The following is a 72,089-nucleotide window of genomic DNA, read 5'->3' as shown; positions in this document are numbered from 1 at the left end:
ATCGGAATCAGCCCCAATGTGTTCATGTAATTTGTTTGATCGACAGGTGGGGCTTAAAGGGGTTATTTAAGTCGCTTTATAAAAACCCCGAAAAGGAATGCATTTTTGCAGATGGTGCAAATAAAATTATGTGGAAAGTGATGGCAGTCATCTGTCTGCCTTGTTTAATCTAGCCACTGGGTAATCTAAACATGATGATTTCGCTCTTTGATTTCGTGGTGGGTCTCAGAAGAGACTCCAGTGAGGGCATAGCAGTCAGGCAGGAGCGTTGCTTCAGTGGTGGCGGTTGTTTGGCTTGGGTCACCCTCACAAAAAAATATATTTTTGGGTTGGTAGTTGGGTCAGAGGGCCCTGAGTAGGGTCTGCTATGCCTGTGTTGGTTTTTTCTGTCATCGCGATTTTACTAAGAGGTTTTAACTTGTTCTTGTTTTTGGATCAGGGTCTTAAATATAGTTGGACCCAGATTTACAAAGATTTTGTGGTGTGGCGTGTCACTTTTATGATGCAGCCCAATGCTAAATCTTTTTGGGAAATATCTTTCTGGAATTATCTATGTTTCGCCTGGTAATTTCCTCTTTGCATGTGTGCTGCATTCTACAACACACATACAAAGAGGAAAAACTCTCCAAGGATAGTTTTTGTGCAGGAAAATCCTTCTTCCTGCACAGAAACTATCCTCACCATAATGCAGACACCCATGCACTATGGAGCAAGAGTGTCTGCATTGGCACCTGGCAGCCCAAAGTGTGCCAGTGCATGGAGAGAATGGAACTGGGGCAGTTCTTCGAAGATAAGACAGTTCTGCTCTCTTTCGGTGATGCAATGCAGTGCAGCAACTTTGTTTGCTGTGCTGGATTCCGTCATGTCTTTGTAAATATGTCCCTAAATGACCAGTTTACCAAAAAAGTTGCAAATCTGCCTTAATAGAAGTACTTCTTGGATGGATGCAAATGTAATACATTTTAGAATTGACAAACATTGTCAATAGTAGGCTTGAAAAGCTTCACCAGTCAAGGTTTCCAGACATACTACTGACAATTAAACACTCAGAAAGTTATGGGTTAAATGCTCGCAAATAATCCAACCACTGGCTATCCTTCAGGGTAGCATTTCAAAATATTGATTTTGGCCACTCTGCTACTCAAAACAGAGACCTTTATTTAGGACTTAGCAGAGAGAGTGAAGGCAGAAGGGTGGTTTTAAAACTGCTTTTAAACCACCAGCCAAATTTAGAGATGTCCAGTCCGCCGGACATCTCTATACATTAAAAGGAACTACAGTTGTGGTTGTTCCTGTCAGTGTATGAAACGTTTGTCGGGCAGCTCCATCAAACATGATGTCTGGGTGTCTACTTTTTCAAAAGTTTGGATTTTTTAGAAGTGTAAATGTTTATTTTAAAATTCAATGAGACGTGTTGTATTCTATCTGAAGGCACACATCTCACCCGTCTCCTACTGTTGGAAAAGTTCAGCATCACTCTCATTTTCTTTGATGCCATTCCAGATGGCATGGGGGCGTCATGTCCTCTTCTTTTATTTGGCACCCCCATAGCACAAGAACCAAGTACATGTCTCCTTCTGCTTCTCCTGGTTTTCAAAGCTATTTTTTGTCTTTGTTTTCGAGCACTCCATAGGAGTAATTATGTTTTCAGGCTGTCTCTCTTATCTGCGGTGCTTCTCTTCCTCGTCTGTTTCTTCTCTACCCTTCCTTCATTTTTCCCCGCCCGTATAGAACATATCTGTATACATGTGTGCACACAGGCCACAAGCGCATTACTTTTGCACAATGTACACTTTTGCCACAAAAAAAGTTCATGTCAGTGCCAGTAATGGAGCAAGGTTTCACATATACCGAAACTTGCTTGTACTCAGCCCTCTCAAAATACGTAATATATTAACCAACATGTTTTGTTTACTAATAGTTATATTAGTTCATCTAGGGGAAGCTCGCCTATGTGCTTTTGATAATAGTAACTCGAGTGAACTAATATGGCCGCCGCAACGCGGGAATTTCACTGTGCATGCGTCTGCCACACTCATGTGGTGTGACGTCTTTTCTGCCTGGTGGGAAATCTTTGCTTCTGCACACTAGTGCCAAATATGGCTGCTTCGAATCTCACATGCTAATGCTTATGCTGCAGCTTGAACTAAGCTTGTTTGATCTGCTTAACTATTAATGCACAAGTTCAAATAAAGTAATGGGATTAGAATAGAGATAAGTGGTATACAGTGCATTCATTTATTTTTGTATTCTAATATGTTTCTTGTTGACTATGCTACTAGCTCGTTCTTTGGCTTGAACACTGTCACAGCCTCCATCTTGAATGAAGCCCCTGCACGCGCACACTGACTCTGAAATTGCTGAAGCATTGGCATTGAATGATTGCCAACACCCTTCTTACCCACGATGTTCCTGGAAACCTGCTCTACCGACCTCTAAAGTGGAAGCAAGAAGACTCAAATAAATACAATATATATGGTTTGTATGGCAATATTGTTGGGCGGAATAAAGTCATGGGAAAGTAAAATGTGGATGGGAATTCAATCAATATGAATTGAATTGAAATGAATCATCTTAGCATGGTCTGATGCCCTCTCCTCGTCTTTCCAACCAATCACTGAAGGGGAACACATAGATTTGCAACATTTAGGGGTGATACATTGCGCTAGAAATGGTATAACTAAGGTAGGCTTAGATAGAGAAACAGAGGTGCTGGCAGAGCACTCTGTCAGAAGAATCGATTACCCAATTGGGGTACTAATTGGCTTTCCTAGAGAGAGGGATGTGATGCTGGCGTTGCACTTAGCTGAGGTCCCCTGTCGTGATCTGCACCTGTCTTGTCCCGTGGGCACCTGATTAGTCAGGAGCCTGGTCCTGTCCTTTTTGCCCCAGCCTGTGGCCAGGATTGGTCATTGCATCATTCTAGGTAAATATAATCCATGTGGTATTTCCTTGTGCTATTTCCTTTTCTCATCCTTCACAGGTACCAATATCTAAAGGTGTTACTGTGATTTCTTACAAACTTTATGTCCTATTGGTTATATTCCTGCTTGTAAAATTTATGGTCACGAGATTGTGGCCCTTTTGAACGTGACTCAGAAAATCTCTCATAGATAAAGGTTTAAAACTTTTCCTGAGTATGTGATTATTATAAGAAGAGTAAATGTGTTTAAATACCTGTTTATTTTAACTCTCTGTTTCACAGGAATTATAGTAAGGTGACAAGGATTGGTAAGTCATGGTTTACAGGTATAAGTCATAAATCGGACTTCTGGGCAACTGATAGGGTGACTAGATTAGTAAATGGTTAGGCAGGACTACTAGTTCAAAGTGTGAATGTTATGTGGGCCCAAGGTGAGTATAGTAAAACCAAGCCAGTTGGTCCCTGTACGCTCTATTAGTATACTTTTCTTGGTAGCAGTATGATGGTTAGGGATTAGTTAAAAATAGGTAGTTAGTTGTGTATTGACTATTGATTCTTGATTGTTTTTTGATTTTATGTACTACCCAAAACTATTTTCGTGTTGTTAAACATTGTCTGGAATATCCCGGGATGAAGAAAACAGTTGGTAAATAGAAGCCATACTGTTGTGAGGTTACTTGCCTTGAGGAATAGGTGCGTAAAGTTAGGTAAAACTTAAAGCACTAGTTAGGGTTATTTTTCCTAAGTATAATTGTGGGAGTGATTGGTAGCAAGGAGTTCGCTGGTGAAACTTTGGTCTTATATCACCTAGAAAGGTAATTCTGAAGAAGTAGCAGGTTCTTTTTGCTTGAGTGAAAAGTAAATGGAGGATTGTTTTACTCGCAGTGTTTGAAGAGTATACGGAATTTGGTTTACTTGTTGTGAAAGGAAAATTGCCTTTTCTTTGAATTTAGTCAACCAGGCAGGGTAGTGAATGTTTCATTTTGTCAATTAATGAAATGTGTAATTAAAATTTTGAAAAAGAATTGAATTGTTGTATTACCTTGCAAAGGAGGGGCAAGTGCAGAGAGTGAGATTCACGTCACAGAAAAGCCACGCAATCATTGGTTAATACTGCTTGTAAGTCTAAACTTCATTGGTCATTTAAAATAAGATATGCGCTGGTATTGGAGAAATATTAATGCAAAGTAAACAAACTGAGCTAATTGAATTCATTGACTTTTTGTACAAAATTTAAATAGCGGTATATGTGGCATTTAGATCCAGCAATTATAGAAAATCGTCCTAATAGCAAATATTTGGGATTTGTAAGAGAACAACAAATTAGAGGGAGACCTTATATCATGTACGGAGAAAAAAGAAAGATGCTGCTTTTTGAGAAACTAAAGAATTATTTCAAAAAAGATAAAGTTATTACAACTAGAGAAGGGATTATTATTCCAGCACCAAATACGCCCACATCATACATGATGGTAGAAAGGGGCTATCACACATGTGTCTGGTTAGAAAACTGATTGAGTACACTAAGGAAGACAGTATTTTAGCATTTCCCAAACATGGTACCTTTAATGGTAGAGTTTTGTACAACTTAAGAAATCGTATGAATAAGTTAGATCCCAGACCAAGATTAACGCAATATGAAGCTCTAGAAGAGTGGGAGACAGAGGCGTTTGAGCGCGATAGGTCCCGAAGTGACAGAAATTGGAGTACGTTTTATTCCAGATTTCCGAAAGAGACCAGAGATAAACGAATGAAAATGGAGACAGTCCATGCTAGTGGAAGGATTATATCCTGTTTTTACCACAGAAAACACATCAGGAAATAAAAATACAGGGAACCCAAGAAATGTAATGACTAGTGGTGATTCGGATGATGAGTTATTAGATGACTAGTTATTGAAAAATCCACCACCATATCAAGAAGAAACACAGAGTTACTCCTAGTGCTCCGTTCTTACAACCACCTTTAGTTCCACAGGTTATACATGAGACCTCATTAGATAAAATACTTCAGGAAAGAGAAAAAGAAGCTTTAAATAAACAGCGTAGAGAACTAATTCAGAAAATTTACCAATTAAATACAAGTCCTTAAACCCTGACAATACCTTTAACAATAGGTCCCGTAGTTCCTCTATATGGAGATAAGCAAGTACATTCTAAAACTCCTGATCTGACTACACCCATAGTTCAGCAAGATAAGAAACCCTAATAGTTGATGATCAAGCAAGTGAGTGCGGGTCGGTAATTTCCTTAATGGACTTACCTATCCGAGAACCAATAGGTGACTTGAGCAGAAAAGTTACACCCCATGTTAAAAAAAGTACAGATTGAAGCATCCTCAGGAATGAGGCATGCAACTGTAGTAAGTCCAAAAGAATTAGACAGGTGGATTCGAAACATAGAAAAGCCTAAATCACAGTCAAAAGTATTGGACATATTCAAATTGAGGGTGCAATTAAAAGAAATAGTAGCCGGAAATGTGGGACTGGACAGACTGAACTCATTTGATGAAGATGAATTATTGTTTATTTGCAGAAGTATTACTCGAAATACAAAAATGTACCATGAAAAGGTAATGAATTTGGCTTTGGAAATGGAAATTGGCATTGGCAAATCGAAGGTATTGCAGAAACCGTATAAAGCTGAATTTTCTGACTAAGATTTGGAAAACATGAATGTGTCAGGTCGTAAATTGCAGATTAAGGAATTGTTGTCGTTGTTGCAAAAATGGGGAGATCTAGACAAATGGAAAGTTAGATGGACAAAGAAAAAGGAAGAGGCACATGCAAATAAAACGTCTTCTGAATACTTACTAAAAGAAGCAGAAAAAGTCGAAAGGTTGTGTCCAATGAGAGAAGTGCCAGGAGAAGGTTATGTACATGTCCCATGGTCCCGACAGGATATTTTATCATTTACTAATGATTTCCCAAATTTTAGAGAAGAACCTGTAGAATGGTACAGACAATTTGAAAGGTCTGGGAAGGTGTAAAAAGTGCTGTTAAAAGATTTAGATGGTTTATTTGACATTGTTGTTCCAGCTGATTTGTGGTCTGAATGCAAAATGACAGTAGATTGGCCTAATGATCAATACCCTAGAGGCCCAAAGAGAGGAGACCCTTCAGGGGAGGTGATGAAGAAATACAATCAAGTGATAACATACTTAAAGGGAAAGATTCCTCCCAAAGAAACTGATTGGACTAAAGTAGACAGAACCACCCAAAATAAAGATGAATCTGTACATGCATACTATGAACGCCTCTTGCAGGTATTTAAACAGTACAGTGGTTTTGAAAACATTGATAAAAAAGACATGACACATTTTTTTTATCGTTTTGTGTCTGGACTAAAACCTGAAATCTCCCAAACAATTAGAGAGCATAAATTGTGTTGGCAAGCGAAGCCTGTCGATGAAATTCTCAAGTATGCAAAATACTGTAACGATGAAATTGATAATAAACTAAAGAAATTAGAAGAAAAGGTAACGTGGGCTCAAGTTAAAATGGCTGAGCAACAGGAACTCCAGTTAAGTCAGCAGGCAAATAATCAGAAAAGAGGAGAAGGCCAAAGTGAAGGAAGTGGGGGCAAACCCAGAGGAAAAATGAGTAAAGAAGTGGCAAAGAAAAAGTTCCCTTGTCATGGGTGTGGAAAGTTAGAGCATTGGAGAAACAAGTGTAAATTAATACAGAATAATAATGTCCAAACTCAAAATATAAATCCACAGACGCAGAATGAGGCGTCAATGAGACAGCCGCAACACGTAATACAGAATCAATTGCCTCAAGCCCCTATGCCAGATTTTGTGAGTCAACCCAAATACAGTGTGGGCACCGGATTTCGGGAGGGAAGTGGTAAGAAAAATACAGTAACACCACAGTTTCTTTTACAGGACATATTTTTTGAGACGTAAGATGACACATATTGACGGTGCCTGAGAGGGGGGGAAGAGGATTGCGTACTTGGCGCATCCTTACCGGTAGATCAGACAGGTCCTTACATTGAAGGGAAAGTGGAGGGAAATGTTGTTACCTTTTTGTTGGACACTGGTGCTAGCCGTTATACTGTGAGAACAGCAGACATCCCAAACCTACCCCTCTCGGGAGAAGCGATCCAAGTATTGGGCGTTTCTAATAAACAAATTAGGACTCCTGTCACAGAACCTATGGAAGTTTGTATTGGTAACTTCCGAGAAATGCACAAATTTGTAGTGTGCGATTCTAGCCCTGTAAACTTGCTAGCAAGAGATCTACTGTGCAAAATTAACGGCACTATCTTTTGTACACCAAATGGTGTTGAAATTCAGACTCCAGATGAAGAGGGAGTGTACAAAATTATGCTAGCCAAACAAGAAACAGAAGTTAAAAAGATGTGCCTAGAAGACTTACCATGAGAACTGAAGACATTTGTAAATCCTGATATGTGGGATTTTACTGGGAACGAGGTAGGCCTAATGGCAGGTGTCGATCCCATAAAAGTGACAGTGAAAGAAGGTGCAGTTTACCCAAATATTCGACAGTACTAAATGAGTCCCGAGATAAAAGGAGGAGTGGCACAAAAAATAGGGCGTTTGGTTGAACAAGGTATTCTGGAAGAAATAATAAGCAGTCCATGTAATTCACCTATAACTGGCATAAAGAAACCAAACGGGAAGTACAGGGTGGTCCAAGACCTCCGTAAAATTAATAAAATTGTCATCCCATGTTGCCCAGTAGTACCAAATCCAGCTGTGATTTTGTATCAAATACCATGGGGAGCAGGATGGTGCACTGTAATTGATTTATGCCATGCTTTCTTTTTCATCCCTCTGCATCCAGATAGCAAATTTTACGACCATGTTTACGTTTGGGGTACACGGAAAGTCCATCCATCTTTAATCAGATTTTGAAAAAATGTGCCTTGAATCACTAGTATTGCCTAGAAAATCTGTCCTGGTGCAGTATATTTATAACCTATTGCTGGGATCGAGAACAAGAAATGACTGTGTAATTGATTCCATTCCATTGCTGAACCATTTAGCAAAAGGTGGACCTAAAGTGACCACAGAGAAATTGCAATACTGTAAACCTCAGTAAAGTATCTGGGACACCAGATAGAAAGAGGGGTCAGGAGAGTGACATCTGAACGAATCAAAATAATTCAGAACATGAAATAACCCCAAACTCAGAAAGAAATCAGAATGTTTCTCGGAGTTGTAGGTTACTGCAGGCAGTGGATTGTGGGATTTGCAGTACTTGCAAAGCCACTGATTCAAATGACAAAGAAACGAGCAAAAGATCCAGTTGAGTGGGACAATTAAGGCCTTTTTAAAATTGCGTAACAGTCTGTGTGAAGCTCCAGCATTAGGGATGCCAGATTATTCAAAAGAGTTTGCACTATTTTGTGACACAAGAGACAATTGTGCACTGTCAGTCTTAACCCAGACCAATGGGTTAATGCATCGACCTGTGGCATATTTTTCTGCAACATTGGACCTAGTGGCATCTGCACTGCCAGGTTGTCTAAAAGCAGTATCTGCAACATGCATGAGTCTTGAGCAAAGTGAATACATTGTCATGGGACATCCTGTAACAGTGTATGTTCCACATTCAGTCGTGATTCTGTTAACCAGAACATGTACTCAGCACCTTACACCTAGTCGGATGACTAAGTATGAAAGAATTATCCTTGGTTCAGAGAATGTGACAATAGTGAGATTCACTATTCTAAATCCAGCAACCTTGTTGCCCAATTCTCACTTTGAGGAAGTCAGAGAGGAAGCCGAACATGACTGTATCGACTTAACTGAATTCAGTACTAAACCTCGCGCAGACATGCAGGAAGAACCTTTAAAGGACCCAGACCATCCACACCGACCCCAACACCACCCTCAGAGGAACACTAGTCTACAGACCACCCAGACCCCGACCACAGTTCAGCGACTCCATCGCCGACCTCATCAGCACCCACGCCCTCGACTCCACGGACTACATCCTCCTCGGGGACCTGAACTTCCACCTTGAGAAGAACAATGACACCAACTCCACCGCCCTGATCGCCAACCTCGCCAACCTCAGACTCAAACAGCTCGTGACGACACCCACCCACGCCGCTGGACACACACTGGACCCCATCTTCTCCGCAAGTGCCCACGTCTCCTTCAACCACACCACCGAACCCCACTGGACAGACCACAGATGCGTCCACTTCACCTTCAGGAAACTCACCACACACCACCGCACCCAACAGATGCCACGCTGCTGCTGGGGCAAGGTCACCGAGGACCAACTGACCACCACCCTCGCCCTGGGACAACCTGCCGACCCCACCGACCCCGACACCGCCGCCATCAACCTCAAACAGTGGATCAACGACTGCGCCGACACCCTCGCCCCACTCAAAACCTCCACAACCAATCACACCAACAAGAAAATGGCATGGTTCACTGAAGACCTCCGGACCTCCAAGCGCACCTGTCGGAAGCTGGAGAAGAGCTCGCTCCGCGACCGAACACCAGACAGCTACACAGCCCAAAAGAACGCCACCCGCAGACACCACCAACTCATCAGGACCTCCTTCAAGGACCGCCCTCAAGGACCGCCTAGTCAGCAAAGCAGACAATAGCAAAGAACTCTTCAACATCGTGAAAGAACTCTCCAACCCCAGCTCCAATACCAACGACATTCCACCATCACAAGACCTGTGCAACTCACTGACCACCTTCTTTCACCGCAAGATCACCGACATCCACGACAGCTTCAACACCGCCACCCCCACATCCTCCACTGAGAACACCACCCCTGCGACCACCACCCTCACCAGTCGCCTGACTGCCTGGTCCAACGTCAGCAATGAAGACACCATCAAGGCTATGCACTCCATCCACTCCGGATCCCCATCTGAACCATGCCCTCACCACGTTTTCAACAAAGCCAGCACAGCCATTGCACCCCATCTCCAGAAAACAATCAACATCTCCTTCGAGACAGCAACCTTCCCAGAGAGCTGGAAGCACGCCGAGATCAACGCCCTACTGAAGAAACCCAAGGCAGACCCCAACGACCTCAAGAACTTCCGGCCCATCTCCCTGCTCCCTTTCCCAGGGAAAGTCACGGAGAAGATCGTCAACAGACAGCTGATCCGCTACCTCGAAGACAACAACATCCTGGACCCATCCCAGTCCAGCTTTCACAGCAACCACAGCACCGAGACCGCCCTCTTCGCCGCCACCAACAACATCAGGGTACTTATGGACAAAGGAGAAACAGCCGCCCTCATCCCTCTGGACCTATCGGCAGCCTTCGACATGATCTGCCACTGCACCCTAACAGCACGCCTCTATGACGCCGGAATCCAAGAGAAGGCCCTGGCCAGGACCACATCCTTCCTCTCTGACAGAACCCAGAGCGTCTGCCTCCCACCCTTCTGCTCCAAGACCACCAAGATCATCTGCGGCGTTCCACAGGGATCGTCCCTCAGCCCGACGCTGTTCAATATCTACATGGCACTACTCGCACGACAACATAGCCTCAACATCATCTCCTACGCCGACGACACCCAGCTGATCATATCCCTGTCCCACACCATCAAAGCCAAACTCCACAGAGGAATGAAGGCCGTTGCCGAATGGATGAAAGACAGCAGGCTGAAGCGGAATTCAGAAAAGACGGTGGTCCTCATCCTCGGCCCCACCCCCTCAGCCTGGGACGACTCCTGGTGGCCAACATCACTAGGGACAGCCCCAGGACCCACCGACCAGGCACGCAACCTGGGGGTCATCCTCGACTCCGCCCTCTCCATGACCAAGCAGGTTAACGCCGTCTCCGCTTCCTGCTTCAACACCCTCCGAATGCTCCGCAGGATCTTCAAATGCATCCCCTCCGACACGAGAAAATCTGTCACCCAGGCCCTCGTCACCAGCAGACTGGACTACGGGAACGCCCTCTATGCAGGAACTACAACCAAGCTCCAGAGACGGCTGCAACACACCCAAAACGCCTCAGCACGACTGATCCTCGACGTCCCCCAACGCAGCCACATCACACCCCACCTGAGGGGCCTGCATTGGCTCCCCGTCAACAACAGGATCACCTTCAACTCCTCATCCACGCACACAAAGCCCTACACAACGCCGGACCAGCATACCTCAATGACCGACTCAGCTTCTACACCCACACCCGCAGCCTCTACTCTGCCAACCTCGCCCTCGCCACAGTTCCACTCATCCAGAAAACCACTGCCGGCAACAGATCCTTCTCCTACCTCGCCGTCAAGACCTGGAACACTCTCCCTACCAGCCTATGACAGACTCAGGACCCGCTGGCCTTCAGAAGACTTCTCAAGACCTGGCTTTTCAATCTGTAGCAGACCCCCCTGCTCTCCCCCCACCCCCCCAGCGCCTTGAGACCCTCACAGGTATGTAGCGCGCTTTACAAATGGAAATGATTGATTGATTGATTGACCATGAGTTATTTGTAGATGGCTCGTGTATGCGCCATGAGGAAGGTGGACTAAGCGCTGCTTTTGCTGTATGTACTCTATCAAATATAGTTGAAGCATCCTATTTACCAGGAGTCAAGTGTGCACAAGTAGCCGAATTGATTGCTTTAATAAAAGCATGCAAAATTGGGAAAAATTGGAGCATAACCATTTACAGCGATAGCCGGTATGGTTACAGGGTTGTGCACGACTTGGGCCCGCTCTGGATGCAAAGGGAGTTCATGCCTCCTTCAGGAACTCCTTTAAAAAAGAACAATGTGTAAAATAATTAGTTAAAGCAATTAAATTACCTAAAGAATTGGTCGTGGTCAAATGTGCTGCTCAGCAATGTGGAACTGACAGTGACAGCCGGTAATCATTATGCTGACCAAGTGGCTCAACATTGTGCCAAATATAAAATGGCAATAAACAAGACAATTAAAGCATGTGGAAACATCTGCCATCTTATGAATTTGTCTGGTGTAAATACATGAGAGGAAGTGAGAGATTTACAAGGTGAGGCAGAGCCCAAAGAAAAGGAAGACTGGCAGAAAATAGGGTGTCGAGTGAGACCTGAAGATGGCATATTAGTCTACCTAGATGGGAGACCAGTGTAATCTGACTCTATGTTTACACCAATGACTAGAATGTACCAGTGGGATACACACATAAGGAGAGATGCTATGGTGAGACTGTTTAGAAGGGACTGTTTTTTTTTACACTTTAATGAACTTTTAGTTACAAATACAGCAGTGCACTGGGAGCAGACAGTAGGCAGTATAATAAGTACAAGTAGACCAAAAAAGAAAACAAAAACATATTTCCCATGGTATATTCAACAATGGAGTCTTTGATAACATGCCACCCTAGAGTGTGCTACCAACCCCCCAGCCCTCTAATGTGTGGGCATTCACAAACACCTGTACGAGAGTAAAAGCGGACATACTTCTGGCAAATATACATGGCAACAGTGGCAACAGCATTGATATATTATCGAAGAAGTGAGTGGTGTCATACTAAGTGCAATAATCTAGCCTACCCCAGTAGGCACTATGCCACGGTCTGTTTGCGTGGGGTGGGGTTGTTGTTGGGCCTGTAAATACGCCCGAAATAGACCCCAGATATCCGTGGGCCTCGAAGTGAGAGGGAGCATTGCAGCATATATGTCACTATTGGTAGAGCAAGAAGCCATGCTCTTCAGCCATCCCTTCTCCGATGGAGTAGTCATACCACCCCAATGAATCGCCACCTCTCTCATGGCAAGGAGCAAACTGATAGCAACAAATCTGTGTGTGGCCTGCGGGAACTACGAAACGTACCCCAAGAGTGCAATCTCAGGCAGTGGGGTCATAGGTACCCTGACCATTTCATTCACCCTCCTATGCAGGGCCACCCAATACGCTTGTACATTCGGACAGGACCAAGCAAGGTGGGCAAAATCCGCATTCGGAGAGTGGCATCTGGCGCAGTGATGCGATCTAGAGGGGTCTATTCGATGGAGCTTGGCTGGAGTAATATACATTCAGCGAAGAAATTTAAAATGAATCAATTTATGCCGGCGGTTTAAAGAAATCTTGTTTGTGACCGCACAGCAAGAGTCCCATTGCTCGTCTGAGATTGGCAATGAAGTGGGAGTGCGGCACACTCTTTTTTGAATGGGTTTAACAAAGGTAAACAATTACGGAATAATCGGTGTCTTCGGGTGCCAAGGAATGGGTCCTTCCTGGCCAGTCAGGACACAGAAATTGGAACAAAAAAGTTGGGGGAGGTATAGGAACCACCTACACTACTTCCAGTGGCACTCCAGGTAGAGAAAACATCTCCTTCAAAGGTTCTGAATGGTGTAATCCATGTGGAATATAAGGAATCACTGTTCATAAATTGTTCATGATAATATATTTATTTGAAAAATCACAAATTGTAATCATAGCGATCTCATTTCAATAGATATATGAATTCTTTGTATTCCAAAGTATCCAATTGCACTGAAGGTATGCCTATGCATTTCGAGACGAAGTCCCTTCATCAGGGGACAGTTGGCAATCTGTAAATGAAAATTCACTGAATCAGGAAATGGAAGAACCTACACGAGAAAATGACATGAATGCAAGTAACCCTGTGAAGATAAACTAAAACTGCAGTGTGCCGAATTTATGACAAAATTACATAAAAATTCAGCGAAGGTGAAAAGAGTATATAAAGCGGCAAGATAAGTGAAGAAATTATGGTCTGTGATACTGAATGCATGCGGGAAACATGGTATTAAAAAGGTGAGTAAATACAAGAGCGCGAATCAAACGTGAGGTGTTGAGGAAAATATGTAAGGCTCCCGCGGTGCCAGACGTAGTATAAAACGAATATAAAAAGTATAATTGGCCGTAAATGGTGAAAGTAACAATACAATATTAGTGTGGGCTGGTGAGGAATCTAAAAAAATGCAGTGCACCCCGCAAAGTGCATGAGGTATTCTCCTAACATTCCTACGGTGCGGCTGTGAGATCTTACCGGCGTAGTCCCAAACGGCGTGTTTCGTGCAGCAAAAGCGGGTGAATATTCCCAGTACAAGACGCGGAAGTAAATAGTGGAAGTGGGCGGTGTGACGTGAAAGGTTAGAAACAGACAAAAGACAAACGTGGATGGAGCGGTATGGCGTAGGAGGTTAGAAAGAAACAAAGGACTATCGTAAATAAGAAATCTGCAAGAGAACCCTGAGAGGTGTCGTAAGTAAATAAACAAATATTGTGACAAACCTATATGGTCAAACAATGATATGTGAAAAGTCTGATATTACAGTGCAAAAAAAATGAAGGTAAAGAACAAACACATCGGGAAAAAACAAATCAGGACAGTAAAGTACAGGAAGCAAAGTATAGATGTCAAAAGTGACGTTTAGTATTGAAAAACAGATATGTTAAGTAGATGTAAAGAGAGTGAGAATAGAGAGAGAGTAAAGAGAGCAAGCGAGTTTAGAGCGAACAAGAGGAACGAAGTGTAGACAGTATATATATACAAAAACATCAGCATTAACCTCTTCGCTGCTAGGCTTTTTCCCCTCCTGTGCTAAGCCTTTTTTTGGCGATTTGGAGTAGTGCGCGCTTAGGCCCCTGTAACTTTTTGACCACATAAGGTATCCACGCCAAATATGCGTCCTTTTCTTCCAACATCATGTGGATTCTAAAGGTGCCCAGGGTTTTTGGATTCCTTTGGAAGGGTCCCAGAAATTAACCAAAATATAGTGACATTTTTGTTTTTTTCAGAAAAATGGGAAAAACGGGCTGCAAATGAAAGCCTCTGGGTATTTCCCTGCAAATGTTATCAAACAAGGGTTTGTGGGGCTGAAATCTCCATTTTCTCAGCTTTTAGGGAATGACAGTCTTTTGTCAGAGAACCAACATTTTTTACACAGTCTTTGCATTTTTCTGGGACATAGCCTATTTTTGCTATTTTTAGAGCTTTCCACCTTCTTCCAGTTAATGGTAGAAAGGAGTTTGAAAGCAAAAATGGATCCAGGAAAGCTATACATTTTCGAAAAGTGGACAGATTTCTGAATTCAGAAACGGGTCATTTGTCTAAATCCATGAAGGTTTCTTTATAGAAACTAACAGTTAAATATTGGAATAATTGAACATTTGTTGAAAAATACAGCCTTTTGTCTCAACGTTTTCACCTATAACTTCTTTTAATTTTGACAGCTCTTGGAAAGCAATATACCATTACATCCATTAAACCTTCTTGGTTGAGGGGATATATACGACTTGTAGTTTCACCAAGAACCCAACGAACCCAGATCCAAAAACTGAGCAGCAACTTGCAATGGTATTTTTTTATTTACTGGGTATAGAGCACTTTTTCTTGGAAAATGTGTACATGGAAAAATCTGTATGAAAGACACCTATGTATTTCTGAATTGGGTACAAATTATAGAGTTTAGAAACAATATATAATTGCACATTTTCAAAATTGGGAATACTCATACTAGCATGAGAATTATTGGTCATTTTTAAAAAGATTTTTTTTTACAAAATGTCTTTCATTGGAAGGGAGAAATGCATGAAAACTCAATTAGTAATAACAGTTGATTTACAAATCTGAATTACCCGAAGTCTCCCGATAAAAACGGTACCTCACTTGTGTGGATCGGCCTTGTGCCTGCGACAGGAATCGGCGCAAAATGCAACGTGGTCACACCTCAATTTTGCAGTTAAAAATTGACCCTTTTATGGCAAAGTGCCTAGCTGTAGTGTTTGCACCCTAGCTCTGCCGGCACCTAGGGAAACCTAGCAAACCTATACATTTTTGAAAACTAGACACCCAGGGAAATTCAGGATGGGGTGACTCAACTGCCTACCACCAGGTTCTGTTACCCAGAATCCCTTTCAAAGCTAAGAAATTGACAAAAAAAACGCATTTTCCTCACATTTCTGTGGTGGAAAGTTCTGGAATCTGCGTGGATCAACAAATTTCCACCCACCCAGCGTTCCCACGGGTCACTAAAAAAATGCTACCTCACTTGCCTGGGTCTGCCGAGTGCCTGCGACAGGAAACAGCGCAAAACGCAACGTGGTCGCACCTCAATTTCGCAGTGAAATCGTGCCCTTTTTTGGGAAAGAGACTACCTTTTGTTTTTGAACCCTAGCTCTGCCGGCACCTAGGGAAACTCAGCAAACCTATACATTTTTAAAAACTAGACACCCAGGGGAATTCAGGATGGGGTGACTCGACTGCCTACCACCAGGTTCTGTTACCCAGAATCCCTTTCAAACCTAAGAAATTGACAAAAAAATGCATTTTCCTCATATTTCTGTGGTGGAAAGTTCTGGAATCTGCGTGGATCAACAAATTTCCACCCACCCAGCGTTCCCCCGGGTCTCCCAAAAAAAAATGCTACCTCACTTGCCTTGGTATGCCTAGTGCCTGCGACAGGAAACAGCGCAAAACGCAACGTGGCCGCACCTCAATTTCGCAGTGAAATCGTGCCCTTTTTGGGGAAAGAGACTATCTTTAGTTTTTGAACCCTATCTCTGCCGGCACCTAGGGAAACCTAGCAAACCTATACATTTTTAAAAACTAGACACCCAGGGAAATTCAGGATGGGGTGACTCGACTGCCTACCACCAGGTTCTGTTACCCAGAATCCCTTGCAAAGCTAAGAAATTGACAAAAAAACGCATTTTACTCATATTTCTGTGGTGGAAAGTTCTGGAATCTGCGTGGAACAACAAATTACCACCCACCCAGCGTTGCCATGGGTCTCCTGAAAAAAATGGTACCTCACTTGCCTGGGTCTGCCTAGTGCCTGCGACAGGAAACAGTGCAAAACGCAACGTGGTCGCACCTCAATTTCGCAGTAAAAGTGTGCCCTTTTTGGGCAAAGAGACTACCTTTTGTTTTTGAACTCTAGCTCTGCCGGCACCTAGGGAAACCTAGCAAACCTATACATTTTTGAAAACTAGACACCCAGGGGAATTCAGGGTGGGGTGACTCAACTGCCTACCACCAGGTTCTGTTACCCAGAATCCCTTGCAAATCTAAGAAATTGACAAAAAAACGCATTTTCCTCACATTTCTGTGGTGGAAAGTTCTGGAATCTGCGTGGATCAACAAATTTCCACCCACCTAGCGTTCCCCCGGGTCTCCCGAAAAAAATGCTACCTCACTTGCCTGGGTCTGCCTAGTGCCTGGGACAGGAAACAGCGCAAAACGCAACGTGGTCACACCTCAATTTCGCAGTGAAATCGTGCCCTTTTTGGACAAAGAGACTACCTTTTGTTTTTGAAACCTAGCTCTGCCGGCACCTAGGGAAACCTAGCAAACCTATACATTTTTGAAAACTAGACACGCAGGGAAATTCAGGATGGGGTGACTCCACTGCCTACCACCAGGTTCTGTTACCCAGAATCCCTTTCAAAGCTAAGAAATTGACAAAAAAAACGCATTTTCCTCACATTTCTGTGGTGGAAAGTTCTGGAATCTGCGTGGATCAACAAATTTCCACCCACCCAGCGTTCCCACGGGTCACTAAAAAAATGCTACCTCACTTGCCTGGGTCTGCCGAGTGCCTGCGACAGGAAACAGCGCAAAACGCAACGTGGTCGCACCTCAATTTCGCAGTGAAATCGTGCCCTTTTTTGGGAAAGAGACTACCTTTTGTTTTTGAACCCTAGCTCTGCCGGCACCTAGGGAAACTCAGCAAACCTATACATTTTTAAAAACTAGACACCCAGGGGAATTCAGGATGGGGTGACTCGACTGCCTACCACCAGGTTCTGTTACCCAGAATCCCTTTCAAACCTAAGAAATTGACAAAAAAATGCATTTTCCTCATATTTCTGTGGTGGAAAGTTCTGGAATCTGCGTGGATCAACAAATTTCCACCCACCCAGCGTTCCCCCAGGTCTCCCAAAAAAAAATGCTACCTCACTTGCCTTGGTATGCCTAGTGCCTGCGACAGGAAACAGCGCAAAACGCAACGTGGCCGCACCTCAATTTCGCAGTGAAATCGTGCCCTTTTTGGGGAAAGAGACTATCTTTTGTTTTTGAACCCTATCTCTGCCGGCACCTAGGGAAACCTAGCAAACCTATACATTTTTAAAAACTAGACACCCAGGGAAATTCAGGATGGGGTGACTCGACTGCCTACCACCAGGTTCTGTTACCCAGAATCCCTTGCAAAGCTAAGAAATTGACAAAAAAACGCATTTTACTCATATTTCTGTGGTGGAAAGTTCTGGAATCTGCGTGGATCAACAAATTACCACCCACCCAGCGTTGCCATGGGTCTCCTGAAAAAAATGGTACCTCACTTGCCTGGGTCTGCCTAGTGCCTGCGACAGGAAACAGTGCAAAACGCAACGTGGTCGCACCTCAATTTCGCAGTAAAAGTGTGCCCTTTTTGGGCAAAGAGACTACCTTTTGTTTTTGAACTCTAGCTCTGCCGGCACCTAGGGAACCCTAGCAAACCTATACATTTTTGAAAACTAGACACCCAGGGGAATTCAGGGTGGGGTGACTCGACTGCCTACCACCAGGTTCTGTTACCCAGAATCCCTTGCAAATCTAAGAAATTGACAAAAAAACGCATTTTCCTCACATTTCTGTGGTGGAAAGTTCTGGAATCTGCGTGGATCAACAAATTTCCACCCACCTAGCGTTCCCCCGGGTCTCCCGAAAAAAATGCTACCTCACTTGCCTGGGTCTGCCTAGTGCCTGGGACAGGAAACAGCGCAAAACGCAACGTGGTCACACCTCAATTTCGCAGTGAAATCGTGCCCTTTTTGGACAAAGAGACTACCTTTTGTTTTTGAAACCTAGCTCTGCCGGCACCTAGGGAAACCTAGCAAACCTATACATTTTTGAAAACTAGACACGCAGGGAAATTCAGGATGGGGTGACTCCACTGCCTACCACCAGGTTCTGTTACCCAGAATCCCTTGCAAAGCTAAGAAATTGACAAAAGAAACACATTTTCCTCACATTTCTGTGGTGGAAAGTTCTGGAATCTGCGTGGATCAACGAATTTCCACCCACCCAGCGTTCCCCCAGGTCTCCCAAAAAAAATGGTACCTCACTTGCCTGGGTCTGCCTAGTGCCTGCAACAGGAAACAGCGCAAAACACAACATGGTCACACCTCAATTTCGATGTGAAATCGTGCCCTTTTTGGGGAAAGAGACTACCTTTTGTTTTTGAACCCTAGCTCTGCCGGCACCTAGGGAAACCTAGCAAACCTATACATTTTTAAAAACTAGACACACAGGGAAATTCAGGATGGGGTGTCTCAACTGCCTACCACCAGGTTCTGTTACCCAGAATCCCTTGCAAAGCTAAGAAATTGACAAACAAAACGCATTTTCCTCACATTTCTGTGGTGGAAAGTTCTGGAATCTGCGTGGATTACCAAATTACCACCCACCAAGCGTTCCCCCGGGTCTCCTGAAAAGAATGGTACCTCACTTGCCTGGGTCTGCCTAGTGCCTGCGACAGGAAACAGTGCAAAACGCAACGTAGTCGCACCTCAATTTCGCAGTAAAATTGTGGCCTTTTTGGGCAAAGAGATTACCTTTTGTTTTTGAACCTTAGCTCTGCCAGCACCTAGGGAAGCCTAGCAAACCTATACATTTTTGAAAACTAGACACCCAGGGGAATTCAGGATGATGTGACTCGACTGCCTACCACCAGGTTCTGTTACCCAGAATCCCTTGCAAATCTAAGAAATTGACAAAAAAATGCATTTTCCTCACATTTCTGTGGTGGAAAGTTCTGGAATCTGCGTGGATCAACAAATTTCCTCCCACCTAGCGTTCCCTCGGGTCTCCCGAAAAAAATGCTACCTCACTTGCCTGGGTCTGCCTAGTGCCTGGGACAGGAAACAGCGCAAAACGCAACGTGGTCACACCTCAATTTCGCAGTGAAATCGTGCCCTTTTTGGACAAAGAGACTACCTTTTGTATTTGAACCCTAGCTCTGCTGGCACCTAGGGAAACCTAGCAAACCTATACATTTTTGAAAACTAGACACCCAGGGAAATTCAGGATGGGGTGACTCGACTGCCTACCACCAGGTTCTGTTACCCAGAATCCCTTGCAAAGCTAAGAAATTGACAAAAGAAATGCATTTTCCTCACATTTCTGTGGTGGAAAGTTCTGGAATCTGCGTGGATCAACGAATTTCTACCCACCCAGCATTCCCCCGGGTCTCCCAAAAAAAATGCTACCTCAATTGCCTGGGTCTGCCTAGTGCCTGCGACAGGAAACAGCGCAAAACACAACGTGGTCACACTTCAATTTCGATGTGAAATCGTGCCCTTTTTGGGGAAAGAGACTACCTTTTGTTTTTGAACCCTAGCTCTGCCGGCACCTAGGGAAACCTAGCAAACCTATACATTTTTAAAAACTAGACACACAGGGAAACTCAGGATGGGGTGACTCGACTGCCTACCACCAGGTTCTGTTACCCAGAATCCCTTGCAAAGCTAAGAAATTGACAAAAAAAACACATTTTCCTCACATTTCTGTGGTGGAAAGTTCTGGAATCTGCGTGGATCAACAAATTACCACCCACCCAGCGTTCCCCCGGGTCTCCTGAAAAAAATGGTACCTCACTTGCCTGGGTCTGCCTAGTGCCTGCGACAGGAAACAGTGCGAAACACAACGTGGTCGCACCTCAATTTCGCAGTAAAATTGTGCCCTTTTTGGGCAAAGAGACTACCTTTTGTTTTTGAACCCTAGCTCTGCCAGCACCTAGGGAAACCTAGCAAACCTATACATTTTTGAAAACTAGACACCCAGGGGAATTCAGGGTGGGGTGACTCGACTGCCTACCACCAGGTTCTGTTACCCAGAATCCCTTTCAAAGCTAAGAAATCGACCAAGAAAACGCGTTTTCCTCACATTTCTGTGGTGGAAAGTTCTGGAATCTGCGTGGATCAACAAATTTCCACCCACCCAGCGTTCCCCTGGTCTCCCAAAAAAAAATGCTACCTCACTTGCCTGGGTCTGCCTAGTGCCTGCGACAGGATACAGCGCAAAACGCAACGTGGCCGCACCTCAATTTCGCAGTGAAATCGTGCCCTTTTTGGACAAAGAGACTACCTTTTGTTTTTGAACCCTAGCTCTGCCAGCACCTAGGGAAACCTAGCAAACCTATACATTTTTAAAAACTAGACACACAGGGAAATTCAGGATGGGGTGACTCGACTGCCTACCACCAGGTTCTGTTACCCAGAATCCCTTTCAAAGCTAAGAAATTGACAAAAAAAACACATTTTCCTCACATTTCTGTGGTGGAAAGTTCTGGAATCTGCGTGGATCAACAAATTACCACCCACCCAGCGTTCCCCCGGGTCTCCTGAAAAAAATGGTACCTCACTTGCCTGGGTCTGCCTAGTGCCTGCGACAGGAAATAGTGCGAAACACAACGTGGTCACACCTCAATTTCGCAGTAAAATTGTGCCCTTTTTGGGCAAAGAGACTACCTTTTGTTTTTGAACCCTAGCTCTGCCAGCACCTAGGGAAACCTAGCAAACCTATACATTTTTGAAAACTAGACACCCAGGGGAATTCAGGGTGGGGTGACTCGACTGCCTACCACCAGGTTCTGTTACCCAGAATCCCTTTCAAAGCTAAAAAATTGACCAAAAAAACGCGTTTTCCTCACATTTCTGTGGTGGAATGTTCTGGAATCTGCGTGGACCAACAAATTTCCACCCACCCAGCGTTCCCCTGGTCTCCCAAAAAAAAATGCTACCTCACTTGCCTGGGTCTGCCTAGTGCCTGCGACAGGATACAGCGCAAAACGCAACGTGGCCGTACCTCAATTTCGCAGTGAAATCGTGCCCTTTTTGGACAAAGAGACTACATTTTGTTTTTGAACCCTAGCTCTGCCAGCACCTAGGGAAGCCTAGCAAACCTATACATTTCTGAAAACTAGACACCCAGGGAAATTCAGGATGGGGTGACTCCACTGCCTACCACCAGGTTCTGTTACCCAGAATCCCTTGCAAAGCTAAGAAATTGACAAAAGAAACGCATTTTCCTCACATTTCTGTGCTGGAAAGTTCTGGAATCTGCGTGGATCAACGAATTTCCACCCACCCAGCGTTCCCCCAGGTCTCCCAAAAAAAATGGTACCTCACTTGCCTGGGTCTGCCTAGTGCCTGCGACAGGAAACAGCGCAAAACACAACATGGTCACACCTCAATTTCGATGTGAAATCGTGCCCTTTTTGGGGAAAGAGACTACCTTTTGTTTTTGAACCCTAGCTCTGCCGGCACCTAGGGAAACCTAGCAAACCTATACATTTTTAAAAACTAGACACACAGGGAAATTCAGGATGGGGTGTCTCAACTGCCTACCACCAGGTTCTGTTACCCAGAATCCCTTGCAAAGCTAAGAAATTGACAAAAAAAACGCATTTTCCTCACATTTCTGTGGTGGAAAGTTCTGGAATCTGCGTGGATTAACAAATTACCACCCACCCAGCGTTCCCCCGGGTCTCCTGAAAAAAATGGTACCTCACTTGCCTGGGTCTGCCTAGTGCCTGCGACAGGAAACAGTGCAAAACGCAACGTAGTCGCACCTCAATTTCGCAGTAAAATTGTGGCCTTTTTGGGCAAAGAGATTACCTTTTGTTTTTGAACCCTAGCTCTGCCAGCACCTAGGGAAACCTAGCAAACCTATACATTTTTGAAAACTAGACACCCAGGGGAAATCAGGGTGGGGTGACTTGACTGCCTACTACCAGGTTCTGTTACCCAGAATCCCTTTCAAAGCTAAGAAATTGACCAAAAAACGCGTTTTCCTCACATTTCTGTGGTGGAAAGTTCTGGAATCTGCGTGGATCAACAAATTTCCACCCACCCAGCGTTCCCCTGATCTCCCAAAAAAAAATGCTACCTCACTTGCCTGGGTCTGCCTAGTGCCTGCGACAGGAAACAGCCCAAAACGCAACGTGATCGCACCTCAATTTCGCAGTGAAATCGTGCCCTTTTTGGACAAAGAGACTACCTTTTGTTTTTGAACCTTAGCTCTGCCAGCACCTAGGGAAGCCTAGCAAACCTATACATTTTTGAAAACTAGACACCCAGGGGAATTCAGGATGACGTGACTCGACTGCCTACCACCAGGTTCTGTTACCCAGAATCCCTTGCAAATCTAAGAAATTGACAAAAAAATGCATTTTCCTCACATTTCTGTGGTGGAAAGTTCTGGAATCTGCGTGGATCAACAAATTTCCTCCCACCTAGCGTTCCCCCGGGTCTCCCGAAAAAAATGCTACCTCACTTGCCTGGGTCTGCCTAGTGCCTGGGACAGGAAACAGCGCAAAATGCAACGTGGTCACACCTCAATTTCGCAGTGAAATCGTGCCCTTTTTGGACAAAGAGACTACCTTTTGTATTTGAACCCTAGCTCTGCTGGCACCTAGGGAAACCTAGCAAACCTATACATTTTTGAAAACTAGACACCCAGGGAAATTCAGGATGGGGTGACTCGACTGCCTACCACCAGGTTCTGTTACCCAGAATCCCTTGCAAAGCTAAGAAATTGACAAAAGAAATGCATTTTCCTCACATTTCTGTGGTGGAAAGTTCTGGAATCTGCGTGGATCAACGAATTTCTACCCACCCAGCGTTCCCCCGGGTCTCCCAAAAAAAATGCTACCTCAATTGCCTGGGTCTGCCTAGTGCCTGCGACAGGAAACAGCGCAAAACACAACGTGGTCACACTTCAATTTCGATGTGAAATCGTGCCCTTTTTGGGGAAAGAGACTACCTTTTGTTTTTGAACCCTAGCTCTGCCGGCACCTAGGGAAACCTAGCAAACCTATACATTTTTAAAAACTAGACACACAGGGAAACTCAGGATGGGGTGACTCGACTGCCTACCACCAGGTTCTGTTACCCAGAATCCCTTGCAAAGCTAAGAAATTGACAAAAAAAAACACATTTTCCTCACATTTCTGTGGTGGAAAGTTCTGGAATCTGCGTGGATCAACAAATTACCACCCACCCAGCGTTCCCCCGGGTCTCCTGAAAAAAATGGTACCTCACTTGCCTGGGTCTGCCTAGTGCCTGCGACAGGAAACAGTGCGAAACACAACGTGGTCGCACCTCAATTTCGCAGTAAAATTGTGCCCTTTTTGGGCAAAGAGACTACCTTTTGTTTTTGAACCCTAGCTCTGCCAGCACCTAGGGAAACCTAGCAAACCTATACATTTTTGAAAACTAGACACCCAGGGGAATTCAGGGTGGGGTGACTCGACTGCCTACCACCAGGTTCTGTTACCCAGAATCCCTTTCAAAGCTAAGAAATCGACCAAGAAAACGCGTTTTCCTCACATTTCTGTGGTGGAAAGTTCTGGAATCTGCGTGGATCAACAAATTTCCACCCACCCAGCGTTCCCCTGGTCTCCCAAAAAAAAATGCTACCTCACTTGCCTGGGTCTGCCTAGTGCCTGCGACAGGATACAGCGCAAAACGCAACGTGGCCGCACCTCAATTTCGCAGTGAAATCGTGCCCTTTTTGGACAAAGAGACTACCTTTTGTTTTTGAACCCTAGCTCTGCCAGCACCTAGGGAAACCTAGCAAACCTATACATTTTTAAAAACTAGACACACAGGGAAATTCAGGATGGGGTGACTCGACTGCCTACCACCAGGTTCTGTTACCCAGAATCCCTTTCAAAGCTAAGAAATTGACAAAAAAAAACACATTTTCCTCACATTTCTGTGGTGGAAAGTTCTGGAATCTGCGTGGATCAACAAATTACCACCCACCCAGCGTTCCCCCGGGTCTCCTGAAAAAAATGGTACCTCACTTGCCTGGGTCTGCCTAGTGCCTGCGACAGGAAATAGTGCGAAACACAACGTGGTCGCACCTCAATTTCGCAGTAAAATTGTGCCCTTTTTGGGCAAAGAGACTACCTTTTGTTTTTGAACCCTAGCTCTGCCAGCACCTAGGGAAACCTAGCAAACCTATACATTTTTGAAAACTAGACACCCAGGGGAATTCAGGGTGGGGTGACTCGACTGCCTACCACCAGGTTCTGTTACCCAGAATCCCTTTCAAAGCTAAAAAATTGACCAAAAAAACGCGTTTTCCTCACATTTCTGTGGTGGAATGTTCTGGAATCTGCGTGGATCAACAAATTTCCACCCACCCAGCGTTCCCCTGGTCTCCCAAAAAAAAATGCTACCTCACTTGCCTGGGTCTGCCTAGTGCCTGCGACAGGATACAGCGCAAAACGCAACGTGGCCGTACCTCAATTTCGCAGTGAAATCGTGCCCTTTTTGGACAAAGAGACTACATTTTGTTTTTGAACCCTAGCTCTGCCAGCACCTAGGGAAGCCTAGCAAACCTATACATTTCTGAAAACTAGACACCCAGGGAAATTCAGGATGGGGTGACTCCACTGCCTACCACCAGGTTCTGTTACCCAGAATCCCTTGCAAAGCTAAGAAATTGACAAAAGAAACGCATTTTCCTCACATTTCTGTGCTGGAAAGTTCTGGAATCTGCGTGGATCAACGAATTTCCACCCACCCAGCGTTCCCCCAGGTCTCCCCAAAAAAATGCTACCTCACTTGCCTGGGTCTGCCTAGTGCCTGCGACAGGAAACAGCGCAAAACACAAGGTGGTCACACCTCAATTTCGATGTGAAATCGTGCCCTTTTTGGGGAAAGAGACTACCTTTTGTTTTTGAACCCTAGCTCTGCCAGCACCTAGGGAAACCTAGCAAACCTATACATTTTTGAAAACTAGACACCCAGGGGAATTCAGGATGACGTGACTCGACTGCCTACCACCAGGTTCTGTTACCCAGAATCCCTTTCAAAGCTAAGAAATTGACCAAAAAAACGTGTTTTTCTCACATTTCTGTGGTGGAAAGTTCTGGAATCTGCATGGATCAACAAATTTCCACCCACCCAGCGTTCCCCTGGTCTCCCAAAAAAAAATGCTACCTCACTTGCCTGGGTCTGCCTAGTGCCTGCGACAGGATACAGCGCAAAACGCAACGTGGCCGCACCACAATTTCGCAGTGGAATCGTGCCCTTTTTGGACAAAGAGACTACATTTTGTTTTTGAACCCTAGCTCTGCCAGCACCTAGGGAAGCCTAGCAAACCTATACATTTTTGAAAACTAGACACCCAGGGGAATTCAGGAAGACATGACTCGACTGCCTACCACCAGGTTCTGTTACCCAGAATCCCTTGCAAATCTAAGAAATTGACAAAAAAACACATTTTCCTCACATTTCTGTGGTGGAGACTTCTGGAATCTGCGTTGATCAACAAATTTCCACCCACCTAGCGTTCCCCCGGGTCTTCCGAAAAAAATGCTACCTCACTTGCCTGGGTCTGCCTAGTGCCTGGGACAGGAAACAGCACAAATCGCAACGTGGTCACACCTCAATTTCGCAGTGAAATCGTGCCCTTTTTGGACAAAGAGACTACCTTTTGTTTTTGAACTCTAGCTCTGCCGGCACCTAGGGAAACCTAGCAAACCTATACATTTTTGAAAACTAGACACCCAGGGAAATTCAGGATGGGGTGACTCCACTGCCTACCACCAGGTTCTGTTACCCAGAATCCCTTGCAAAGCTAAGAAATTGACAAAAGAAACGCATTTTCCTCACATTTCTGTGGTGGAAAGTTCTGGAATCTGCGTGGATCAACGAATTTCCACCCACCCAGCGTTCCCCCAGGTCTCCCAAAAAAAAATGCTACCTCACTTGCCTGGGTCTGCCTAGTGCCTGCGACAGGAAACAGCGCAAAACACAACGTGGTCACACCTCAATTTCGATGTGAAATCGTGCCCTTTTTGGGGAAAGAGACTACCTTTTGTTTTTGAACCCTAGCTCTGCCGGCACCTAGGGAAACCTAGCAAACCTATACATTTTTAAAAACTACACACACAGGGAAATTCAGGATGGGGTGACTCGACTGCCTACCACCAGGTTCTGTTACCCAGAATCCCTTGCAAATCTAAGAAATTGACAAAAAAACGCATTTTCCTCACATTTCTGTGGTGGAAAGTTCTGGAATCTGCGTGGATCAACAAATTACCACCCACCCAGCGTTCCCCTGGGTCTCCTGAAAAAAATGGTACCTCACTTGCCTGGGTCTGCCTAGTGCCTGCGACAGGAAACAGTGAGAAACACAATGTGGTTGCACCTCAATTTCGCAGTAAAATTGTGCCCTTTTTGGACAAAGAGACTACCTTTTGTTTTTGAACCCTAGCTCTGCCAGCACCTAGGGAAACCTAGCAAACCTATACATTTTTGCAAACTAGACACCCAGGGGAATTCAGGGTGGGGTGACTCGACTGCCTACCACCAGGTTCTGTTACCCAGAATCCCTTTCAAAGCTAAGAAATTGACCAAAAAAATGCGTTTTCCTCACATTTCTGTGGTGGAAAGTTCTGGAATCTGCGTGGATCAACAAATTTCCACCCACCCAGCGTTCCCCTGGTCTCCCAAAAATAAATGCTACCTCACTTGCCTGGGTCTGCCTAGTGCCTGCGACAGGATACAGCGCAAAACGCAACGTGGCCGCACCTCAATTTCGCTTGAAATCGTGCCCTTTTTGGACAAAGAGACTACCTTTTGTTTTTGAACCCTAGCTCTGCCAGCACCTAGGGAAACCTAGCAAACCTATACATTTTTAAAAACTAGACACACAGGGAAATTCAGGATGGGGTGACTCGACTGCCTACCACCAGGTTCTGTTACCCAGAATCCCTTGCAAAGCTAAGAAATTGACAAAAGAAACGCATTTTCCTCACATTTCTGTGGTGGAAAGTTCTGGAATCTGCGTGGATCAACAAATTTCCACCCACCCAGCGTTCCCCTGGTCTCCCAAAAATAAATGCTACCTCACTTGCCTGGGTCTGCCTAGTGCCTGCGACAGGATACAGCGCAAAACGCAACGTGGCCGCACCTCAATTTCGCTTGAAATCGTGCCCTTTTTGGACAAAGAGACTACCTTTTGTTTTTGAACCCTAGCTCTGCCAGCACCTAGGGAAACCTAGCAAACCTATACATTTTTAAAAACTAGACACACAGGGAAATTCAGGATGGGGTGACTCGACTGCCTACCACCAGGTTCTGTTACCCAGAATCCCTTGCAAATCTAAGAAATTGACAAAACAAAACGCATTTTCCTCACATTTCTGTGGTGGAAAGTTCTGGAATCTGCGTGGATCAACAAATTACCACCCACCCAGCGTTCCCCTGGGTCTCCTGAAAAAAAATGGTACCTCACTTGCCTGGGTCTGCCTAGTGCCTGCGACAGGAAACAGTGAGAAACACAATGTGGTTGCACCTCAATTTCGCAGTAAAATTGTGCCCTTTTTGGACAAAGAGACTACCTTTTGTTTTTGAACCCTAGCTCTGCCAGCACCTAGGGAAACCTAGCAAACCTATACATTTTTGCAAACTAGACACCCAGGGGAATTCAGGGTGGGGTGACTCGACTGCCTACCACCAGGTTCTGTTACCCAGAATCCCTTTCAAAGCTAAGAAATTGACCAAAAAAATGCGTTTTCCTCACATTTCTGTGGTGGAAAGTTCTGAAATCTGCGTGGATCAACAAATTTCCACCCACCCAGCGTTCCCCTGGTCTCCCAAAAATAAATGCTACCTCACTTGCCTGGGTCTGCCTAGTGCCTGCGACAGGATACAGCGCAAAACGCAACGTGGCCGCACCTCAATTTCGCAGTAAAATTGTGCCCTTTTTGGGCAAAGAGACTACCTTCTGTTTTTGAACCCTAGCTCTGCCAGCACCTAGGGAAACCTAGCAAACCTATACATTTTTGAAAACTAGACACCCAGGGGAATTCAGGGTGGGGTGACTCGACTGCCTACCACCAGGTTCTGTTACCCAGAATCCCTTTCAAAGCTAAGAAATTGACCAAAAAAAAGTGTTTTCCTCACATTTCTGTGGTGGAAAGTTCTGGAATCTGCGTGGAATAACAAATTTCCACCCACCCAGCGTTCCCCTGGTCTCCCAAAAAAAAATGCTACCTTACTTGCCTGGGTCTGCCTAGTGCCTGCGACAGGATACAGCGCAAAACGCAACGTGGCCGCACCTCAATTTCGCAGTGAAATCGTGCCCTTTTTGGACAAAGAGACTACATTTTGTTTTTGAACCCTAGCTCTGCCAGCACCTAGGGAAGCCTAGCAAACCTATACATTTTTGAAAACTAGACACCCAGGGGAATTCAGGATGGGGTGACTCCACTGCCTACCACCAGGTTCTGTTACCCAGAATCCCTTGCAAAGCTAAGAAATTGACAAAAGAAACGCATTTTCCTCACATTTCTGTGGTGGAAAGTTCTGAAATCTGCGTGGATCAACGAATTTCCACCCACCCAGCGTTCCCCCAGGTCTCCCAAAAAAAATGCTACCTCACTTGCCTGGGTCTGCCTAGTGCCTGCGACAGGAAACAGCGCAAAACACAACGTGGTCACACCTCAATTTCGATGTGAAATCGTGCCCTTTTTGGGGAAAGAGACTACCTTTTGTTTTTGAACCCTAGCTCTGCCGGCACCTAGGGAAACCTAGCAAACCTATACATTTTTAAAAACTAGACACACAGGGAAATTCAGGATGGGGTGACTCGACTGCCTACCACCAGGTTCTGTTACCCAGAATCCCTTGCAAAGCTAAGAAATTGACAAAAAAAACGCATTTTCCTCACATTTCTGTGGTGGAAAGTTCTGGAATCTGCGTGGATCAACAAATTACCACCCACCCAGCGTTCCCCTTGGTCTCCTGAAAAAAATGGTACCTCACTTGCCTGGGTCTGCCTAGTGCCTGCGACAGGAAACAGTGAGAAACGCAACGTGGTTGCACCTCAATTTTGCAGTAAAATTGTGCCCTTTTTGGACAAAGAGACTACCTTTTGTTTTTGAACCCTAGCTCTGCCAGCGCCTAGGGAAAACTAGCAAACCTATACATTTTTTAAAACTAGACACCCAGGGGAATTCATGGTGGGGAGACTCGACTGCCTACCACCAGGTTCTGTTACCCAGAATCCCTTGCAAATCTAAGAAATTGACAAAAAAACGCGTTTTCCTCACATTTTTGTGGTGGAAAGTTCTGGAATCTGCGTGGATCAACAAATTTCCACCCACCCAGCGTTCCCCTGATCTCCCAAAAAAAAATGCTACCTCACTTGCCTGGGTCTGCCTAGTGCCTGCGACAGGAAACAGCCCAAAACGCAACGTGATCGCACCTCAATTTCGCAGTGAAATCGTGCCCTTTTTGGACAAAGAGACTACCTTTTGTTTTTGAACCTTAGCTCTGCCAGCACCTAGGGAAGCCTAGCAAACCTATACATTTTTGAAAACTAGACACCCAGGGGAATTCAGGATGACGTGACTCGACTGCCTACCACCAGGTTCTGTTACCCAGAATCCCTTGCAAATCTAAGAAATTGACAAAAAAATGCATTTTCCTCACATTTCTGTGGTGGAAAGTTCTGGAATCTGCGTGGATCAACAAATTTCCTCCCACCTAGCGTTCCCCCGGGTCTCCCGAAAAAAATGCTACCTCACTTGCCTGGGTCTGCCTAGTGCCTGGGACAGGAAACAGCGCAAAATGCAACGTGGTCACACCTCTATTTCGCAGTGAAATCGTGCCCTTTTTGGACAAAGAGACTACCTTTTGTATTTGAACCCTAGCTCTGCTGGCACCTAGGGAAACCTAGCAAACCTATACATTTTTTAAAACTAGACACCCAGGGAAATTCAGGATGGGGTGACTCGACTGCCTACCACCAGGTTCTGTTACCCAGAATCCCTTGCAAAGCTAAGAAATTGACAAAAGAAATGCATTTTCCTCACATTTCTGTGGTGGAAAGTTCTGGAATCTGCGTGGATCAACGAATTTCTACCCACCCAGCGTTCCCCCGGGTCTCCCAAAAAAAATGCTACCTCAATTGCCTGGGTCTGCCTAGTGCCTGCGACAGGAAACAGCGCAAAACACAACGTGGTCACACTTCAATTTCGATGTGAAATCGTGCCCTTTTTGGGGAAAGAGACTACCTTTTGTTTTTGAACCCTAGCTCTGCCGGCACCTAGGGAAACCTAGCAAACCTATACATTTTTAAAAACTAGACACACAGGGAAACTCAGGATGGGGTGACTCGACTGCCTACCACCAGGTTCTGTTACCCAGAATCCCTTGCAAAGCTAAGAAATTGACAAAAAAAACACATTTTCCTCACATTTCTGTGGTGGAAAGTTCTGGAATCTGCGTGGATCAACAAATTACCACCCACCCAGCGTTCCCCCGGGTCTCCTGAAAAAAATGGTACCTCACTTGCCTGGGTCTGCCTAGTGCCTGCGACAGGAAACAGTGCGAAACACAACGTGGTCGCACCTCAATTTCGCAGTAAAATTGTGCCCTTTTTGGGCAAAGAGACTACCTTTTGTTTTTGAACCCTAGCTCTGCCAGCACCTAGGGAAACCTAGCAAACCTATACATTTTTGAAAACTAGACACCCAGGGGAATTCAGGGTGGGGTGACTCGACTGCCTACCACCAGGTTCTGTTACCCAGAATCCCTTTCAAAGCTAAGAAATCGACCAAGAAAACGCGTTTTCCTCACATTTCTGTGGTGGAAAGTTCTGGAATCTGCGTGGATCAACAAATTTCCACCCACCCAGCGTTCCCCTGGTCTCCCAAAAAAAAATGCTACCTCACTTGCCTGGGTCTGCCTAGTGCCTGCGACAGGATACAGCGCAAAACGCAACGTGGCCGCACCTCAATTTCGCAGTGAAATCGTGCCCTTTTTGGACAAAGAGACTACCTTTTGTTTTTGAACCCTAGCTCTGCCAGCACCTAGGGAAACCTAGCAAACCTATACATTTTTAAAAACTAGACACACAGGGAAATTCAGGATGGGGTGACTCGACTGCCTACCACCAGGTTCTGTTACCCAGAATCCCTTTCAAAGCTAAGAAATTGACAAAAAAAACACATTTTCCTCACATTTCTGTGGTGGAAAGTTCTGGAATCTGCGTGGATCAACAAATTACCACCCACCCAGCGTTCCCCCGGGTCTCCTGAAAAAAATGGTACCTCACTTGCCTGGGTCTGCCTAGTGCCTGCGACAGGAAATAGTGCGAAACACAACGTGGTCGCACCTCAATTTCGCAGTAAAATTGTGCCCTTTTTGGGCAAAGAGACTACCTTTTGTTTTTGAACCCTAGCTCTGCCAGCACCTAGGGAAACCTAGCAAACCTATACATTTTTGAAAACTAGACACCCAGGGGAATTCAGGGTGGGGTGACTCGACTGCCTACCACCAGGTTCTGTTACCCAGAATCCCTTTCAAAGCTAAAAAATTGACCAAAAAAACGCGTTTTCCTCACATTTCTGTGGTGGAATGTTCTGGAATCTGCGTGGATCAACAAATTTCCACCCACCCAGCGTTCCCCTGGTCTCCCAAAAAAAAATGCTACCTCACTTGCCTGGGTCTGCCTAGTGCCTGCGACAGGATACAGCGCAAAACGCAACGTGGCCGTACCTCAATTTCGCAGTGAAATCGTGCCCTTTTTGGACAAAGAGACTACATTTTGTTTTTGAACCCTAGCTCTGCCAGCACCTAGGGAAGCCTAGCAAACCTATACATTTCTGAAAACTAGACACCCAGGGAAATTCAGGATGGGGTGACTCCACTGCCTACCACCAGGTTCTGTTACCCAGAATCCCTTGCAAAGCTAAGAAATTGACAAAAGAAACGCATTTTCCTCACATTTCTGTGCTGGAAAGTTCTGGAATCTGCGTGGATCAACGAATTTCCACCCACCCAGCGTTCCCCCAGGTCTCCCAAAAAAAATGCTACCTCACTTGCCTGGGTCTGCCTAGTGCCTGCGACAGGAAACAGCGCAAAACACAAGGTGGTCACACCTCAATTTCGATGTGAAATCGTGCCCTTTTTGGGGAAAGAGACTACCTTTTGTTTTTGAACCCTAGCTCTGCCAGCACCTAGGGAAACCTAGCAAACCTATACATTTTTGAAAACTAGACACCCAGGGGAATTCAGGATGACGTGACTCGACTGCCTACCACCAGGTTCTGTTACCCAGAATCCCTTTCAAAGCTAAGAAATTGACCAAAAAAACGTGTTTTTCTCACATTTCTGTGGTGGAAAGTTCTGGAATCTGCATGGATCAACAAATTTCCACCCACCCAGCGTTCCCCTGGTCTCCCAAAAAAAAATGCTACCTCACTTGCCTGGGTCTGCCTAGTGCCTGCGACAGGATACAGCGCAAAACGCAACGTGGCCGCACCACAATTTCGCAGTGGAATCGTGCCCTTTTTGGACAAAGAGACTACATTTTGTTTTTGAACCCTAGCTCTGCCAGCACCTAGGGAAGCCTAGCAAACCTATACATTTTTGAAAACTAGACACCCAGGGGAATTCAGGAAGACATGACTCGACTGCCTACCACCAGGTTCTGTTACCCAGAATCCCTTGCAAATCTAAGAAATTGACAAAAAAACACATTTTCCTCACATTTCTGTGGTGGAGACTTCTGGAATCTGCGTTGATCAACAAATTTCCACCCACCTAGCGTTCCCCCGGGTCTTCCGAAAAAAATGCTACCTCACTTGCCTGGGTCTGCCTAGTGCCTGGGACAGGAAACAGCACAAATCGCAACGTGGTCACACCTCAATTTCGCAGTGAAATCGTGCCCTTTTTGGACAAAGAGACTACCTTTTGTTTTTGAACTCTAGCTCTGCCGGCACCTAGGGAAACCTAGCAAACCTATACATTTTTGAAAACTAGACACCCAGGGAAATTCAGGATGGGGTGACTCCACTGCCTACCACCAGGTTCTGTTACCCAGAATCCCTTGCAAAGCTAAGAAATTGACAAAAGAAACGCATTTTCCTCACATTTCTGTGGTGGAAAGTTCTGGAATCTGCGTGGATCAACGAATTTCCACCCACCCAGCGTTCCCCCAGGTCTCCCAAAAAAAATGCTACCTCACTTGCCTGGGTCTGCCTAGTGCCTGCGACAGGAAACAGCGCAAAACACAACGTGGTCACACCTCAATTTCGATGTGAAATCATGCCCTTTTTGGGGAAAGAGACTACCTTTTGTTTTTGAACCCTAGCTCTGCCGGCACCTAGGGAAACCTAGCAAACCTATACATTTTTAAAAACTACACACACAGGGAAATTCAGGATGGGGTGACTCGACTGCCTACCACCAGGTTCTGTTACCCAGAATCCCTTGCAAATCTAAGAAATTGACAAAAAAAACGCATTTTCCTCACATTTCTGTGGTGGAAAGTTCTGGAATCTGCGTGGATCAACAAATTACCACCCACCCAGCGTTCCCCTGGGTCTCCTGAAAAAAATGGTACCTCACTTGCCTGGGTCTGCCTAGTGCCTGCGACAGGAAACAGTGAGAAACACAATGTGGTTGCACCTCAATTTCGCAGTAAAATTGTGCCCTTTTTGGACAAAGAGACTACCTTTTGTTTTTGAACCCTAGCTCTGCCAGCACCTAGGGAAACCTAGCAAACCTATACATTTTTGCAAACTAGACACCCAGGGGAATTCAGGGTGGGGTGACTCGACTGCCTACCACCAGGTTCTGTTACCCAGAATCCCTTTCAAATCTAAGAAATTGACCAAAAAAATGCGTTTTCCTCACATTTCTGTGGTGGAAAGTTCTGGAATCTGCGTGGATCAACAAATTTCCACCCACCCAGCGTTCCCCTGGTCTCCCAAAAATAAATGCTACCTCACTTGCCTGGGTCTGCCTAGTGCCTGCGACAGGATACAGCGCAAAACGCAACGTGGCCGCACCTCAATTTCGCTTGAAATCGTGCCCTTTTTGGACAAAGAGACTACCTTTTGTTTTTGAACCCTAGCTCTGCCAGCACCTAGGGAAACCTAGCAAACCTATACATTTTTAAAAACTAGACACACAGGGAAATTCAGGATGGGGTGACTCGACTGCCTACCACCAGGTTCTGTTACCCAGAATCCCTTGCAAAGCTAAGAAATTGACAAAAGAAACGCATTTTCCTCACATTTCTGTGGTGGAAAGTTCTGGAATCTGCGTGGATCAACAAATTTCCACCCACCCAGCGTTCCCCTGGTCTCCCAAAAATAAATGCTACCTCACTTGCCTGGGTCTGCCTAGTGCCTGCGACAGGATACAGCGCAAAACGCAACGTGGCCGCACCTCAATTTCGCTTGAAATCGTGCCCTTTTTGGACAAAGAGACTACCTTTTGTTTTTGAACCCTAGCTCTGCCAGCACCTAGGGAAACCTAGCAAACCTATACATTTTTAAAAACTAGACACACAGGGAAATTCAGGATGGGGTGACTCGACTGCCTACCACCAGGTTCTGTTACCCAGAATCCCTTGCAAATCTAAGAAATTGACAAAAAAAAACGCATTTTCCTCACATTTCTGTGGTGGAAAGTTCTGGAATCTGCGTGGATCAACAAATTACCACCCACCCAGCGTTCCCCTGGGTCTCCTGAAAAAAAATGGTACCTCACTTGCCTGGGTCTGCCTAGTGCCTGCGACAGGAACCAGTGAGAAACACAATGTGGTTGCACCTCAATTTCGCAGTAAAATTGTGCCCTTTTTGGACAAAGAGACTACCTTTTGTTTTTGAACCCTAGCTCTGCCAGCACCTAGGGAAACCTAGCAAACCTATAAATTTTTGCAAACTAGACACCCAGGGGAATTCAGGGTGGGGTGACTCGACTGCCTACCACCAGGTTCTGTTACCCAGAATCCCTTTCAAAGCTAAGAAATTGACCAAAAAAATGCGTTTTCCTCACATTTCTGTGGTGGAAAGTTCTGAAATCTGCGTGGATCAACAAATTTCCACCCACCCAGCGTTCCCCTGGTCTCCCAAAAATAAATGCTACCTCACTTGCCTGGGTCTGCCTAGTGCCTGCGACAGGATACAGCGCAAAACGCAACGTGGCCGCACCTCAATTTCGCTTGAAATCGTGCCCTTTTTGGACAAAGAGACTACCTTTTGTTTTTGAACCCTAGCTCTGCCAGCACCTAGGGAAACCTAGCAAACCTATACATTTTTTAAAACTAGACACACAGGGAAATTCAGGATGGGGTGACTCGACTGCCTACCACCAGGTTCTGTTACCCAGAATCCCTTGCAAAGCTAAGAAATTGACAAAAAAAACACATTTTCCTCACATTTCTGTTGTGGAAAGTTCTGGAATCTGCGTGGATCAACAAATTACCACCCACCCAGCGTTCCCCCGGGTCTCCTGAAAAAAATGGTACCTCACTTGCCTGGGTCTGCCTAGTGCCTGCGACAGGAAACAGTCCGAAACACAACGTGGTCGCACCTCAATTTCGCAGTAAAATAGTGCCCTTTTTGGGCAAAGAGACTACCTTCTGTTTTTGAACCCTAGCTCTGCCAGCACCTAGGGAAACCTAGCAAACCTATACATTTTTGAAAACTAGACACCCAGGGGAATTTAGGGTGGGGTGACTCGACTGCCTACCACCAGGTTCTGTTACCCAGAATCCCTTTCAAAGCTAAGAAATTGACCAAAAAAACGCGTTTTCCTCACATTTCTGTGGTGGAAAGTTCTGGAATCTGCGTGGAATAACAAATTTCCACCCACCCAGCGTTCCCCTGGTCTCCCAAAAAAAAATGCTACCTTACTTGCCTGGGTCTGCCTAGTGCCTGCGACAGGATACAGCGCAAAACGCAACGTGGCCGCACCTCAATTTCGCAGTGAAATCGTGCCCTTTTTGGACAAAGAGACTACATTTTGTTTTTGAACCCTAGCTCTGCCAGCACCTAGGGAAGCCTAGCAAACCTATACATTTTTGAAAACTAGACACCCAGGGGAATTCAGGATGGGGTGACTCCACTGCCTACCACCAGGTTCTGTTACCCAGAATCCCTTGCAAAGCTAAGAAATTGACAAAAGAAACGCATTTTCCTCACATTTCTGTGGTGGAAAGTTCTGAAATCTGCGTGGATCAACGAATTTCCACCCACCCAGCGTTCCCCCAGGTCTCCCAAAAAAAATGCTACCTCACTTGCCTGGGTCTGCCTAGTGCCTGCGACAGGAAACAGCGCAAAACACAACGTGGTCACACCTCAATTTCGATGTGAAATCGTGCCCTTTTTGGGGAAAGAGACTACCTTTTGTTTTTGAACCCTAGCTCTGCCGGCACCTAGGGAAACCTAGCAAACCTATACATTTTTAAAAACTAGACACACAGGGAAATTCAGGATGGGGTGACTCGACTGCCTACCACCAGGTTCTGTTACCCAGAATCCCTTGCAAAGCTAAGAAATTGACAAAAAAAACGCATTTTCCTCACATTTCTGTGGTGGAAAGTTCTGGAATCTGCGTGGATCAACAAATTACCACCCACCCAGCGTTCCCCTTGGTCTCCTGAAAAAAATGGTACCTCACTTGCCTGGGTCTGCCTAGTGCCTGCGACAGGAAACAGTGAGAAACGCAACGTGGTTGCACCTCAATTTTGCAGTAAAATTGTGCCCTTTTTGGACAAAGAGACTACCTTTTGTTTTTGAACCCTAGCTCTGCCAGCGCCTAGGGAAAACTAGCAAACCTATACATTTTTTAAAACTAGACACCCAGGGGAATTCATGGTGGGGAGACTCGACTGCCTACCACCAGGTTCTGTTACCCAGAATCCCTTGCAAATCTAAGAAATTGACAAAAAAACGCATTTTCCTCACATTTCTGTGGTGGAAAGTTCTGGAATCTGCGTGGATCAACAAATTTCCACCCACCTAGCATTCCCCCGGGTCTCCCGAAAAAAATGCTACCTCACTTGCCTGGGTCTGTCTAGTGCCTGGGACAGGAAACAGCGCAAAACGCAACGTGGTCACACCTCAATTTCGCAGTGAAATCGTGCCCTTTTTGGACAAAGAGACTACCTTTGGTTTTTGAAACCTAGCTCTGCCGGCACCTAGGGAAACCTAGCAAACCTATACATTTTTGAAAACTAGACACGCAGGGAAATTCAGGATGGGGTGACTCCACTGCCTACCACCAGGTTCTGTTACCAAGAATCCCTTGCAAAGCTAAGAAATTGACAAAAGAAACGCATTTTCCACACATTTCTGTGGTGGAAAGTTCTGGAATCTGCGTGGATCAACGAATTTCCACCCACCCAGCGTTCCCCCAGGTCTCCCAAAAAAAATGCTACCTCACTTGCCTGGGTCTGCCTAGTGCCTGCGACAGGAAACAGCGCAAAACACAACGTGGTCACACCTCAATTTCGATGTGAAATCGTGCCCTTTTTGGGGAAAGAGACTACCTTTTGTTTTTGAACCCTAGCTCTGCCAGCACCTAGGGAAACCTAGCAAACCTATACATTTTTGAAAACTAGACACCCAGGGTAATTCAGGATGATGTGACTCGACTGCCTACCACCAGGTTCTGTTACCCAAAATCCCTTTCAAAGCTAAGAAATTGACCAAAAAAACGCGTTTTCCTCACATTTCTGTGGTGGAAAGTTCTGGAATCTGCGTGGATCAACAAATTTCCACCCACCCAGCGTTCCCCTGGTCTCCCAAAAAAAAATGCTACCTCACTTGCCTGGGTCTGCCTAGTGCCTGCGACAGGATACAGCGCAAAACGCAACGTGGCCGCACCTCAATTTCGCAGTGAAATCGTGCCCTTTTTGGACAAAGAGACTACATTTTGTTTTTGAACCCTAGCTCTGCCAGCACCTAGGGAAGCCTAGCAAACCTATACATTTTTGAAAACTAGACACCCAGGGGAATTCAGGATGACGTGACTCGACTGCCTACCACCAGGTTCTGTTACCCAGTATCGCTTGCAAATCTAAGAAATTGACAAAAAAACGCATTTTCCTCACATTTCTGTGGTGGAGACTTCTGGAATCTGCGTTGATCAACAAATTTCCACCCACCTAGCGTTCCCCCGGGTCTCCCGAAAAAAATACTACCTCACTTGCCTGGGTCTGCCTAGTGCCTGGGACAGGAAACAGCACAAATCGCAACGTGGTCACACCTCAATTTCGCAGTGAAATCGTGCCCTTTTTGGACAAAGAGACTACCTTTTGTTTTTGAACTCTAGCTCTGCCGGCACCTAGGGAAACCTAGCAAACCTATACATTTTTGAAAACTAGACACCCAGGGAAATTCAGGATGGGGTGACTCCACTGCCTACCACCAGGTTCTGTTACCCAGAATCCCTTGCAAAGCTAAGAAATTGACAAAAGAAACGCATTTTCCTCACATTTTTGTGGTGGAAAGTTCTGGAATCTGCGTGGATCAACGAATTTCCACCCACCCAGCGTTCCCCCAGGTCTCCCAAAAAAAATGCTACCTCACTTGCCTGGGTCTGCCTAGTGCCTGCGACAGGAAACAGCGCAAAACACAACGTGGTCACACCACAATTTCGATGTGAAATCGTGCCCTTTTTGGGGAAAGAGACTACCTTTTGTTTTTGAACCCTAGCTCTGCCGGCACCTAGGGAAACCTAGCAAACCTATACATTTTTAAAAACTACACACATAGGGAAATTCAGGATGGGGTGACTCGACTGCCTACCACCAGGTTCTGTTACCCAGAATCCCTTGCAAATCTAAGAAATTGACAAACAAAACGCATTTTCCTCACATTTCTGTGGTGGAAAGTTCTGGAATCTGTGTGGATCAACAAATTACCACCCACCCAGCGTTCCCCTGGGTCTCCTGAAAAAAATGGTACCTCACTTGCCTGGGTCCGCCTAGTGCCTGCGACAGGAAACAGTGAGAAACGCAACGTGGTTGCACCTCAATTTCGCAGTAAAATTGTGCCCTTTTTTGGACAAAGAGACTACCTTTTGTTTTTGAACCCTAGCTCTGCCAGCACCTAGGGAAAACTAGCAAACCTATACATTTTTGAAAACTAGACACCCAGGGGAATTCAGGGTGGGGTGACTCGACTGCCTACCACCAGGTTCTGTTACCCAGAATCCCTTTCAAAGCTAAGAAATTGACCAAAAAAAGTGTTTTCCTCACATTTCTGTGGTGGAAAGTTCTGGAATCTGCGTGGATCAACAAATTTCCACCCACCCAGCGTTCCCCTGGTCTCCCCAAAAAAAATGCTACCTCACTTGCCTGGGTCTGCCTAGTGCCTGCGACAGGATACAGCGCAAAACGCAACGTGGCCGCACCTCAATTTCGCAGTGAAATCGTGCCCTTTTTGGACAAAGAGACTACATTTTGTTTTTGAACCCTAGCTCTGCCAGCACCTAGGGAAGCCTAGCACACCTATACATTTTTGAAAACTAGACACCCTGGGGAATTCAGGATGACGTGACTCGACTGCCTACCACCAGGGTCTGTTACCCAGAATCCCTTGCAAATCTAAGAAATTGACAAAAAAACGCATTTTCCTCACATTTCTGTGGTGGAGACTTCTGGAATCTGCGTGGATCAACAAATTTCCACCCACCCAGCGTTCCCCTGGTCTCACCAAAAAAAATGCTACCTCACTTGCCTGGGTCTGCCTAGTGCCTGCGACAGGATACAGCGCAAAACGCAACGTGGCCGCACCTCAATTTCGCAGTGAAATCGTGCCCTTTTTGGACAAAGAGACTACATTTTGTTTTTCAACCCTAGCTCTGCCAGCACCTAGGGAAGCCTAGCAAACCTATACATTTTTGAAAACTAGACACCCTGGGGAATTCAGGATGACGTGACTCGACTGCCTACCACCAGGTTCTGTTACCCAGAATCCCTTGCAAATCTAAGAAATTGACAAAAAAACTCATTTTCCTCACATTTCTGTGGTGGAGACTTCTGGAATCTGCGTGGATCAACAAATTTCCACCCACCTAGCGTTCCCCCGGGTCTCCCGAAAAAAATGCCACCTCACTTGCCTGGGTCTGCCTAGTGCCTGCGACAGGATACAGCGCAAAACGCAACGTGGCCGCACCTCAATTTTGCAGTGAAATCGTGCCCTTTTTGGACAAAGAGACTACATTTTGTTTTTGAACCCTAGCTCTGCCAGCACCTAGGGAAGCCTAGCAAACCTATACTTTTTGAAAACTAGACACCCAGGGGAATTCAGGATGATGTGACTCGACTGCCTACCACCAGGTTCTGTTACCCAGAATCCCTTGCAAATCTAAGAAATTGACAAAAAAACGCATTTTCCTCACATTTCTGTGGTGGAGACTTCTGGAATCTGCGTTGATCAACAAATTTCCACCCACCTAGCGTTCCCCCAGGTCTCCCGAAAAAAATGCAACCTCACTTGCCTGGGTCTGCCTAGTGCCTGCGACAGGAAACAGCGCAAAACACAACGTGGTCACACCTCAATTTCGATGTGAAATCGTGCCCTTTTTGGGGAAAGAGACAACCTTTTGTTTTTGAACCCTAGCTCTGCCAGCACCTAGGGAAACCTAGCAAACCTATACATTTTTGAAAACTAGACACCCAGGGGAATTCAGGATGATGTGACTCGACTGCCTACCACCAGGTTCTGTTACCCAGAATCCCTTTCAAAGCTAAGAAATTGACCAAAAAAACGCGTTTTCCTCACATTTCTGTGGTGGAAAGTTCTGGAATCTGCATGGATCAACAAATTTCCACCCACCCAGCGTTCCCCTGGTCTCCCCAAAAAAAATGCTACCTCACTTGCCTGGGTCTGCCTAGTGCCTGTGACAGGATACAGCGCAAAACGCAACGTGGCCGCACCTCAATTTCGCAGTGAAATCGTGCCCTTTTTGGACAAAGAGACTACATTTTGTTTTTGAACCCTAGCTCTGCCAGCACCTAGGGAAGCCTAGCAAACCTATATATTTTTTAAAACTAGACACCCAGGGGAATTCAGGATGACGTGACTCGACTGCCTACCACCAGGTTCTGTTACCCAGAATCCCTTGCAAATCTAAGAAATTGACAAAAAAACGCATTTTCCTCACATTTCTGTGGTGGAGACTTCTGGAATCTGCGTTGATCAACAAATTTCCACCCACCTAGCGTTCCCCCGGGTCTCCCAAAAAAAATGCTACCTCACTTGCCTGGGTCTGCCTAGTGCCTGGGACAGGAAACAGCACAAATCGCAACGTGGTCACACCTCAATTTCGCAGTGAAATCGTGCCCTTTTTGGACAAAGAGACTACCTTTTGTTTTTTAACTCTAGCTCTGCCGGCACCAAGGGAAACCTAGCAAACCTATACATTTTTGAAAACTAGACACCCAGGGAAATTCAGGATGGGGTGACTCCACTGCCTACCACCAGGTTCTGTTACCCAGAATCCCTTGCAAAGCTAAGAAATTGACAAAAGAAACGCATTTTCCTCACATTTCTGTGGTGGAAAGTTCTGGAATCAGCGTGGATCAACGAATTTCCACCCACCCAGCGTTCCCCCAGGTCTCCCCAAAAAAATGCTACCTCACTTGCCTGGGTCTGCCTAGTGCCTGCGACAGGAAACAGCGCAAAACACAACATGGTCACACCTCAATTTCGATGTGAAATCGTGCCCTTTTTGGGGAAAGAGACTACCTTTTGTTTTTGAACCCTAGCTCTGCCGGCACCTAGGGAAACCTAGCAAACCTATACATTTTTAAAAACTACACACACATGGAAATTCAGGATGGGGTGACTCGACTGCCTACCACTAGGTTCTGTTACCCAGAATCCCTTGCAAATCTAAGAAATTGACAAACAAAACGCATTTTCCTCACATTCCTGTGGTGGAAAGTTCTGGAGTCTGCGTGGATCAACAAATTACCACCCACCCAGCGTTCCCCTGGGTCTCCTGAAAAAAATGGTACCTCACTTGCCTGGGTCTGCCTAGTGCCTGCGACAGGAAACAGTGAGAAACGCAACGTGGTTGCACCTCAATTTCGCAGTAAAATTGTGCCCTTTTTGGACAAAAAAACTACCTTTTGTTTTTAAACCCTAGCTCTGCCAGCACCTAGAGAAAACTAGCAAACCTATACATTTTTGAAAACTAGACAACCAGGGGAATTCAGGGTGGGGTGATTCGACTGCCTACCACCAGGTTCTGTTACCCAGAATCCCTTTCAAAGCTAAGAAATTGACCAAAAAAACGCATTTTCCTCACATTTCTGTGGTGGAAAGTTCTGGAATCTGCGTGGATCAACAAATTTCCACCCACCCAGCGTTCCCCTGGTCTCCCAAAAATAAATGCTACCTCACTTGCCTGGGTCTGCCTAGTGCCTGCGACAGGATACAGCGCAAAACGCAACGTGGCCGCACCTCAATTTCGCTTGAAATCGTGCCCTTTTTGGACAAAGAGACTACCTTTTGTTTTTGAACCCTAGCTCTGCCAGCACCTAGGGAAACCTAGCAAACCTATACATTTTTAAAAACTAGACACACAGGGAAATTCAGGATGGGGTGACTCGACTGCCTACCACCAGGTTCTGTTACCCAGAATCCCTTGCAAAGCTAAGAAATTGACAAAAAAAACACATTTTCCTCACATTTCTGTTGTGGAAAGTTCTGGAATCTGCGTGGATCAACAAATTACCACCCACCCAGCGTTCCCCCGGGTCTCCTGAAAAAAATGGTACCTCACTTGCCTGGGTCTGCCTAGTGCCTGCGACAGGAAACAGTCCGAAACACAACGTGGTCGCACCTCAATTTCGCAGTAAAATAGTGCCCTTTTTGGGCAAAGAGACTACCTTCTGTTTTTGAACCCTAGCTCTGCCAGCACCTAGGGAAACCTAGCAAACCTATACATTTTTGAAAACTAGACACCCAGGGGAATTCAGGGTGGGGTGACTCGACTGCCTACCACCAGGTTCTGTTACCCAGAATCCCTTTCAAAGCTAAGAAATTGACCAAAAAAACGCGTTTTCCTCACATTTCTGTGGTGGAAAGTTCTGGAATCTGCGTGGAATAACAAATTTCCACCCACCCAGCGTTCCCCTGGTCTCCCAAAAAAAAATGCTACCTTACTTGCCTGGGTCTGCCTAGTGCCTGCGACAGGATACAGCGCAAAACGCAACGTGGCCGCACCTCAATTTCGCAGTGAAATCGTGCCCTTTTTGGACAAAGAGACTACATTTTGTTTTTGAACCCTAGCTCTGCCAGCACCTAGGGAAGCCTAGCAAACCTATACATTTTTGAAAACTAGACACCCAGGGGAATTCAGGATGGGGTGACTCCACTGCCTACCACCAGGTTCTGTTACCCAGAATCCCTTGCAAAGCTAAGAAATTGACAAAAGAAACGCATTTTCCTCACATTTCTGTGGTGGAAAGTTCTGAAATCTGCGTGGATCAACGAATTTCCACCCACCCAGCGTTCCCCCAGGTCTCCCAAAAAAAATGCTACCTCACTTGCCTGGGTCTGCCTAGTGCCTGCGACAGGAAACAGCGCAAAACACAACGTGGTCACACCTCAATTTCGATGTGAAATCGTGCCCTTTTTGGGGAAAGAGACTACCTTTTGTTTTTGAACCCTAGCTCTGCCGGCACCTAGGGAAACCTAGCAAACCTATACATTTTTAAAAACTAGACACACAGGGAAATTCAGGATGGGGTGACTCGACTGCCTACCACCAGGTTCTGTTACCCAGAATCCCTTGCAAAGCTAAGAAATTGACAAAAAAAACGCATTTTCCTCACATTTCTGTGGTGGAAAGTTCTGGAATCTGCGTGGATCAACAAATTACCACCCACCCAGCGTTCCCCTTGGTCTCCTGAAAAAAATGGTACCTCACTTGCCTGGGTCTGCCTAGTGCCTGCGACAGGAAACAGTGAGAAACGCAACGTGGTTGCACCTCAATTTTGCAGTAAAATTGTGCCCTTTTTGGACAAAGAGACTACCTTTTGTTTTTGAACCCTAGCTCTGCCAGCGCCTAGGGAAAACTAGCAAACCTATACATTTTTTAAAACTAGACACCCAGGGGAATTCATGGTGGGGAGACTCGACTGCCTACCACCAGGTTCTGTTACCCAGAATCCCTTGCAAATCTAAGAAATTGACAAAAAAACGCATTTTCCTCACATTTCTGTGGTGGAAAGTTCTGGAATCTGCGTGGATCAACAAATTTCCACCCACCTAGCATTCCCCCGGGTCTCCCGAAAAAAATGCTACCTCACTTGCCTGGGTCTGTCTAGTGCCTGGGACAGGAAACAGCGCAAAACGCAACGTGGTCACACCTCAATTTCGCAGTGAAATCGTGCCCTTTTTGGACAAAGAGACTACCTTTGGTTTTTGAAACCTAGCTCTGCCGGCACCTAGGGAAACCTAGCAAACCTATACATTTTTGAAAACTAGACACGCAGGGAAATTCAGGATGGGGTGACTCCACTGCCTACCACCAGGTTCTGTTACCAAGAATCCCTTGCAAAGCTAAGAAATTGACAAAAGAAACGCATTTTCCACACATTTCTGTGGTGGAAAGTTCTGGAATCTGCGTGGATCAACGAATTTCCACCCACCCAGCGTTCCCCCAGGTCTCCCAAAAAAAATGCTACCTCACTTGCCTGGGTCTGCCTAGTGCCTGCGACAGGAAACAGCGCAAAACACAACGTGGTCACACCTCAATTTCGATGTGAAATCGTGCCCTTTTTGGGGAAAGAGACTACCTTTTGTTTTTGAACCCTAGCTCTGCCAGCACCTAGGGAAACCTAGCAAACCTATACATTTTTGAAAACTAGACACCCAGGGTAATTCAGGATGATGTGACTCGACTGCCTACCACCAGGTTCTGTTACCCAAAATCCCTTTCAAAGCTAAGAAATTGACCAAAAAAACGCGTTTTCCTCACATTTCTGTGGTGGAAAGTTCTGGAATCTGCGTGGATCAACAAATTTCCACCCACCCAGCGTTCCCCTGGTCTCCCAAAAAAAAATGCTACCTCACTTGCCTGGGTCTGCCTAGTGCCTGCGACAGGATACAGCGCAAAACGCAACGTGGCCGCACCTCAATTTCGCAGTGAAATCGTGCCCTTTTTGGACAAAGAGACTACATTTTGTTTTTGAACCCTAGCTCTGCCAGCACCTAGGGAAGCCTAGCAAACCTATACATTTTTGAAAACTAGACACCCAGGGGAATTCAGGATGACGTGACTCGACTGCCTACCACCAGGTTCTGTTACCCAGTATCGCTTGCAAATCTAAGAAATTGACAAAAAAACGCATTTTCCTCACATTTCTGTGGTGGAGACTTCTGGAATCTGCGTTGATCAACAAATTTCCACCCACCTAGCGTTCCCCCGGGTCTCCCGAAAAAAATACTACCTCACTTGCCTGGGTCTGCCTAGTGCCTGGGACAGGAAACAGCACAAATCGCAACGTGGTCACACCTCAATTTCGCAGTGAAATCGTGCCCTTTTTGGACAAAGAGACTACCTTTTGTTTTTGAACTCTAGCTCTGCCGGCACCTAGGGAAACCTAGCAAACCTATACATTTTTGAAAACTAGACACCCAGGGAAATTCAGGATGGGGTGACTCCACTGCCTACCACCAGGTTCTGTTACCCAGAATCCCTTGCAAAGCTAAGAAATTGACAAAAGAAACGCATTTTCCTCACATTTTTGTGGTGGAAAGTTCTGGAATCTGCGTGGATCAACGAATTTCCACCCACCCAGCGTTCCCCCAGGTCTCCCAAAAAAAATGCTACCTCACTTGCCTGGGTCTGCCTAGTGCCTGCGACAGGAAACAGCGCAAAACACAACGTGGTCACACCACAATTTCGATGTGAAATCGTGCCCTTTTTGGGGAAAGAGACTACCTTTTGTTTTTGAACCCTAGCTCTGCCGGCACCTAGGGAAACCTAGCAAACCTATACATTTTTAAAAACTACACACATAGGGAAATTCAGGATGGGGTGACTCGACTGCCTACCACCAGGTTCTGTTACCCAGAATCCCTTGCAAATCTAAGAAATTGACAAACAAAACGCATTTTCCTCACATTTCTGTGGTGGAAAGTTCTGGAATCTGTGTGGATCAACAAATTACCACCCACCCAGCGTTCCCCTGGGTCTCCTGAAAAAAATGGTACCTCACTTGCCTGGGTCCGCCTAGTGCCTGCGACAGGAAACAGTGAGAAACGCAACGTGGTTGCACCTCAATTTCGCAGTAAAATTGTGCCCTTTTTTGGACAAAGAGACTACCTTTTGTTTTTGAACCCTAGCTCTGCCAGCACCTAGGGAAAACTAGCAAACCTATACATTTTTGAAAACTAGACACCCAGGGGAATTCAGGGTGGGGTGACTCGACTGCCTACCACCAGGTTCTGTTACCCAGAATCCCTTTCAAAGCTAAGAAATTGACCGAAAAAAGTGTTTTCCTCACATTTCTGTGGTGGAAAGTTCTGGAATCTGCGTGGATCAACAAATTTCCACCCACCCAGCGTTCCCCTGGTCTCCCCAAAAAAAATGCTACCTCACTTGCCTGGGTCTGCCTAGTGCCTGCGACAGGATACAGCGCAAAACGCAACGTGGCCGCACCTCAATTTCGCAGTGAAATCGTGCCCTTTTTGGACAAAGAGACTACATTTTGTTTTTGAACCCTAGCTCTGCCAGCACCTAGGGAAGCCTAGCACACCTATACATTTTTGAAAACTAGACACCCTGGGGAATTCAGGATGACGTGACTCGACTGCCTACCACCAGGGTCTGTTACCCAGAATCCCTTGCAAATCTAAGAAATTGACAAAAAAACGCATTTTCCTCACATTTCTGTGGTGGAGACTTCTGGAATCTGCGTGGATCAACAAATTTCCACCCACCCAGCGTTCCCCTGGTCTCACCAAAAAAAATGCTACCTCACTTGCCTGGGTCTGCCTAGTGCCTGCGACAGGATACAGCGCAAAACGCAACGTGGCCGCACCTCAATTTCGCAGTGAAATCGTGCCCTTTTTGGACAAAGAGACTACATTTTGTTTTTCAACCCTAGCTCTGCCAGCACCTAGGGAAGCCTAGCAAACCTATACATTTTTGAAAACTAGACACCCTGGGGAATTCAGGATGACGTGACTCGACTGCCTACCACCAGGTTCTGTTACCCAGAATCCCTTGCAAATCTAAGAAATTGACAAAAAAACTCATTTTCCTCACATTTCTGTGGTGGAGACTTCTGGAATCTGCGTGGATCAACAAATTTCCACCCACCTAGCGTTCCCCCGGGTCTCCCGAAAAAAATGCCACCTCACTTGCCTGGGTCTGCCTAGTGCCTGCGACAGGATACAGCGCAAAACGCAACGTGGCCGCACCTCAATTTTGCAGTGAAATCGTGCCCTTTTTGGACAAAGAGACTACATTTTGTTTTTGAACCCTAGCTCTGCCAGCACCTAGGGAAGCCTAGCAAACCTATACTTTTTGAAAACTAGACACCCAGGGGAATTCAGGATGATGTGACTCGACTGCCTACCACCAGGTTCTGTTACCCAGAATCCCTTGCAAATCTAAGAAATTGACAAAAAAACGCATTTTCCTCACATTTCTGTGGTGGAGACTTCTGGAATCTGCGTTGATCAACAAATTTCCACCCACCTAGCGTTCCCCCAGGTCTCCCGAAAAAAATGCAACCTCACTTGCCTGGGTCTGCCTAGTGCCTGCGACAGGAAACAGCGCAAAACACAACGTGGTCACACCTCAATTTCGATGTGAAATCGTGCCCTTTTTGGGGAAAGAGACAACCTTTTGTTTTTGAACCCTAGCTCTGCCAGCACCTAGGGAAACCTAGCAAACCTATACATTTTTGAAAACTAGACACCCAGGGGAATTCAGGATGATGTGACTCGACTGCCTACCACCAGGTTCTGTTACCCAGAATCCCTTTCAAAGCTAAGAAATTGACCAAAAAAACGCGTTTTCCTCACATTTCTGTGGTGGAAAGTTCTGGAATCTGCATGGATCAACAAATTTCCACCCACCCAGCGTTCCCCTGGTCTCCCCAAAAAAAATGCTACCTCACTTGCCTGGGTCTGCCTAGTGCCTGTGACAGGATACAGCGCAAAACGCAACGTGGCCGCACCTCAATTTCGCAGTGAAATCGTGCCCTTTTTGGACAAAGAGACTACATTTTGTTTTTGAACCCTAGCTCTGCCAGCACCTAGGGAAGCCTAGCAAACCTATATATTTTTTAAAACTAGACACCCAGGGGAATTCAGGATGACGTGACTCGACTGCCTACCACCAGGTTCTGTTACCCAGAATCCCTTGCAAATCTAAGAAATTGACAAAAAAACGCATTTTCCTCACATTTCTGTGGTGGAGACTTCTGGAATCTGCGTTGATCAACAAATTTCCACCTACCTAGCGTTCCCCCGGGTCTCCCAAAAAAAATGCTACCTCACTTGCCTGGGTCTGCCTAGTGCCTGGGACAGGAAACAGCACAAATCGCAACGTGGTCACACCTCAATTTCGCAGTGAAATCGTGCCCTTTTTGGACAAAGAGACTACCTTTTGTTTTTTAACTCTAGCTCTGCCGGCACCAAGGGAAACCTAGCAAACCTATACATTTTTGAAAACTAGACACCCAGGGAAATTCAGGATGGGGTGACTCCACTGCCTACCACCAGGTTCTGTTACCCAGAATCCCTTGCAAAGCTAAGAAATTGACAAAAGAAACGCATTTTCCTCACATTTCTGTGGTGGAAAGTTCTGGAATCAGCGTGGATCAACGAATTTCCACCCACCCAGCGTTCCCCCAGGTCTCCCCAAAAAAATGCTACCTCACTTGCCTGGGTCTGCCTAGTGCCTGCGACAGGAAACAGCGCAAAACACAACATGGTCACACCTCAATTTCGATGTGAAATCGTGCCCTTTTTGGGGAAAGAGACTACCTTTTGTTTTTGAACCCTAGCTCTGCCGGCACCTAGGGAAACCTAGCAAACCTATACATTTTTAAAAACTACACACACATGGAAATTCAGGATGGGGTGACTCGACTGCCTACCACTAGGTTCTGTTACCCAGAATCCCTTGCAAATCTAAGAAATTGACAAACAAAACGCATTTTCCTCACATTCCTGTGGTGGAAAGTTCTGGAGTCTGCGTGGATCAACAAATTACCACCCACCCAGCGTTCCCCTGGGTCTCCTGAAAAAAATGGTACCTCACTTGCCTGGGTCTGCCTAGTGCCTGCGACAGGAAACAGTGAGAAACGCAACGTGGTTGCACCTCAATTTCGCAGTAAAATTGTGCCCTTTTTGGACAAAAAAACTACCTTTTGTTTTTAAACCCTAGCTCTGCCAGCACCTAGAGAAAACTAGCAAACCTATACATTTTTGAAAACTAGACAACCAGGGGAATTCAGGGTGGGGTGATTCGACTGCCTACCACCAGGTTCTGTTACCCAGAATCCCTTTCAAAGCTAAGAAATTGACCAAAAAAACGCATTTTCCTCACATTTCTGTGGTGGAAAGTTCTGGAATCTGCGTGGATCAACAAATTTCCACCCACCCAGCGTTCCCCTGGTCTCCCCAAAAAAAATGCTACCTCACTTGCCTGGGTCTGCCTAGTGCCTGCGACAGGATACAGCGCAAAACGCAACGTGGCCGCACCTCAATTTCGCAGTGAAATCGTGCCCTTTTTGGACAAAGAGACTACATTTTGTTTTTCAACCCTAGCTCTGCCAGCACCTAGGGAAGCCTAGCAAACCTATACATTTTTGAAAACTAGACACCCTGGGGAATTCAGGATGACGTGACTCGACTGCCTACCACCAGGTTCTGTTACCCAGAATCCCTTGCAAATCTAAGAAATTGACAAAAAAACGCATTTTCCTCACATTTCTGTGGTGGAGACTTCTGGAATCTGCGTGGATCAACAAATTTCCACCCACCTAGCGTTCCCCCGGGTCTCCCGAAAAAAATGCTACCTCACTTGCCTGGGTCTGCCTAGTGCCTGCGACAGGATACAGCGCAAAACGCAACGTGGCCGCACCTCAATTTCGCAGTGAAATCTTGCCCTTTTTGGACAAAGAGACTACATTTTGTTTTTGAACGCTAGCTCTGCCAGCACCTAGGGAAGCCTAGCAAACCTATACATTTTTGAAAACTAGACACCCTGGGGAATTCAGGATGACGTGACTCGACTGCCTACCACCAGGTTCTGTTACCCAGAATCCCTTGCAAATCTAAGAAATTGACAAAAAAACGCATTTTCCTCACATTTCTGTGGTGGAGACTTCTGTAATCTGCGTTGATCAACAAATTTCCACCCACCTAGCGTTCCCCCGGGTCTCCCGAAAAAAAATGCTACCTCACTTGCCTGGGTCTGCCTAGTGCCTGGGACAGGAAACAGCACAAATCGCAACGTGGTCACACCTCAATTTCGCAGTGAAATCGTGCCCTTTTTGGACAAAGAGACTACCTTTTGTTTTTGAACTCTAGCTCTGCCGGCACCTAGGGAAACCTAGCAAACCTATACATTTTTGAAAACTAGACACCCAGGGAAATTCAGGATGGGGTGACTCCACTGCCTACCACCAGGTTCTGTTACCCAGAATCCCTTGCAAAGCTAAGAAATTGACAAAAGAAACGCATTTTCCTCACATTTCTGTGGTGGAAAGTTCTGGAATCTGCGTGGATCAACGAATTTCCACCCACCCAGCATTCCCCCAGGTCTCCCCAAAAAAATGCTACCTCACTTGCCTGGGTCTGCCTAGTGCCTGTGACAGGAAACAGCGCAAAACACAACGTGGTCACACCTCAATTTCGATGTGAAATCGTGCCCTTTTTGGGGAAAGAGACTACCTTTTGTTTTTGAACCCTAGCTCTGCCGGCACCTAGGGAAACCTAGCAAACCTATACATTTTTAAAAACTAGACACAAAGGGAAATTCAGGATGGGGTGACTCAACTGCCTACCACCAGGTTCTGTTACCCAGAATCCCTTGCAAAGCTAAGAAATTGACAAAAAAACGCATTTTCCTCACATTTCTGTGGTGGAAAGTTCTGGAATTTGCGTGGATCAACAAATTACCACCCACCCAGCGTTCCCCCGGGTCTCTTGAAAAAAATGGTACCTCACTTGCCTGGGTCTGCCTAGTGCCTGCGACAGGAAACAGTGCGAAACGCAACGTGGTCGCACCTCAATTTTGCAGTAAAATTGTGGCCTTTTTGGGCAAAGAGACTACCTTTTGTTTTTGAACCCTAGCTCTGCCAGCACCAAGGGAAACCTAGCAAACCTATACATTTTTGAAAACTAGACACCCAGGGGAATTCAGGATGATGTGACTCGACTGCCTACCACCAGGTTCTGTTACCCAGAATCCCTTTCAAAGCTAAGAAATTGACCAAATAAACGCGTTTTCCTCACATTTCTGTGGTGGAAAGTTCTGGAATCTGCATGGATCAACAAATTTCCACCCACCCAGCGTTCCCCTGGTCTCCCCAAAAAAAATGCTACCTCACTTGCCTGGGTCTGCCTAGTGCCTGCGACAGGATACAGCGCAAAACGCAACGTGGCCGCACCTCAATTTCGCAGTGAAATCGTGCCCTTTTTGGACAAAGAAACTACATTTTGTTTTTGAACCCTAGCTCTGCCAGCACCTAGGGAAGCCTAGCAAACCTATACATTTTTTAAAACTAGACACCCAGGGGAATTCAGGATGACGTGACTCGACTGCCTACCACCAGGTTCTGTTACCCAGAATCCCTTGCAAATCTAAGAAATTGACAAAAAAACGCATTTTCCTCACATTTCTGTGGTGGAGACTTCTGGAATCTGCGTTGATCAACAAATTTCCACCCACCTAGCGTTCCCCCGGGTCTCCCAAAAAAAATGCTACCTCACTTGCCTGGGTCTGCCTAGTGCCTGGGACAGGAAACAGCACAAATCGCAACGTGGTCACACCTCAATTTCGCAGTGAAATCGTGCCCTTTTTGGACAAAGAGACTACCTTTTGTTTTTGAACTCTAGCTCTGCCGGCACCTAGGGAAACCTAGCAAACCTATACATTTTTGAAAACTAGACACCCAGGGAAATTCAGGATGACGTGACTCGACTGCCTACCACCAGGTTCTGTTACCCAGAATCCCTTGCAAAGCTAAGAAATTGACAAAAGAAACGCATTTTCCTCACATTTTTGTGGTGGAAAGTTCTGGAATCTGCGTGGATCAACGAATTTCCACCCACCCAGCGTTCCCCCAGGTCTCCCAAAAAAAATGCTACCTCACTTGCCTGGGTCTGCCTAGTGCCTGCGACAGGAAACAGCGCAAAACACAACGTGGTCACACCTCAATTTCGATGTGAAATCGTGCCCTTTTTGGGGAAAGAGACTACCTTTTGTTTTTGAACCCTAGCTCTGCCGGCACCTAGGGAAACCTAGCAAACCTATACATTTTTAAAAACTACACACATAGGGAAATTCAGGATGGGGTGACTCGACTGCCTACCACCAGGTTCTGTTACCCAGAATCCCTTGCAAATCTAAGAAATTGACAAACAAAACGCATTTTCCTCACATTTCTGTGGTGGAAAGTTCTGGAATCTGTGTGGATCAACAAATTACCACCCACCCAGCGTTCCCCTGGGTCTCCTGAAAAAAATGGTACCTCACTTGCCTGGGTCCGCCTAGTGCCTGCGACAGGAAACAGTGAGAAACGCAACGTGGTTGCACCTCAATTTCGCAGTAAAATTGTGCCCTTTTTTGGACAAAGAGACTACCTTTTGTTTTTGAACCCTAGCTCTGCCAGCACCTAGGGAAAACTAGCAAACCTATACATTTTTGAAAACTAGACACCCAGGGGAATTCAGGGTGGGGTGACTCGACTGCCTACCACCAGGTTCTGTTACCCAGAATCCCTTTCAAAGCTAAGAAATTGACCAAAAAAATGCGTTTTCCTCACATTTCTGTGGTGGAAAGTTCTGGAATCTGCGTGGATCAACAAATTTCCACCCACCCAGCGTTCCCCTGGTCTCCCCCAAAAAAATGCTACCTCACTTGCCTGGGTCTGCCTAGTGCCTGCGACAGGATACAGCACAAAACGCAACGTGGCCGCACCTCAATTTCGCAGTGAAATCGTGCCCTTTTTGGACAAAGAGACTACATTTTGTTTTTCAACCCTAGCTCTGCCAGCACCTAGGGAAGCCTAGCAAACCTATACATTTTTGAAAACTAGACACCCTGGGGAATTCAGGATGACGTGACTCGACTGCCTACCACCAGGGTCTGTTACCCAGAATCCCTTGCAAATCTAAGAAATTGACAAAAAAACGCATTTTCCTCACATTTCTGTGGTGGAGACTTCTGGAATCTGCGTGGATCAACAAATTTCCACCCACCCAGCGTTCCCCTGGTCTCACCCAAAAAAATGCTACCTCACTTGCCTGGGTCTGCCTAGTGCCTGCGACAGGATACAGCGCAAAACGCAACGTGGCCGCACCTCAATTTCGCAGTGAAATCGTGCCCTTTTTGGACAAAGAGACTACATTTTGTTTTTCAACCCTAGCTCTGCCAGCACCTAGGGAAGCCTAGCAAACCTATACATTTTTGAAAACTAGACACCCTGGGGAATTCAGGATGACGTGACTCGACTGCCTACCACCAGGTTCTGTTACCCAGAATCCCTTGCAAATCTAAGAAATTGACAAAAAACTCATTTTCCTCACATTTCTGTGGTGGAGACTTCTGGAATCTGCGTGGATCAACAAATTTCCACCCACCTAGCGTTCCCCCGGGTCTCCCGAAAAAAATGCCACCTCACTTGCCTGGGTCTGCCTAGTGCCTGCGACAGGATACAGCGCAAAACGCAACGTGGCCGCACCTCAATTTTGCAGTGAAATCGTGCCCTTTTTGGACAAAGAGACTACATTTTGTTTTTGAACCCTAGCTCTGCCAGCACCTAGGGAAGCCTAGCAAACCTATACATTTTTGAAAACTAGACACCCAGGGGAATTCAGGATGATGTGACTCGACTGCCTACCACCAGGTTCTGTTACCCAGAATCCCTTGCAAATCTAAGAAATTGACAAAAAAACGCATTTTCCTCACATTTCTGTGGTGGAGACTTCTGGAATCTGCGTTGATCAACAAATTTCCACCCACCTAGCATTCCCCCGGGTCTCCCGAAAAAAATGCTACCTCACTTGCCTGGGTCTGCCTAGTGCCTGGGACAGGAAACAGCACAAATCGCAACGTGGTCACACCTCAATTTCGCAGTGAAATCGTGCCCTTTTTGGACAAAGAGACTACCTTTTGTTTTTGAACTCTAGCTCTGCCGGCACCTAGGGAAACCTAGCAAACCTATACATTTTTGAAAACTAGACACCCAGGGAAATTCAGGATGGGGTGACTCCACTGCCTACCACCAGGTTCTGTTACCCAGAATCCCTTGCAAAGCTAAGAAATTGACAAAAGAAACACATTTTCCTCACATTTCTGTGGTGGAAAGTTCTGGAATCTGCGTGGATCAACGAATTTCCACCCACCCAGCGTTCCCCCAGGTCTCCCGAAAAAAATGCAACCTCACTTGCCTGGGTCTGCCTAGTGCCTGCGACAGGAAACAGCGCAAAACACAACGTGGTCACACCTCAATTTCGATGTGAAATCGTGCCCTTTTTGGGGAAAGAGACAACCTTTTGTTTTTGAACCCTAGCTCTGCCAGCACCTAGGGAAACCTAGCAAACCTATACATTTTTGAAAACTAGACACCCAGGGGAATTCAGGATGATGTGACTCGACTGCCTACCACCAGGTTCTGTTACCCAGAATCCCTTTCAAAGCTAAGAAATTGACCAAAAAAACGCGTTTTCCTCACATTTCTGTGGTGGAAAGTTCTGGAATCTGCATGGATCAACAAATTTCCACCCACCCAGCGTTCCCCTGGTCTCCCCAAAAAAAATGCTACCTCACTTGCCTGGGTCTGCCTAGTGCCTGCGACAGGATACAGCGCAAAACGCAACGTGGCCGCACCTCAATTTCGCAGTGAAATCGTGCCCTTTTTGGACAAAGAGACTACATTTTGTTTTTGAACCCTAGCTCTGCCAGCACCTAGGGAAGCCTAGCAAACCTATATATTTTTTAAAACTAGACACCCAGGGGAATTCAGGATGACGTGACTCGACTGCCTACCACCAGGTTCTGTTACCCAGAATCCCTTGCAAATCTAAGAAATTGACAAAAAAACGCATTTTCCTCACATTTCTGTGGTGGAGACTTCTGGAATCTGCGTTTATCAACAAATTTCCACCCACCTAGCGTTCCCCCGGGTCTCCCAAAAAAAATGCTACCTCACTTGCCTGGGTCTGCCTAGTGCCTGGGACAGGAAACAGCACAAATCGCAACGTGGTCACACCTCAATTTCGCAGTGAAATCGTGCCCTTTTTGGACAAAGAGACTACCTTTTGTTTTTTAACTCTAGCTCTGCCGGCACCTAGGGAAACCTAGCAAACCTATACATTTTTGAAAACTAGACACCCAGGGAAATTCAGGATGGGGTGACTCCACTGCCTACCACCAGGTTCTGTTACCCAGAATCCCTTGCAAAGCTAAGAAATTGACAAAAGAAACGCATTTTCCTCACATTTCTGTGGTGGAAAGTTCTGGAATCTGCGTGGATCAACGAATTTCCACCCACCCAGCGTTCCCCCAGGTCTCCCCAAAAAAATGCTACCTCACTTGCCTGGGTCTGCCTAGTGCCTGCGACAGGAAACAGCGCAAAACACAACATGGTCACACCTCAATTTCGATGTGAAATCGTGCCCTTTTTGGGGAAAGAGACTACCTTTTGTTTTTGAACCCTAGCTCTGCCGGCACCTAGGGAAACCTAGCAAACCTATACATTTTTAAAAACTACACACACAGGGAAATTCAGGATGGGGTGACTCGACTGCCTACCACTAGGTTCTGTTACCCAGAATCCCTTGCAAATCTAAGAAATTGACAAACAAAACGCATTTTCCTCACATTCCTGTGGTGGAAAGTTCTGGAGTCTGCGTGGATCAACAAATTACCACCCACCCAGCGTTCCCCTGGGTCTCCTGAAAAAAATGGTACCTCACTTGCCTGGGTCTGCCTAGTGCCTGCGACAGGAAACAGTGAGAAACGCAACGTGGTTGCACCTCAATTTCGCAGTAAAATTGTGCCCTTTTTGGACAAAAAAACTACCTTTTGTTTTTGAACCCTAGCTCTGCCAGCACCTAGAGAAAACTAGCAAACCTATACATTTTTGAAAACTAGACAACCAGGGGAATTCAGGGTGGGGTGATTCGACTGCCTACCACCAGGTTCTGTTACCCAGAATCCCTTTCAAATCTAAGAAATTGACCAAAAAAACGCATTTTCCTCACATTTCTGTGGTGGAAAGTTCTGGAATCTGCGTGGATCAACAAATTTCCACCCACCCAGCGTTCCCCTGGTCTCCCCAAAAAAAATGCTACCTCACTTGCCTGGGTCTGCCTAGTGCCTGCGACAGGATACAGCGCAAAACGCAACGTGGCCGCACCTCAATTTCGCAGTGAAATCGTGCCCTTTTTGGACAAAGAGACTACATTTTCTTTTTCAACCCTAGCTCTGCCAGCACCTAGGGAAGCCTAGCAAACCTATACATTTTTGAAAACTAGACACCCTGGGGAATTCAGGATGACGTGACTCGACTGCCTACCACCAGGTTCTGTTACCCAGAATCCCTTGCAAATCTAAGAAATTGACAAAAAAACGCATTTTCCTCACATTTCTGTGGTGGAGACTTCTGGAATCTGCGTGGATCAACAAATTTCCACCCACCTAGCGTTCCCCCGGGTCTCCCGAAAAAAAATGCTACCTCACTTGCCTGGGTCTGCCTAGTGCCTGGGACAGGAAACAGCACAAATCGCAACGTGGTCACACCTCAATTTCGCAGTGAAATCGTGCCCTTTTTGGACAAAGAGACTACCTTTTGTTTTTGAACTCTAGCTCTGCCGGCACCTAGGGAAACCTAGCAAACCTATACATTTTTGAAAACTAGACACCCAGGGAAATTCAGGATGGGGTGACTCCACTGCCTACCACCAGGTTCTGTTACCCAGAATCCCTTGCAAAGCTAAGAAATTGACAAAAAAACGCATTTTCCTCACATTTCTGTGGTGGAGACTTCTGGAATCTGCGTGGATCAACAAATTTCCACCCACCTAGCGTTCCCCCGGGTCTCCCGAAAAAAATGCTACCTCACTTGCCTGGGTCTGCCTAGTGCCTGCGACAGGATACAGCGCAAAACGCAACGTGGCCGCACCTCAATTTCGCAGTGAAATCTTGCCCTTTTTGGACAAAGAGACTACATTTTGTTTTTGAACGCTAGCTCTGCCAGCACCTAGGGAAGCCTAGCAAACCTATACTTTTTTGAAAACTAGACACCCTGGGGAATTCAGGATGACGTGACTCGACTGCCTACCACCAGGTTCTGTTACCCAGAATCCCTTGCAAATCTAAGAAATTGACAAAAAAAACGCATTTTCCTCACATTTCTGTGGTGGAGACTTCTGTAATCTGCGTTGATCAACAAATTTCCACCCACCTAGCGTTCCCCCGGGTCTCCCGAAAAAAAATGCTACCTCACTTGCCTGGGTCTGCCTAGTGCCTGGGACAGGAAACAGCACAAATCGCAACGTGGTCACACCTCAATTTCGCAGTGAAATCGTGCCCTTTTTGGACAAAGAGACTACCTTTTGTTTTTGAACTCTAGCTCTGCCGGCACCTAGGGAAACCTAGCAAACTATACATTTTTGAAAACTAGACACCCAGGGAAATTCAGGATGGGGTGACTCCACTGCCTACCACCAGGTTCTGTTACCCAGAATCCCTTGCAAAGCTAAGAAATTGACAAAAGAAACGCATTTTCCTCACATTTCTGTGGTGGAAAGTTCTGGAATCAGCGTGGATCAACGAATTTCCACCCACCCAGCGTTCCCCCAGGTCTCCCCAAAAAAATGCTACCTCACTTGCCTGGGTCTGCCTAGTGCCTGCGACAGGAAACAGCGCAAAACACAACATGGTCACACCTCAATTTCGATGTGAAATCGTGCCCTTTTTGGGGAAAGAGACTACCTTTTGTTTTTGAACCCTAGCTCTGCCGGCACCTAGGGAAACCTAGCAAACCTATACATTTTTAAAAACTACACACACAGGGAAATTCAGGATGGGGTGACTCGACTGCCTACCACTAGGTTCTGTTACCCAGAATCCCTTGCAAATCTAAGAAATTGACAAACAAAACGCATTTTCCTCACATTCCTGTGGTGGAAAGTTCTGGAGTCTGCGTGGATCAACAAATTACCACCCACCCAGCGTTCCCCTGGGTCTCCTGAAAAAAATGGTACCTCACTTGCCTGGGTCTGCCTAGTGCCTGCGACAGGAAACAGTGAGAAACGCAACGTGGTTGCACCTCAATTTCGCAGTAAAATTGTGCCCTTTTTGGACAAAAAAACTACCTTTTGTTTTTAAACCCTAGCTCTGCCAGCACCTAGAGAAAACTAGCAAACCTATACATTTTTGAAAACTAGACAACCAGGGGAATTCAGGGTGGGGTGATTCGACTGCCTACCACCAGGTTCTGTTACCCAGAATCCCTTTCAAAGCTAAGAAATTGACCAAAAAAACGCATTTTCCTCACATTTCTGTGGTGGAAAGTTCTGGAATCTGCGTGGATCAACAAATTTCCACCCACCCAGCGTTCCCCTGGTCTCCCCAAAAAAAATGCTACCTCACTTGCCTGGGTCTGCCTAGTGCCTGCGACAGGATACAGCGCAAAACGCAACGTGGCCGCACCTCAATTTCGCAGTGAAATCGTGCCCTTTTTGGACAAAGAGACTACATTTTGTTTTTCAACCCTAGCTCTGCCAGCACCTAGGGAAGCCTAGCAAACCTATACATTTTTGAAAACTAGACACCCTGGGGAATTCAGGATGACGTGACTCGACTGCCTACCACCAGGTTCTGTTACCCAGAATCCCTTGCAAATCTAAGAAATTGACAAAAAAACGCATTTTCCTCACATTTCTGTGGTGGAGACTTCTGGAATCTGCGTGGATCAACAAATTTCCACCCACCTAGCGTTCCCCCGGGTCTCCCGAAAAAAATGCTACCTCACTTGCCTGGGTCTGCCTAGTGCCTGCGACAGGATACAGCGCAAAACGCAACGTGGCCGCACCTCAATTTCGCAGTGAAATCTTGCCCTTTTTGGACAAAGAGACTACCTTTTGTTTTTGAACTCTAGCTCTGCCGGCACCTAGGGAAACCTAGCAAACCTATACATTTTTGAAAACTAGACACCCAGGGAAATTCAGGATGGGGTGACTCCACTACCTACCACCAGGTTCTGTTACCCAGAATCCCTTGCAAAGCTAAGAAATTGACAAAAGAAACGCATTTTCCTCACATTTCTGTGGTGGAAAGTTCTGGAATCTGCGTGGATCAACGAATTTCCACCCACCCAGCATTCCCCCAGGTCTCCCCAAAAAAATGCTACCTCACTTGCCTGGGTCTGCCTAGTGCCTGTGACAGGAAACAGCGCAAAACACAACGTGGTCACACCTCAATTTCGATGTGAAATCGTGCCCTTTTTGGGGAAAGAGACTACCTTTTGTTTTTGAACCCTAGCTCTGCCGGCACCTAGGGAAACCTAGCAAACCTATACATTTTTAAAAACTAGACACAAAGGGAAATTCAGGATGGGGTGACTCAACTGCCTACCACCAGGTTCTGTTACCCAGAATCCCTTGCAAAGCTAAGAAATTGACAAAAAAACGCATTTTCCTCACATTTCTGTGGTGGAAAGTTCTGGAATTTGCGTGGATCAACAAATTACCACCCACCCAGCGTTCCCCCGGGTCTCTTGAAAAAAATGGTACCTCACTTGCCTGGGTCTGCCTAGTGCCTGCGACAGGAAACAGTGCGAAACGCAACGTGGTCGCACCTCAATTTTGCAGTAAAATTGTGGCCTTTTTGGGCAAAGAGACTACCTTTTGTTTTTGAACCCTAGCTCTGCCAGCACCAAGGGAAACCTAGCAAACCTATACATTTTTGAAAACTAGACACCCAGGGGAATTCAGGATGATGTGACTCGACTGCCTACCACCAGGTTCTGTTACCCAGAATCCCTTTCAAAGCTAAGAAATTGACCAAATAAACGCGTTTTCCTCACATTTCTGTGGTGGAAAGTTCTGGAATCTGCATGGATCAACAAATTTCCACCCACCCAGCGTTCCCCTGGTCTCCCCAAAAAAAATGCTACCTCACTTGCCTGGGTCTGCCTAGTGCCTGCGACAGGATACAGCGCAAAACGCAACGTGGCCGCACCTCAATTTCGCAGTGAAATCGTGCCCTTTTTGGACAAAGAAACTACATTTTGTTTTTGAACCCTAGCTCTGCCAGCACCTAGGGAAGCCTAGCAAACCTATACATTTTTTAAAACTAGACACCCAGGGGAATTCAGGATGACGTGACTCGACTGCCTACCACCAGGTTCTGTTACCCAGAATCCCTTGCAAATCTAAGAAATTGACAAAAAAACGCATTTTCCTCACATTTCTGTGGTGGAGACTTCTGGAATCTGCGTTGATCAACAAATTTCCACCCACCTAGCGTTCCCCCGGGTCTCCCAAAAAAAATGCTACCTCACTTGCCTGGGTCTGCCTAGTGCCTGGGACAGGAAACAGCACAAATCGCAACGTGGTCACACCTCAATTTCGCAGTGAAATCGTGCCCTTTTTGGACAAAGAGACTACCTTTTGTTTTTGAACTCTAGCTCTGCCGGCACCTAGGGAAACCTAGCAAACCTATACATTTTTGAAAACTAGACACCCAGGGAAATTCAGGATGGGGTGACTCCACTGCCTACCACCAGGTTCTGTTACCCAGAATCCCTTGCAAAGCTAAGAAATTGACAAAAGAAACGCATTTTCCTCACATTTTTGTGGTGGAAAGTTCTGGAATCTGCGTGGATCAACGAATTTCCACCCACCCAGCGTTCCCCCAGGTCTCCCAAAAAAAATGCTACCTCACTTGCCTGGGTCTGCCTAGTGCCTGCGACAGGAAACAGCGCAAAACACAACGTGGTCACACCTCAATTTCGATGTGAAATCGTGCCCTTTTTGGGGAAAGAGACTACCTTTTGTTTTTGAACCCTAGCTCTGCCGGCACCTAGGGAAACCTAGCAAACCTATACATTTTTAAAAACTACACACATAGGGAAATTCAGGATGGGGTGACTCGACTGCCTACCACCAGGTTCTGTTACCCAGAATCCCTTGCAAATCTAAGAAATTGACAAACAAAACGCATTTTCCTCACATTTCTGTGGTGGAAAGTTCTGGAATCTGTGTGGATCAACAAATTACCACCCACCCAGCGTTCCCCTGGGTCTCCTGAAAAAAATGGTACCTCACTTGCCTGGGTCCGCCTAGTGCCTGCGACAGGAAACAGTGAGAAACGCAACGTGGTTGCACCTCAATTTCGCAGTAAAATTGTGCCCTTTTTTGGACAAAGAGACTACCTTTTGTTTTTGAACCCTAGCTCTGCCAGCACCTAGGGAAAACTAGCAAACCTATACATTTTTGAAAACTAGACACCCAGGGGAATTCAGGGTGGGGTGACTCGACTGCCTACCACCAGGTTCTGTTACCCAGAATCCCTTTCAAAGCTAAGAAATTGACCAAAAAAATGCGTTTTCCTCACATTTCTGTGGTGGAAAGTTCTGGAATCTGCGTGGATCAACAAATTTCCACCCACCCAGCGTTCCCCTGGTCTCCCCAAAAAAAATGCTACCTCACTTGCCTGGGTCTGCCTAGTGCCTGCGACAGGATACAGCGCAAAACGCAACGTGGCCGCACCTCAATTTCGCAGTGAAATCGTGCCCTTTTTGGACAAAGAGACTACATTTTGTTTTTCAACCCTAGCTCTGCCAGCACCTATGGAAGCCTAGCAAACCTATACATTTTTGAAAACTAGACACCCTGGGGAATTCAGGATGACGTGACTCGACTGCCTACCACCAGGGTCTGTTACCCAGAATCCCTTGCAAATCTAAGAAATTGACAAAAAAACGCATTTTCCTCACATTTCTGTGGTGGAGACTTCTGGAATCTGCGTGGATCAACAAATTTCCACCCACCCAGCGTTCCCCTGGTCTCACCCAAAAAAATGCTACCTCACTTGCCTGGGTCTGCCTAGTGCCTGCGACAGGATACAGCGCAAAACGCAACGTGGCCGCACCTCAATTTCGCAGTGAAATCGTGCCCTTTTTGGACAAAGAGACTACATTTTGTTTTTCAACCCTAGCTCTGCCAGCACCTAGGGAAGCCTAGCAAACCTATACATTTTTGAAAACTAGACACCCTGGGGAATTCAGGATGACGTGACTCGACTGCCTACCACCAGGTTCTGTTACCCAGAATCCCTTGCAAATCTAAGAAATTGACAAAAAACTCATTTTCCTCACATTTCTGTGGTGGAGACTTCTGGAATCTGCGTGGATCAACAAATTTCCACCCACCTAGCGTTCCCCCGGGTCACACGAAAAAAATGCCACCTCACTTGCCTGGGTCTGCCTAGTGCCTGCGACAGGATACAGCGCAAAACGCAACGTGGCCGCACCTCAATTTTGCAGTGAAATCGTGCCCTTTTTGGACAAAGAGACTACATTTTGTTTTTGAACCCTAGCTCTGCCAGCACCTAGGGAAGCCTAGCAAACCTATACATTTTTGAAAACTAGACACCCAGGGGAATTCAGGATGATGTGACTCGACTGCCTACCACCAGGTTCTGTTACCCAGAATCCCTTGCAAATCTAAGAAATTGACAAAAAAACGCATTTTCCTCACATTTCTGTGGTGGAGACTTCTGGAATCTGCGTTGATCAACAAATTTCCACCCACCTAGCATTCCCCCGGGTCTCCCGAAAAAAATGCTACCTCACTTGCCTGGGTCTGCCTAGTGCCTGGGACAGGAAACAGCACAAATCGCAACGTGGTCACACCTCAATTTCGCAGTGAAATCGTGCCCTTTTTGGACAAAGAGACTACCTTTTGTTTTTGAACTCTAGCTCTGCCGGCACCTAGGGAAACCTAGCAAACCTATACATTTTTGAAAACTAGACACCCAGGGAAATTCAGGATGGGGTGACTCCACTGCCTACCACCAGGTTCTGTTACCCAGAATCCCTTGCAAAGCTAAGAAATTGACAAAAGAAACACATTTTCCTCACATTTCTGTGGTGGAAAGTTCTGGAATCTGCGTGGATCAACGAATTTCCACCCACCCAGCGTTCCCCCAGGTCTCCCGAAAAAAATGCAACCTCACTTGCCTGGGTCTGCCTAGTGCCTGCGACAGGAAACAGCGCAAAACACAACGTGGTCACACCTCAATTTTGATGTGAAATCGTGCCCTTTTTGGGGAAAGAGACAACCTTTTGTTTTTGAACCCTAGCTCTGCCAGCACCTAGGGAAACCTAGCAAACCTATACATTTTTGAAAACTAGACACCCAGGGGAATTCAGGATGATGTGACTCGACTGCCTACCACCAGGTTCTGTTACCCAGAATCCCTTTCAAAGCTAAGAAATTGACCAAAAAAACGCGTTTTCCTCACATTTCTGTGGTGGAAAGTTCTGGAATCTGCATGGATCAACAAATTTCCACCCACCTAGCGTTCCCCTGGTCTCCCCAAAAAAAATGCTACCTCACTTGCCTGGGTCTGCCTAGTGCCTGCGACAGGATACAGTGCAAAACGCAACGTGGCCGCACCTCAATTTCGCAGTGAAATCGTGCCCTTTTTGGACAAAGAGACTACATTTTGTTTTTGAACCCTAGCTCTGCCAGCACCTAGGGAAGCCTAGCAAACCTATATATTTTTTAAAACTAGACACCCAGGGGAATTCAGGATGACGTGACTCGACTGCCTACCACCAGGTTCTGTTACCCAGAATCCCTTGCAAATCTAAGAAATTGACAAAAAAACGCATTTTCCTCACATTTCTGTGGTGGAGACTTCTGGAATCTGCGTTGATCAACAAATTTCCACCCACCTAGCGTTCCCCCGGGTCTCCCAAAAAAAATGCTACCTCACTTGCCTGGGTCTGCCTAGTGCCTGGGACAGGAAACAGCACAAATCGCAACGTGGTCACACCTCAATTTCGCAGTGAAATCGTGCCCTTTTTGGACAAAGAGACTACCTTTTGTTTTTTAACTCTAGCTCTGCCGGCACCTAGGGAAACCTAGCAAACCTATACATTTTTGAAAACTAGACACCCAGGGAAATTCAGGATGGGGTGACTCCACTGCCTACCACCAGGTTCTGTTACCCAGAATCCCTTGCAAAGCTAAGAAATTGACAAAAGAAACGCATTTTCCTCACATTTCTGTGGTGGAAAGTTCTGGAATCTGCGTGGATCAACGAATTTCCACCCACCCAGCGTTCCCCCAGGTCTCCCCAAAAAAATGCTACCTCACTTGCCTGGGTCTGCCTAGTGCCTGCGACAGGAAACAGCGCAAAACACAACATGGTCACACCTCAATTTCGATGTGAAATCGTGCCCTTTTTGGGGAAAGAGACTACCTTTTGTTTTTGAACCCTAGCTCTGCCGGCACCTAGGGAAACCTAGCAAACCTATACATTTTTAAAAACTACACACACAGGGAAATTCAGGATGGGGTGACTCGACTGCCTACCACTAGGTTCTGTTACCCAGAATCCCTTGCAAATCTAAGAAATTGACAAACAAAACGCATTTTCCTCACATTCCTGTGGTGGAAAGTTCTGGAGTCTGCGTGGATCAACAAATTACCACCCACCCAGCGTTCCCCTGGGTCTCCTGAAAAAAATGGTACCTCACTTGCCTGGGTCTGCCTAGTGCCTGCGACAGGAAACAGTGAGAAACGCAACGTGGTTGCACCTCAATTTCGCAGTAAAATTGTGCCCTTTTTGGACAAAAAAACTACCTTTTGTTTTTGAACCCTAGCTCTGCCAGCACCTAGAGAAAACTAGCAAACCTATACATTTTTGAAAACTAGACAACCAGGGGAATTCAGGGTGGGGTGATTCGACTGCCTACCACCAGGTTCTGTTACCCAGAATCCCTTTCAAATCTAAGAAATTGACCAAAAAAACGCATTTTCCTCACATTTCTGTGGTGGAAAGTTCTGGAATCTGCGTGGATCAACAAATTTCCACCCACCCAGCGTTCCCCTGGTCTCCCCAAAAAAAATGCTACCTCACTTGCCTGGGTCTGCCTAGTGCCTGCGACAGGATACAGCGCAAAACGCAACGTGGCCGCACCTCAATTTCGCAGTGAAATCGTGCCCTTTTTGGACAAAGAGACTACATTTTGTTTTTCAACCCTAGCTCTGCCAGCACCTAGGGAAGCCTAGCAAACCTATACATTTTTGAAAACTAGACACCCTGGGGAATTCAGGATGATGTGACTCGACTGCCTACCACCAGGTTCTGTTACCCAGAATCCCTTGCAAATCTAAGAAATTGACAAAAAAACGCATTTTCCTCACATTTCTGTGGTGGAGACTTCTGGAATCTGCGTGGATCAACAAATTTCCACCCACCTAGCGTTCCCCCGGGTCTCCCGAAAAAAATGCTACCTCACTTGCCTGGGTCTGCCTAGTGCCTGCGACAGGATACAGCGCAAAACGCAACGTGGCCGCACCTCAATTTCGCAGTGAAATCTTGCCCTTTTTGGACAAAGAGACTACATTTTGTTTTTGAACGCTAGCTCTGCCAGCACCTAGGGAAGCCTAGCAAACCTATACATTTTTTAAAACTAGACACCCTGGGGAATTCAGGATGACGTGACTCGACTGCCTACCACCAGGTTCTGTTACCCAGAATCCCTTGCAAATCTAAGAAATTGACAAAAAAAACGCATTTTCCTCACATTTCTGTGGTGGAGACTTCTGGAATCTGCGTTGATCAACAAATTTCCACCCACCTAGCGTTCCCCCGGGTCTCCCGAAAAAAAATGCTACCTCACTTGCCTGGGTCTGCCTAGTGCCTGCGACAGGAAACAGTGAGAAACGCAACGTGGTTGCACCTCAATTTCGCAGTAAAATTGTGCCCTTTTTGGACAAAAAAACTACCTTTTGTTTTTGAACCCTAGCTCTGCCAGCACCTAGAGAAAACTAGCAAACCTATACATTTTTGAAAACTAGACAACCAGGGGAATTCAGGGTGGGGTGATTCGACTGCCTACCACCAGGTTCTGTTACCCAGAATCCCTTTCAAATCTAAGAAATTGACCAAAAAAACGCATTTTCCTCACATTTCTGTGGTGGAAAGTTCTGGAATCTGCGTGGATCAACAAATTTCCACCCACCCAGCGTTCCCCTGGTCTCCCCAAAAAAAATGCTACCTCACTTGCCTGGGTCTGCCTAGTGCCTGCGACAGGATACAGCGCAAAACGCAACGTGGCCGCACCTCAATTTCGCAGTGAAATCGTGCCCTTTTTGGACAAAGAGACTACATTTTCTTTTTCAACCCTAGCTCTGCCAGCACCTAGGGAAGCCTAGCAAACCTATACATTTTTGAAAACTAGACACCCTGGGGAATTCAGGATGACGTGACTCGACTGCCTACCACCAGGTTCTGTTACCCAGAATCCCTTGCAAATCTAAGAAATTGACAAAAAAACGCATTTTCCTCACATTTCTGTGGTGGAGACTTCTGGAATCTGCGTGGATCAACAAATTTCCACCCACCTAGCGTTCCCCCGGGTCTCCCGAAAAAAAATGCTACCTCACTTGCCTGGGTCTGCCTAGTGCCTGGGACAGGAAACAGCACAAATCGCAACGTGGTCACACCTCAATTTCGCAGTGAAATCGTGCCCTTTTTGGACAAAGAGACTACCTTTTGTTTTTGAACTCTAGCTCTGCCGGCACCTAGGGAAACCTAGCAAACCTATACATTTTTGAAAACTAGACACCCAGGGAAATTCAGGATGGGGTGACTCCACTGCCTACCACCAGGTTCTGTTACCCAGAATCCCTTGCAAAGCTAAGAAATTGACAAAAAAACGCATTTTCCTCACATTTCTGTGGTGGAGACTTCTGGAATCTGCGTGGATCAACAAATTTCCACCCACCTAGCGTTCCCCCGGGTCTCCCGAAAAAAATGCTACCTCACTTGCCTGGGTCTGCCTAGTGCCTGCGACAGGATACAGCGCAAAACGCAACGTGGCCGCACCTCAATTTCGCAGTGAAATCTTGCCCTTTTTGGACAAAGAGACTACATTTTGTTTTTGAACGCTAGCTCTGCCAGCACCTAGGGAAGCCTAGCAAACCTATACTTTTTTGAAAACTAGACACCCTGGGGAATTCAGGATGACGTGACTCGACTGCCTACCACCAGGTTCTGTTACCCAGAATCCCTTGCAAATCTAAGAAATTGACAAAAAAAACGCATTTTCCTCACATTTCTGTGGTGGAGACTTCTGTAATCTGCGTTGATCAACAAATTTCCACCCACCTAGCGTTCCCCCGGGTCTCCCGAAAAAAAATGCTACCTCACTTGCCTGGGTCTGCCTAGTGCCTGGGACAGGAAACAGCACAAATCGCAACGTGGTCACACCTCAATTTCGCAGTGAAATCGTGCCCTTTTTGGACAAAGAGACTACCTTTTGTTTTTGAACTCTAGCTCTGCCGGCACCTAGGGAAACCTAGCAAACCTATACATTTTTGAAAACTAGACACCCAGGGAAATTCAGGATGGGGTGACTCCACTGCCTACCACCAGGTTCTGTTACCCAGAATCCCTTGCAAAGCTAAGAAATTGACAAAAGAAACGCATTTTCCTCACATTTCTGTGGTGGAAAGTTCTGGAATCAGCGTGGATCAACGAATTTCCACCCACCCAGCGTTCCCCCAGGTCTCCCCAAAAAAATGCTACCTCACTTGCCTGGGTCTGCCTAGTGCCTGCGACAGGAAACAGCGCAAAACACAACATGGTCACACCTCAATTTCGATGTGAAATCGTGCCCTTTTTGGGGAAAGAGACTACCTTTTGTTTTTGAACCCTAGCTCTGCCGGCACCTAGGGAAACCTAGCAAACCTATACATTTTTAAAAACTACACACACAGGGAAATTCAGGATGGGGTGACTCGACTGCCTACCACTAGGTTCTGTTACCCAGAATCCCTTGCAAATCTAAGAAATTGACAAACAAAACGCATTTTCCTCACATTCCTGTGGTGGAAAGTTCTGGAGTCTGCGTGGATCAACAAATTACCACCCACCCAGCGTTCCCCTGGGTCTCCTGAAAAAAATGGTACCTCACTTGCCTGGGTCTGCCTAGTGCCTGCGACAGGAAACAGTGAGAAACGCAACGTGGTTGCACCTCAATTTCGCAGTAAAATTGTGCCCTTTTTGGACAAAAAAACTACCTTTTGTTTTTAAACCCTAGCTCTGCCAGCACCTAGAGAAAACTAGCAAACCTATACATTTTTGAAAACTAGACAACCAGGGGAATTCAGGGTGGGGTGATTCGACTGCCTACCACCAGGTTCTGTTACCCAGAATCCCTTTCAAAGCTAAGAAATTGACCAAAAAAACGCATTTTCCTCACATTTCTGTGGTGGAAAGTTCTGGAATCTGCGTGGATCAACAAATTTCCACCCACCCAGCGTTCCCCTGGTCTCCCCAAAAAAAATGCTACCTCACTTGCCTGGGTCTGCCTAGTGCCTGCGACAGGATACAGCGCAAAACGCAACGTGGCCGCACCTCAATTTCGCAGTGAAATCGTGCCCTTTTTGGACAAAGAGACTACATTTTGTTTTTCAACCCTAGCTCTGCCAGCACCTAGGGAAGCCTAGCAAACCTATACATTTTTGAAAACTAGACACCCTGGGGAATTCAGGATGACGTGACTCGACTGCCTACCACCAGGTTCTGTTACCCAGAATCCCTTGCAAATCTAAGAAATTGACAAAAAAACGCATTTTCCTCACATTTCTGTGGTGGAGACTTCTGGAATCTGCGTGGATCAACAAATTTCCACCCACCTAGCGTTCCCCCGGGTCTCCCGAAAAAAATGCTACCTCACTTGCCTGGGTCTGCCTAGTGCCTGCGACAGGATACAGCGCAAAACGCAACGTGGCCGCACCTCAATTTCGCAGTGAAATCTTGCCCTTTTTGGACAAAGAGACTACCTTTTGTTTTTGAACTCTAGCTCTGCCGGCACCTAGGGAAACCTAGCAAACCTATACATTTTTGAAAACTAGACACCCAGGGAAATTCAGGATGGGGTGACTCCACTGCCTACCACCAGGTTCTGTTACCCAGAATCCCTTGCAAAGCTAAGAAATTGACAAAAGAAACGCATTTTCCTCACATTTCTGTGGTGGAAAGTTCTGGAATCTGCGTGGATCAACGAATTTCCACCCACCCAGCATTCCCCCAGGTCTCCCCAAAAAAATGCTACCTCACTTGCCTGGGTCTGCCTAGTGCCTGTGACAGGAAACAGCGCAAAACACAACGTGGTCACACCTCAATTTCGATGTGAAATCGTGCCCTTTTTGGGGAAAGAGACTACCTTTTGTTTTTGAACCCTAGCTCTGCCGGCACCTAGGGAAACCTAGCAAACCTATACATTTTTAAAAACTAGACACAAAGGGAAATTCAGGATGGGGTGACTCAACTGCCTACCACCAGGTTCTGTTACCCAGAATCCCTTGCAAAGCTAAGAAATTGACAAAAAAACGCATTTTCCTCACATTTCTGTGGTGGAAAGTTCTGGAATTTGCGTGGATCAACAAATTACCACCCACCCAGCGTTCCCCCGGGTCTCTTGAAAAAAATGGTACCTCACTTGCCTGGGTCTGCCTAGTGCCTGCGACAGGAAACAGTGCGAAACGCAACGTGGTCGCACCTCAATTTTGCAGTAAAATTGTGGCCTTTTTGGGCAAAGAGACTACCTTTTGTTTTTGAACCCTAGCTCTGCCAGCACCAAGGGAAACCTAGCAAACCTATACATTTTTGAAAACTAGACACCCAGGGGAATTCAGGATGATGTGACTCGACTGCCTACCACCAGGTTCTGTTACCCAGAATCCCTTTCAAAGCTAAGAAATTGACCAAATAAACGCGTTTTCCTCACATTTCTGTGGTGGAAAGTTCTGGAATCTGCATGGATCAACAAATTTCCACCCACCCAGCGTTCCCCTGGTCTCCCCAAAAAAAATGCTACCTCACTTGCCTGGGTCTGCCTAGTGCCTGCGACAGGATACAGCGCAAAACGCAACGTGGCCGCACCTCAATTTCGCAGTGAAATCGTGCCCTTTTTGGACAAAGAAACTACATTTTGTTTTTGAACCCTAGCTCTGCCAGCACCTAGGGAAGCCTAGCAAACCTATACATTTTTTAAAACTAGACACCCAGGGGAATTCAGGATGACGTGACTCGACTGCCTACCACCAGGTTCTGTTACCCAGAATCCCTTGCAAATCTAAGAAATTGACAAAAAAACGCATTTTCCTCACATTTCTGTGGTGGAGACTTCTGGAATCTGCGTTGATCAACAAATTTCCACCCACCTAGCGTTCCCCCGGGTCTCCCAAAAAAAATGCTACCTCACTTGCCTGGGTCTGCCTAGTGCCTGGGACAGGAAACAGCACAAATCGCAACGTGGTCACACCTCAATTTCGCAGTGAAATCGTGCCCTTTTTGGACAAAGAGACTACCTTTTGTTTTTGAACTCTAGCTCTGCCGGCACCTAGGGAAACCTAGCAAACCTATACATTTTTGAAAACTAGACACCCAGGGAAATTCAGGATGGGGTGACTCCACTGCCTACCACCAGGTTCTGTTACCCAGAATCCCTTGCAAAGCTAAGAAATTGACAAAAGAAACGCATTTTCCTCACATTTTTGTGGTGGAAAGTTCTGGAATCTGCGTGGATCAACGAATTTCCACCCACCCAGCGTTCCCCCAGGTCTCCCAAAAAAAATGCTACCTCACTTGCCTGGGTCTGCCTAGTGCCTGCGACAGGAAACAGCGCAAAACACAACGTGGTCACACCTCAATTTCGATGTGAAATCGTGCCCTTTTTGGGGAAAGAGACTACCTTTTGTTTTTGAACCCTAGCTCTGCCGGCACCTAGGGAAACCTAGCAAACCTATACATTTTTAAAAACTACACACATAGGGAAATTCAGGATGGGGTGACTCGACTGCCTACCACCAGGTTCTGTTACCCAGAATCCCTTGCAAATCTAAGAAATTGACAAACAAAACGCATTTTCCTCACATTTCTGTGGTGGAAAGTTCTGGAATCTGTGTGGATCAACAAATT

This window comes from Lissotriton helveticus, chromosome 1_1 (genome assembly GCF_964261635.1).
Source record: "Lissotriton helveticus chromosome 1_1, aLisHel1.1, whole genome shotgun sequence".
NCBI classification, from domain to species: domain Eukaryota; kingdom Metazoa; phylum Chordata; class Amphibia; order Caudata; family Salamandridae; genus Lissotriton; species Lissotriton helveticus.
The sequence above is the reverse complement of the archived record's forward strand: the minus strand, read 5'-3'. Positions refer to the sequence as shown.